This window comes from Macrosteles quadrilineatus, unplaced genomic scaffold (genome assembly GCF_028750875.1).
Source record: "Macrosteles quadrilineatus isolate MER2022 unplaced genomic scaffold, UCM_ALF_1.0 Scaffold_5__1_contigs__length_97177068, whole genome shotgun sequence".
Taxonomy (NCBI): Eukaryota; Metazoa; Arthropoda; class Insecta; order Hemiptera; family Cicadellidae; genus Macrosteles; species Macrosteles quadrilineatus.
In genome coordinates, this window is record NW_026542598.1 from 22,081,224 (window position 1) to 22,153,312 (window position 72,089).

At 34.7% G+C, this 72,089-nt stretch overlaps 2 protein-coding genes across 3 annotated transcripts in view; one reads left to right on the forward strand and one right to left on the reverse strand.

The window, feature by feature from the left end:
* The first annotated feature begins 4,631 nt into the window (after positions 1–4,631).
* On the forward strand, positions 4,632–58,206 carry LOC128994268 (uncharacterized). Of its 2 annotated transcripts, XM_054418682.1 has the most exons (4): positions 4,632–4,846; positions 7,249–7,391; positions 53,611–53,769; positions 54,380–58,206. In XM_054418682.1, exons 3-4 carry the CDS (start codon positions 53,627–53,629, stop codon positions 58,104–58,106), a joined length of 3,870 nt encoding a protein of 1,289 aa, XP_054274657.1. In that variant the 5' UTR covers positions 4,632–4,846; positions 7,249–7,391; positions 53,611–53,626; the 3' UTR covers positions 58,107–58,206. The 2 variants fall into 2 exon arrangements, with proteins under 2 accessions (XP_054274657.1, XP_054274658.1); XM_054418683.1 differs by lacking the exon at positions 7,249–7,391.
* Positions 58,207–61,627: 3,421 nt separating this feature from the next.
* Positions 61,628–72,089, reverse strand: part of LOC128996055 (uncharacterized) — a 15,107-nt gene continuing 4,645 nt past the window's right edge. The window contains exons 2-4 of the mRNA XM_054421192.1: positions 65,226–66,500; positions 63,734–64,753; positions 61,628–63,169 (exon numbers count right to left, since the gene is read on the reverse strand). Of these exons, the coding sequence (XP_054277167.1) occupies positions 63,065–63,169; positions 63,734–64,753; positions 65,226–66,500 (2,400 nt within the window). The 3' untranslated portion in view covers positions 61,628–63,064. The remainder of the gene's footprint in view (positions 63,170–63,733; positions 64,754–65,225; positions 66,501–72,089) is intronic.

Sequence of the window (72,089 nt, forward strand, 5' to 3'; positions counted from 1 at the left end):
TTAATTCGTATTTCAATTTAAATTGTACAGTATTTTACCATTTGTAATTATATAACCCTATATATTTTGGTCTAAGAACCTTCAGTGAAATACCGGCTTGCATTTAAGATATTAGTTATTCAAATCGGACGGTTTTCAAGCAAACGCAAGGTGAACATCCAACATAAAAAAAATTATAAGGTTTTTCTATGATTGAATATCAATAGCTCCAGTATTGTTTACGTTTTTTATAAGTTTTAGACTCAAAATAATCAGTCAATTATAGGCTTTAATTTGAGCTATTGATCGTTTGAATCAGTTAAGTTTAAGATACTGTATTACACAATCAAAAATAATCAATTTGATTATTTCTCAGATATGATATTTATTTTAACGCTGCAGCGCAGCATGGGTTCTTTAGTATAGATTTTTTAGTTTGATTTGATTTGATTAGTTGATTCCTGACGTAGGACGGGCCCACAGCTAGTTAGAATTTGAAAATGCAAGTATGGTGAAGTCATCAGATTGTTCTCACAGTGACATGCAAGCAAATAAAATGAATGAAGTGAGCAAAGTATTTTGCAAGTACTGTACTTGATGCTTTTGAACAATGCATTATTCTGCTTGAAGTTGAAAACCGTGATCAGAATTCCTAGATGGTCTGTTTATCAGCTGGAAGACCTGTACCCGAATCGGTGGAAGACAATTTACTCAATGTAGATAATCTAGGCAAAGCGGTAAACCTGATTGCAAACAGGTTAGTTGAGATATGAGCTAAAATAAATATTTTTCTGGAGTTTTACTGCTGTCCCAGGAATGTGATATTAACCTTGAGAAGCTGATGACGTACCCATTAGATCCAGGACCATGGGCATCAGCCAATACCGATGGATGCCCAACAAAAACAGAAAAGGCCAAACTGCTCCATGCTTTGGAGAACAAGGGTATATAGTAGACGAACCTTCCAAGATTGAAGAATGTATGTATGTAATTGACGGTATGGCTTACGGGATTGGAAAAAAATCCTAGCTAATGGTAAAAATAAGGAACAACGGGTTAACCTGCTAAATAATGAATGGTCTCAGCACAAATATGCATAAATTCAAACAAGCTTCAATACACGTTTCTAGGGTAATGTAAGGTTCTTTTTGGTGATATTTTGAAATTCACCCCCCACCTACAAACAGGGTTGCTAAGAGTAACTTAAAATGTTTGTAAAGGCAACCCATATCAATCAGCACATTATTTTAAATAAATTTAAAAAGAAAATTACTGTCGCAAATCCGATTTTGATACGAGGAAAACAAAGTTTTATACGTTAATTTTACTGGAACCTTACATTCCAGTAAAATTTACGTAAACAATTTCTCAATAAAATTTATTTAATTTAAATAGAATCTCTTAAAATCTCTTTCCTAGAGGTACTCGTTAAATCTAATGTTATTTAAATAGATTTAATTGAAAATCAATTCAGGCCAATTTGAAATCCGCATTGCCTGCAGGTTTGCTGCAGTGGGGGTATTTTATTAACTTTTTTTATTTTCATTTGAAGCCTTTGAATACATACTGAAGAAGTCAATAAAAAAATATTTCACCAGTAATTAACGCAGGCTACCCTTGTGTAATTTAAATAAAACAGTTTTTAAATTAAACAGTTTTTCTTTATTTTCCGGAATACGCTGTAATTTAAAAGAGGCAAACAACTGAATTCTTAATCTGGTAGGTAATACCTACAAAAAAAAGTATAAGTCATAAATTCCCATGGGGGGGGAGGGTTTCATATTGGTGGCTCATGGTCTATATATCTTCGATGAGAAATTAACATTATATATTTGTATTATTAACTACATAATTGTTACAAATACCACGACAAACATACAACAAACACAGATTGAATTTTAATATATAGATAAATTAAATAAACCATCTGTTTAACATTAAATGCAACCTCAAAGCAAAGTTAATATTTATCCACAAATCTAGGGAATTAAAACGCGTTGTTTTAAGATTGACTGGGGATAAAAAGTAAACATTACACAAACACATTATATATAAATAAATATATGTATATGTACGTGTATATAAATGCAAACATATCAATTATTTAGAAACGTGACACAAAACAACAAATAGGCCTCGGAAGGCAGGCGGTTGGGCTGACGACGTGACGGCGATTATTTGAACGCCTTCTATGTGAGGGACGCAATAGTTCATACTTTTGGACCAAACGAACTCGTATTAGAGTTTTGGATAAAACGACCCGATCGAATGGTCCACAGTGAAACGTACAGTCTATTTCATAAGTTTACTCCACAATGCACAATTGTAATTCTGGTTTTGCCTGTACTTTTGGACCAAACGATTTTGGACCAAACGAACTGTTTTACAACTTGTGGACCAAACGATTTTGGACCAAACGAACTGTTTTACAACTTGTGGACCAAACGAACTGTTTTACAACTTGTGGACCAAACGATTTTGGACCAAATGAAATACTCCACAACTGGATGATAAAACGATTTTGGACCAAACGAACTGTTTTACAAGTGTTGGACCAAACGATTTTGGACCAAACGAACTGTTTTACAACTTGTGGACCAAACGATTTTGGACCAAATGAAATACTCCCTTTTAGTCGACTCTTTTAAAATCATCGGAAATTATGACTGTTATTAGTTTTTAAACAAGTCATTTGTTTATAAATAACTCCTGTACTTCTTTGCAATTGCTCGATTTCGAGCAACATGTACACTAGTTAGTAAGTTAAAGTTCTAATCAAACTAGACACGTTCATACTTTCTTGGATAAATGAGGGTTAGCTATAAACAAAGTTTGTTTATGCTGCTAAGTAACAGACGACAGACCGCAGTCACTCATCAACAAGATGGTGCTTCTTCTTCATGGGCCAGTTTTTTCGTTTGCAATAAGTGATCAGTCAGGCTGTAGACGCTTGTTTATATTCACTGTGACACTATCTTCGTTTCGTCCCAATACGGGAAGAATGAGCGTACGCCTAGTAGTAGACAATAGTTATTTTCCTACAGTTACCTAACAATGTACATGTTCTCTCACTGATTTGAGAAAGCAAAGTGGCCAATTCGCTCATCATCTAATTACTTTGTCTCACTCCAGATTTGCAATGTGAAGGCACGAAATACTGAGCGCGTAACATGCAGGCAACGTCGTATGCGCGCGAAATACGTTGGCAGCACTGGCTGTAAATCAGCTGGTCAGCTGCTGTACTGTTGTATTTGTCTCTTCACGTTAAATGTTATATTAAAAGTTCACTTCTGTGTAAACATAGGTTATGTTTCTTCACCAATCTATTTGTTTTATGGTAACTGTAGGAAAAGTATAATGTGCAACTCGAGTTCAAAGTACAATTGCCTCACTCGAGAAACCATTCCTCACTCGCCTACGGCTCGTGAGTCAATTGCTCACTTTTCTCACTAGTTGCACAAATAACTATTGTGCAACTAGTGAGAAAAGTGAGCAATTGACTCACTCGAGAGAAATCCTTACTCACGAGCCGTAGGCGAGTGAGGAATGGTTTCTCGAGTGAGGCAATTGTACTTTGAACTCGAGTTGCACATTACTTTTCCTACAGTTACCATAAATAGTTATTTGTGCAACTAGTGAGAAAAGTGAGCAATTGACTCACTCGAGAGAAATCCTTACTCACGAGCCGTAGGCGAGTTAAAACAGCTGACCAGCTGATTTACAGTCAGTGCTGCCAACGTATTTCGCGCGCATACGACGTTGCCTGCATGTTACGCGCTCACTATTTCGTGCCTTCACGTTGCAAATCTGGAGTGAGACAAAGTAATTAGAGTGAGACAATGTTAACATTATCTCACTGATGAGTGCATTGGCCACTTTGCTTTCTCAAATCAGTGAGAGAACATGTACATTGTTAGGTGACTGCAGGAAAACAAATAAATTGGTGAAGAAACATAACCTATTTTTACACAGAATTGAACTTTTAATATAACATTTAACGTGAAGTGACAAATACAACAGTACAACAGCTGACCAGCTGATTTACAGCCAGTGCTGCCAACGTATTTCGCGCGCATACGACGTTGCCTGCATGTTACGCGCTAACTATTTCGTGCCTTCACGTTGCAAATCTAGAGTGAGACAAAGTAATTAGATGATGAGCGAATTGGCCACTTTGCTTTCTCAAATGAGTGAGAGAACATGTACATTGTTAGGTAACTGTAGGAAAAGTACTTTAAAAAGCAACACATGAGGTAGGAAAAAAATACTATCATATTTTAAGCTGAAGATAATACTGTAGGCTACTTTTGACCCAGTAACCCATTCAACCTTTGCATTGCCGTATAACCACGGCCGCCTTTAAAGGGTGCCGTGGTATATCACCTTGGTGGAAGGAAGCACCAATAAGCAAGTAACTTAAATTACATGAACAACTTTTTAAAAACTACCAAAAACAAAAAATAATTGTTATAGACAACTACCATGAGTATTTTTATAGTACAGTATGTATATTTTTTTATAGTATGAATTTTGAATTTGACTAGCAGCCGAGTTCCCGAGTTTGTTTCTGTGAACCCCGAATTTATGTTCACTTTTTTTCAACGTAACGTGAAGTGATGTCATCGTCATTTGTTCTTTCTTCTGGACGCCATTGTTTACAGAAGGAAGAATTCTTCGAAGTCTTCTTTGCGGTTTGTAGGGTTGATAAGTTATTGTTTTTGTTGAATCAAGTTTTGTTCATTTAATAGTAATTTTTCGTAGTTTAGGCCCTAATAAGTATTTAAGCTCTATTAAGTGTCAGTACACTTTCTAAGGCTGCCGAGACCGACGTTGGCAGCCAAGGACTCTCGAGAACTCGCGCCCTAAGGTATTATTCCTTTACCATTACCAGTTAAATTAAACGCCATCATTGTAATTTAATAATTATTATGTGGCAATAGATTTTTGGCAAATGTCTCATTAGGGGTTAGTCTATCAAAAGGTACCTATATAACAATTGGCAAAGGTTTTCTATCAAAGATCTTGATAGGGACTACCTACGCAGCAGACCATAGGCCTAGTATGCTGCGTAATCCTACATACCTTACACAGCATGATTGTCCAATATTTATTGTTTTATTCTGGGTAGGCCTAGATGAATTTTAAGCATCCTCAAGCAACAATAAATAGCTTGGCAAATAATTACTGTACTTACACTGGGATATGATGTAATTTTTATGTCTACTTATTATGTACAGTATTTTTAACACTGAATCCAAAAATGCAATCAGTTTTTGTCGGAGAGATTCCTAAGTGGCCGTAAAACGAAGATTAGGATAATTGAGCGGTAACTTACTGAAGGTAATGGTAACTTAATATGGCGTGGTCAGGACGGGTCCGTAGCCTACTGAGTGACTACTGAGGGAGAAGAGCAAACAACTATTTATACTTGATCTAATGCGGAATGAAATCAAATCAATTTGGTTATGAAACCAAATAGGCCTAATCAGTTTTTATTTAGGCATGTGAGGAAGGTAGGTCGGGTTTTAACCCTCCGAGTGTCACGCGTCATAAAAACGACGCACAACACACTTTGTGTAGGGTCACGCGTCGCTTTTAAGACGCACAAACATCGTTTACGGCGAAGGCTCTATGACTGACTGAATCGGATTGAACTGGATCGAGTTAGGTATCGTTCTTTCCGTAATATTCTAAGCTTTCTCCAGAGGTCTGTCTCTAAGCGCTATTCATTTTAGTTCCGAAAATATTGTAGCAGACAGCTGACGTGCGTGTATTTGTAAACAGCTAGGTTCCCCCGGACCGATGACTGATGTGTTTTATTACGTTTATCATTGTTTTAGTGTTAAAAATCAAAAGTAGTGATATACGTGGTGCATTATAAGAAGATTTAAGTGGTTTTGAAGTGCTGGTTGATGATCCTGAAGAAGTAGGTAGTGATATTGATGTAAATTATCAGCCAGATTCCTAGCTATGGTTAGGCTATGCATTCTTAGCTAAACGCTATGTACTGAAATCCGTTTTTCGCTCATAACTTATTTATTTGATAACTTACCTCGCTATATGATTATATATTTGTAATCCTCATTAAATTTAGAACAAAGTGGCTATTTTCAAATATTTATAGGCCTATAATTTATACAATTTCATTGAGCGCGAACTTATTTTTTTTTTGAAAATTTTCGAAATTATATTATTTTTTACCTAAAAATTTTTTTTTTGAAAAAATGTTCCTTATGTTTTATATATAATATTGAAGCCCATGATTTTCCAAACAAAATGGTATATAGAACATTAGAATTAACATTGTTTTAAGCTTCTCAGATCCGTTTTAATAAAACCTTGCAAAGGGGCCAAAAATAGGTGGACATTAAGGCCTAAACAATGGACACTCGGAGGGTTAATGCGGATTCGTGACTGTATTAAGTATTTTGAAGCGAAGTTAGATTAAGAAGGTAAAGGTTAGGTTAAGTTATAATGAACCGACTCATTAATTTATGCATTTTCCAGACTGTTTTTGCACAATTAAATAGCATTTTTGATATCGCTATTTCATTGTGTTTCACCCACTTAACTTATTTCAATTGTACAAAAGTACAAACAGTCTGGAAGTTGCATAAACTAGGAGTACGCTCCGAAGTCGCGTATGAGAATGAACGAAGACAATTCCATGTAGGCTACCGGTACCATATATAGGCCTAATCTGTCTTTAGTCTTAGGTGCCCCTTATACCCTGCCTCTGCGGCCCGCCGCAAGTTTGTGCGGCGGCAGTGGCAGTGATGACCAGCATTGCCAACACAACTTGCTCATTTTACCCGTAAAATCCGGTGGTGATCCCCGGAATTACCCGTAATCAAGTCTTTATTACCCGCAAAATCCCCTGAATTCGGTTTGTACTGGGCGTTGCCACAAGTGGCACACATTGACCAGTGATTACATCGAGACAATGACACGGTTTTATTAGTGTAGGGCCTAGGCCTAAATCATTTTGTTACTGAAACTATTCAATGAAGGATGGGTATGTCACAGTGTCCTGGAATGTGGTGTGTTATATGCACAGTAAAGTAAGTTGTGGTTATCTTATTACACTTATTTTTTTATTACCGAAACATGTAGAGACCTAAATAATGTAAGTTTTCTGCCGTGGAGACCGAACTAATCTGGCCCAAGAAAAGTGCTCCATGGCCCAAATAAATTGAAATGATTATTTGTTGTAGGGCCCAAATGGATTGTAAATTTCATTAAATTATAATGTATTCTCTCTTGTTTCAGGTTCGCGTATTTTTGCATGGTAGGGTTTTCACCAATTGTCATTAGGCCTGTACGTTTTCTCTACTTTGGAAATGTAGTTCAAGTATGAAACAAGCCTGAATAAGGAGAAGAAGGACAAAAGCAAATTTTGATTCTTAACTAAGGTAACAACCAAGCTTGATTGTCTCTTTTTACAAACCAAACCTAGGTCTTAAAGAATTCTTCATCTTACATGACATCGCCTAAAGGCATCAATCATCGAAAACAGAAAATAGGTTATTTTAGACAACTCCTCTTATGATAACATCAAGAATTATATTTTTGATGGAGTTCATTCTTACACTTAAAGGGGGGCTATGACAAAATGATAAAGTTAAATGTTAAAGTTAATGTTCCTGCATTTTACATTGTATTTTTTTCTCCTTTAAGGAACATTTCTGTTTAAATACACAGTTTTTTAAGTTCTGGCTCAGTAGTGTGAAGTGGCGAGTCGAGTATTTGGACGTAGTAGGTACCTACATGGAAATGGCCAGCACTGCTAACTTGTAGTTTAGCGAATCCAGTATTCCAGTAGGCCTACTACAAAACAAGTCTAAGGCCCTCGGCACCGTTGACTATTCCCTGTTTGACTCCCTACCTACTTAATTAGTAGTGCACTCGACTCGTCACATCACCAAGGCTACATAGGTCCCTATAACTGTTAGCCTACCATACATGTGTTTCGGACTGTTTATTTGCAAGGGACTGTTTCAAGCTTGATTCAGACACACTTGTTTGTTTAATGGAGAAGTTTAGCCTATATCAAGACATTGCACCAGCATCTTTCACTTATACCAACTAAACTGTAGACTCAACTACTGAAATAATGCTATTGTAATTCTTGTAGAGAAAGGTCTGTCCATTCTAGGTACTGTTGTTCTTGAATTGACTTTGCACCATGCTCCTAGGTTGGTATTGTGAATGTCACCATTCTAACCTTCCTTGTAAAGAATCGCCACAAGGCAATATCAACGTAAGCAATAGCCTATCACAGTTATGTTGTAAAACTGATTGTTTTATGTAATCATCATCTCAAGTTATTTATCAGTGAAAGTGCTGTAGCTCAACTATTAATGATTTGGTGAGATTTGAGTTCTAATAATAAGATTGGAAGGACAGACCCACATGAGAATTTTTAAGAGTATTGCCCTAAGTATCATAGGCGTAACAGTGCACAGTGCAACAAGTATGGTTATGATTTATTTAAAAGTTTGTAGAAATCACAGCAAGAGTTTTATGTTAACTTCTGTTCTCTTACATATGTGTTACACAAAGAAAGTTTATTCATTATTGCAAAAGAGTTTTGAAAAGCTTAAAATGATTAAAGGGATGCACTCTAACTGGACCTAGACATGCACTTAATTCTCCTTAACATGGTGGTATTCTTTACGTTGGTTTTTGCGCACATGTTTTTGTTTACATTTTTGTTCTCAGTTGGTGATAAATAATTTAAACTTATTTTGCCAATTTGAGGTTATTGATTTAATTCCAAGGTTTGTAGTAGTTGTTAGGTACTCGGGAACAGGTTCATAAATTCTTCTACTCTAAATCAAAAACGTTAGAACTTCTATTATCAAGGAGGGGTTTACCCTAGTAACCTAGAATAACTAAAAACTATGGAGACTCACAAAGTGGTTTTAATTTTTTTTTTTTTTTCAAAAGTTGTATAAAAAATATTTAGGCTAACAACATTGTTGTGCGTTAAAATTAAAAATGAACAGTCTTCTACACCAACGCAAAACCAAAAGTGGAGAAAAAGACTTCTGCAACCCATCAATCACAAATTTAAACTACTAGGCCTAATGGTTGTGTTTAATCAAGGGTTATTGAATAATATTTTCTTAAAGGCTTTTAATTGTAGCCTAGTACAAAAGATGACAAAATAGAAAGTTATTATTGTTCGCTCAATGTCGTTTTAATTGGAGACGTTGCAAAAAGATAACACCAAGAAATACTTTTTGTTAATGTGCATCCTAAATACGCCAGTTATCCTGACTCTTTTTTTATGCTCACCTAATTACCCTACTGGCTTCTCACTTGATGTGTTGTAATCAGATTCAGGACAAACAATCTGTTTTTGTGACTTGGTGAGCTAGCGTCACAGAAAACATACTACTATAACCCAGAATGCCAACCGCATGGTAAAAACCATTAAGTGTTTTGAGAGAGCTTTGCCTGTCAATCCGTAGGCAGCGCCACCAGTGTTGCTATGCTGAATGCATGGCAACGCTGGTGGCGCTGCCTACGGATAAATTTAAACTTAAAATTTAAAAAATGTTTTAAATTAGAGATCTGTAAAAATCTTAAATAGAGTAAAAAGCCTTGTCATTAAGTAAATTATATATTGTCTCTCTTTAAATTTTTGTTTTGTTTGATGACGTAGCTTGGCGGAAGCACATTGTACAATCTCGGCCCAGCATACAATGGAGATTTTTCATATAGGGTCATATGGTCTCTAAAAATATTCTCATTTCGGGTTCCATACCTGTGGTTAAAATGTATTTGTTCTGGTAGCTCATTTTTAACTGAATGTATGCTATGAAATTCCATAATTCTAGAATAACCTCGTTAATGTCTGAATTTTTAAATTTTGAAAATGTTTCTTACGAGAACTGTGTGGATGAGAATTGGTGATAATGTGAATAATGTTTTTGTAACCTGAATATAGCTTTTATACCAGTAGCTTGACCCCATAAAATTATGCCATGTCTTAATTCAGACTACATAAGCATGATAAACAACTTTAAGTGTCTCAATAGAAACACAGTCCATTAAATAAATGAATAAAGATGATATCGACCTAATTTTGTTATGTAAATAATTCAAATGTGAATCCCATTTAACTGTGTCACCTACATAAACCCCTAAGAATTTTGAGCTTCAACTAAATTAAAAGAACAGTTTTCCATATTAAAACGTTTTTATTAGCTCGCCTAATTGTCCGGTACAAATTTTACAATCGATTTTATACTAAGTTCCCGATGAGCCAGAGACTTGGAAACTTGAAACATAGCTCAACAAATGGATGACAATGCAATACTATATAATTTAATTTTCATATTTCCCTTGGGCTACGCCCCATGGGCTTGTTTTTATTAACTCGCTTTTTGCAAATTTGGATATTTCCCGATGAGCTTGAGACTTGAAACTTGAAACATAGCTCACAAATGGATGACAATGCAAAATTACATAATTTAATTTTCATATTTCCCTTGGGCTACGCCCCATGGGCTTGTTTTTATTAGCTCGCTAGTCGCTTTCCTACAAATTTTGATATCAATCTTAAACGAAGTTTTGGATGAGCTAGAGACTTTAATTTTGAAACATAGCTCACAAATGGATAACAATGCAATATTATTTCATTTAATTTTCATATTTCCCACGGGATACGCCCCATTGGCTTCCACATTTCCATGTTTACATTTTGAAAGAATGTAAACATATCAATTAATTTAAGTCAGCTGTAAATACTTAAATTTGACAGTTCGAAGAGCAGAGATTAAGAGGTACAGGTTCTGCTCCAAATACATTCTAAAAATATAAAACAAGCATTTTAAAGTAAAGATAAAACATATGATGAGAGATAATAAGGTTTTGGTTTGTTGTATTAATAGTCAAAGGTTATATATTAACAGGCCATATAAAATATATTTAACATATTTACACATTAAAGACTAAAAAGATGAAAATAATTTATAAATAAAAAACTTTTTTAAAACAAAACGTTTTTAAACACACTAAAAAGTAGAAAATAATTTATAAATATGTTGAGAGTATAAATACTTGTAAGATTTAAAACAAAAAACGTTGGGTGCATGCAATTAATTGATAATAATACATTAGTTCAATAGGTGAAGTTAATTGTAAATTATCTATAGCATGCACCCCACGTTTTTCGTTTTAAATCTTACAAATATTTATACTCTCAACATATTAATAAATTATTTTCTACTTTTTAGTGTGTTTAAAAACGTTTTGTTTTAAAAAAGTTTTTTATTTTAAAATTATTTTTGTATCAAGTAGAAAATTTTATAATTGTTTTTTCAACATTAGGGTTTAATCCATTTTCTAAAAACCATAGCTCCATATCCTTTACCACACCTTGCAGAGAAGAAAACATTTCAGTTGTATTATTATTTTTTATCAAAGCAGTACGGTTGTGTCATCGGCAAAAATAATAAGTTCTTATTAGAAGCTTTTCGAAGATCATTAGCGTACCGGTAAATAGGAAAAAAAGAAGCTAGCCAATAAATATTGACTTAATTCCCCCAAAGAAGAAGGTGTTTAAACTTTCTGCAATGGACTGGAAAAAAAAATTCTGTGGGCTTACGTGGTCAAAGTTGCATGTAATTGATAGTGATGTGATAGTTTTAATGAATATTTTTAATTAAGTTTTCAAAAGCTCATACCGTATCGGTTTCAAGAAGCCTACTGTTGAATTGAATCGCTTTGGTAATTCGGTCATTCTATGCGATCTTCCTCACGATCGATACACCGAATATTGACGTCACAGCATTTGTTTAAATAATGCATGACGTTTTGTAGCGTTGCTGTTGCAGAAAGGAGAATTTTGCCACAGAAAAAGTTGTCGACTTCAAAAGCCTATTTTATTAACCCTTTGCGGTCGAATGGAGAGTATAGGTCACCGCCCGCCATTTACCTGGCTGCTCAAAAAAAATTGCAACCTATACTCAGACAAAAAATACCCCCGCCGCAGCAAACCTGCAGACTAAGCGAATTTCAACTTGTCTGATTACATTTTTACTAAAATATTTCCATAAATAAGACATATTTATTCCCAATTTAAATAACATTAGATTTAACAAGTGCTTAGGTTTGCTGCTACGGGGAAGGTAAAAAGTGTTTTTTGTCCATATGTCAATAGTATAGGATGAAATAAATAAATTTGCCAAATTTTATCAATATTTATCCATAAACAAGTAAACTACAACAGTTTTCATTTTCTCCATAAGAACAACATGTGAATTTTAAATTAAACTTTTTTTTTATTTTCTCCGTGACCGTTAGGCATACAACAGCGCTTCAATATACTAAATTATTTATTTTTTTAAGCTCTACAAAATGGTTGAGAAAGAAATTGGAAAATATTTTGTTTTTAGGGTAAAAAATGGTAAAAACTCATTTTATCCCCATAAAACCCCTGTTCCCATGGTCCAATTATGCTGGTTTGCGAATTCGTTCAAATAAATGTAGGTTTACACGTTTGTACCAAATTTCATCAAAATCGGATCATTTTTGTTCGAGTTATCGCGCTAACAGACACATATATAAATATATATATACATATATGAATTTGAACGGATGGTGTTTTTGGTCTCTGGGGACCTCAAAACGAAAAAGTAAATCGGTCCCGGGTCTAGGTCTTACCATGAGACCTACGGTAATAGCTTATTCCCTATATGGGAAATTCGCTAAAAGTTTATCTTTGCGGTGGAATGGCGAGTATAGATCGCCGGGCGCCATTTTCCCGACTGCTAGAATAGCAAACTGAACTCGCCGGAAAATTAAGAGAAAAAGTTTGACCTCAAAGGGTTAACTTGTTATAGATCTATAGCATTTTCTGCAAAAATTTTAAATTTAGTTTTAAGTGTAAGAAAGGGCCATGTGGCCCTAACTTTGCCTGGATAAATATGTAATTTTTCATAAAAAAAAACAACCAGTTCTGCAGCTCTTGCTGTATTTCTGCGACAATGTCACACTGTCGCCCAGGGTTGCCACCTGTCCTGATTCTGCCGGCACAGTCCCGATTTCGGTTCCTTATGCCCGTCCATATAAGCCTAGATGTTAATTCGGGGGGAGGGGGGCAATGTCCCGATTTTTTCCTAACCTAAGGTGGCAACCCTGCTGTCGCCCATAGTTCTACTTTGAGAATTAATCCGCCTCCAAGGATGCAGTATTGTAACTATTTTTTTCAATCATAGTTTATTTAAAAATACCCCCGCCGCAGCAAACCTGCCGACTAAGCGAATTTCCATTTGTCTGAATTGATTTTCAGTTAAATATATTTTAATAACATTAGGTTTAACGAGTACCTAGGTTTGCTACTACAAGGAAACTAATGAAGTGTGTTTTTGAGTAAAACATTGATAGCTTAGTACAAAATAAATAAATTTGCCAAGTTTGATCAAAATATATCCATAAACAAGGAAACTACAACATTTGACAATATTCTCCGTAAGAATAACATGGGAATTTTAAATTTACAATTTCTTTAATTTTCTCCGTTATCAATAATTGAACAAAAATACTTTTATATACTAAATTATTTGTTTTTTTAAGCTCTTTAAAGAGGTCTAAAGAGAAATCGGGAAATTTTGTGTTTTGAGGGTCAAAAGTGAGAAAAACCAACTTTTACCCCATAAAACCCCCCTTTACATTACATTTTTACATTACATTACCGTAAAGCCCCGTTCCCATGGTCCGATCGTGCTGGTTCGCGAACTCATTCAAGTTTATCCCGCTTTACACCTTTAAACCAAATTTCATCAAAATCGGACAAAAATTACTCAAGTTATCGCGTTCACGGACGTATATATATATATATATATATATACATATATAAAAATTAGTCTATATATATATATATACATGTATAAAAATTTGAACGAATGGTGTTTTTGGCCTCTGGGGACATCAAAATGAAAAAGTAAATCGGTCCCGGGTCTAGGTGTTACCGTGCCACCTACGGTAATAGCTACTTTCCTATAGGGAAATTCGCTAATAAAAACTTAAGTGTCTAATTTAATTATTGGATAAAGTGAATGCAAAGCAGTTCACATTCATCTGGGTTTTTCCCCCTGCCTAATTAGTCATTCCACCTATTATAGCGGGAGCACATCCCTGTATATCCGGGTGTATTTTAACTTAAATTTAAGATAAACAGGAGTAAAAAAATTGGGTGAGATGGTACGTACATGTTGCTTTGTTGGTGTCTAAGACCAGCTGATGGAACCATCGTATTTATGGAAATCCCAATTAACTTATCAAGCATATCAGAAACCGTAATCAAATTCTGATTACTAAGCCTTGATATGTAACATATCAAGATACGTTACATATTTAACTCCTTTTGTGTTATTAATTGCTCCTCCAGTAAGACTGGGGGCGTATGTTAATTTCATTGAGAGTGTGGCCAGCCCAGAAAGTCTAGTTTACCTATGAGATTTGGCCCTACCAGATCAATTTATCTGAAAGTTTTGGTCAGGGAGAAAAAAAAATAAGTTTTGATCCACTTGAGAGAACAAAATCAACAGCAAATGCTTGGAAAAAGCTCTGAGCTCGACTCTTTCTGACTAAATCGCACAGTTTTTGCTCATAATTTTTTTATCCGACAAGCAATGGAACATAGAATATTTTCATCTTTACGGAAACAGCAGGTAAATGGTGATTACCCATATTAACGCTTGGACCTGAGTAACATTTGCACATCAAGATAGGAATTATCCATCAAGTCACAATAAAGAATCCTCGCCAAAATATAACTCACAAAGAAATTGACCTGTAATTTCCACTTAATCTGCACAGTGCACATAGCTAGGGTTCCCACTGACCCTGCATAAAAAAAGAGGACTTTTAAATGATTAGAACGACTTAACCATCCCTCAGGGGGTCTCCTGAGGAATATATTTTAAAATTTAGGAATACTTACATGCCTTTTAAGGGAGGTTTTTAGAATATCTTTAGATACTAGAACTTTCTACATTTTGAGAATGTTTTTAATCTAGTCTGTCAATTTAGGATTGTATCCAAACATATAAAATGTAAAGCCCTCATAGCCTAGCCTATATTTTATTTAAATTATAGAAATTTTAAACTAGAATTTTCAATTTGTTGCCCTATATTTTTAAATTATTCCTAATATATTTGCTTTTAATTTTAAGTTAGGTGTGCTTATGTTGACTATTATATTAAAAGAATCTGGTAGGCATTAACTCTGAAACTTTAATCTGGATTCTCCTTTAAAAAAAATCAAAATACTGGATTAGAAATTATGTTTTCCATGACTAGAGTTTGAACACACTTTGAAATTTAGTGGTAAAATCGATTAACTTTAAACTCTGGTGATGATTTAAAGTGTGAGCAAAATAATAAACTTTTAGAGTCATATTTCCCCTAAAAAAACCTGTCAATTTTGGAGGACGATGCAACTGTTTCATTGGAGTTGTGTTTTGATGATTTTTATCTTAGAACAAGTCATCTTTTCGGCATTAGTAGGGACTAGGAGTGTTCAAGACGGACAAAATAAGAAGTAAGAGAAGTATTTTAATAATGTAAGCGTAAAAGTAAGCAAAAAGCAGACGAGGAGCTATCTATTCTCTGGTCTGGGCAGTGAGCTGAGAGAGACAGTGACAGTGATGAGAGTCATGTTGTTGTCAACAGTCTCTTGTGTAAGGGTGCGTTCACAAAGAAAGCTGGTTACAAGTAACTTACTTTCAGCACTTGTTCCAAGCGCTTGAGAATGCTGTTGTGTGTTCACAACAAACGCTTGCATTTCAAGCTCAGTGTAGTCTCAGCTATGGTTGAGACAATATCTTCCTCAAGTGATGAAGAGTTTTTTTTTAATTAAAAATGTAGAATTAAAAGGATGTAGAATTAGGAAGGTGTTCATGCAATTAACCGCGGAAGTTAATCACGTTTTACATCCTCAAGAAAATTGAAAGTGTTTTAGTAAAGTTTTGGGGGGATTGGCAAAAGCAACCTATTATCCATGCATCAGAACGAATTTTGGACCAATAATAAAACCTAAAAAATACTTGAAGGGAGTTTTAAACACCCTATGTAGCTGATTAATTATGATGCAAATAATATTGTGGGATATATTCAAATGTTTTAATTTTCTAGGTAAAAAAAAGTAAAAGTGTACAAGTTTCATCTATAAAAAATCCAACACAACACTTAATTAATATTGAAGTAAATGTGTTTGTTTATCATGTTAATACATATATGTTATATTTGTCCTATTGGTTACGTTATTGAACATTCAACGGAAAAACCACAATATGTGGGTAATATATTTTTTAGCGAATTTCCCTATAGGGAAGTAGCTATTACCGTAGGTGGCACGGTAAGACCTAGACCCGGGACCGATTTACTTTTTCATTTTGATGTCCCCAGAGGCCAAAAACACCATTCGTTCAAATTTTTATATATATATATATATATATATATATATAGACTTATATATATATATATATACGTCCGTGAACGCGATAACTTGAGTAATTTTTGTCCGATTTTGATGAAATTTGGTTTAAAGGTGTAAAGCGGGATAAACTTGAATGAGTTCGCGAACCAGCACGATCGGACCATGGGAACGGGGCTTTACGGGGGGTTTTATGGGGTAAAAATTGGTTTTTCTCCCTTTTGACCCTCAAAACACAAAATTTCCCGATTTCTCTTTAGACCTTTTTAAAGAGCTTAAAAAAACAAATAATTTAGTATATAAAAGTAAAGTATTTTTGTTCGGTTATTAGTAACGGAGAAAATTTAAAAAATTGTAAATTTAAAATTCCCATGTTATTCTTATGGAGAATATTGTCAAATGTTGTAGTTTGCTTGTTTATGGATATATTTTGATCAAACTTGGCAAATTTATTTATTTTGTACTAAGCTATCAATATTTTACTCAAAAACACACTTTATTAGTTTCCTTGTAGCAGCAAACCTAGGTACTCTTTAACCTAATGTTATTAAAATATATTTAACTGAAAATCAATTCAGACAGATGGAAATTCGCTTAGTCGGCAGGTTTGCTGCGGCGGGGGTATTTTGGAAATTGGAAGCTCTAAACTTCTAAACTCTACTTGAGCTATCAACTCATCGACATCCAAACTGCACTGTTAGTAGTTTGTAACTGACTGGTTCGGTCAACAAGCACCGGAAAACAAGTACGAAACGTTCTTGCGTGCTTGTCAGAGCTTGTAACAAGCGCTTGCTAGCCGGCACAAGCTTTGTCTGTGAACACACACGCTTGATACTATGTTAACTTTTCTCACGCCGGTTCGAGCTTGTAAGCGCTTGCCAACAAGCGCTTGTAACCAGCTTTCTTTGTGAACGCACCCTAACATAGAATTTGATCCAAAGAGGAAACAAAACTTCTACATAAGATAAGATATCATGACACAATATTTAAACTAAGTCTCCAGTTTCATTCTCGACATTTGATGATTGGAGCCAAAATTAGGCCTACTAATATTACTACGCAAGAAGATTTTTTTTTTTTTTTGACATTTCAAGTCTTGTAAAAATCTCTTTGGACGTTTTTTATGTACCCAAAAGAGGACGTGTCCGGGAAAAAAGGACGGGATCTCTACACACACAGCGTATTGAAGGTAGCAGTTTCCTGCAACTTAAGTCCTCACTCAACAAGGTCACACGTTTAAAATACTATTAATTCAATATACAGTAACCAATGAAATAAATTACAGCTACACTGTAGGATAGTGTTAGTTGGGAAAAACAGGGAATGCCAACAATCTTTGGTAAGCTATACAACATAAAAGTTGCATAACAAAAATTTGTCTGCTGCGATCATAAGTGCTAATACATTACTACCCAGAGTGGTGTAAAAAAATACTTAAATCTAAATCACTATACATAATTGTATGCATGTAAGATGTAGGAAATCTTAAATGTTTCATGACAGCTTTAACCTAGACCCAAATGATTTTAATCTGTTGCCTCGGGTACGATACGAGCAGCGACATGTAAGGTCTGTGGTGGTTACGATACAAGTGGCACATTTATAATGCTCATTGAATTTCCCCCGCAATAGTATTGCAAATATTGTTGTTATCTGACAGATCTATTTTAAAGAAAAACTTAGCTCCCACTTTATCACATAGTCTTCTGGTGACTAGTGTTCTTAAAACCTTGGCAGATATCACACAACACAATTGAGAAAGTAAAAGCTTGCTAAGGATACATAGGCCTACTTGCGGTTTTCAAAATGTTGTCGAATACCCCAATCTGTAAGAAAAATTTAATAGGTAAATAATCCAACCAAATATAAGTTAGATAATAAAACTAAGATTATTTATTTGATATAGTTATCAAAGTAATTTAAACAAATAGGTAGCCTATGTAAAACTCACAAAGTAATTATTATCTACTCCAAACCAATATTATTTAGTATTCCACTACATAATTGGTGCATTTCTGTTTTTTCTACCTTTAAATAGCAAAACAGTCAAGTACTTTTCTTTTACTTGAAGCAAATTAATTAAAGATAATATGATTAGAACTTATTAAAAAACTTAAAAGTTATCTTTTAAATGTTCTTATACATTTTGTGCCAGTTTTGATTTTGAACACTCCTTGTAACCCAAGGTAAAAACATACTTAAATCTAAATCACTATACATAATTGTATGCATTATGTGCTAAGATATAGGAAGTGTTAAATGTTTCAAGACAGCTTTAACCTAGACCCAAATGATTTTAATCTGTTGCCTCGGGTACAATACGAGCAGCAACGTGAGCGACATGTAACGCTGTTGTGGTAGCTACGATACAAGCGGCACATTTATAACGCTCATCAAATTTACCTCGTTATGTAGTATTTAAGGACTAAGCGGTTCTTCTCCAAAGAATATCATAATTTTTACAGCACCACTACCGTCTTCAGAGATTTTAATCCGATGCTTTAAAAGACATCAGCCCTCGTCCTTATCTTTACACATGGTACTGATTAACAATATTAGAGGTCATCTGCTAGTTTATAGGCTATGATGGGGGGATTTTGAAACCTGGTAAATTACTCAAGTCTTCAATGCTATGCATTGGGCTCATTCTCTTCTTCCAACTGCAACGAAGAAGGAGGAAGTTGGTTCAGATTTCAGAAGTGAATTTATTGGACTGAAGAAAAGTCTAAATTACTTGATCGGACAATATAATGCTGTAGTATTTACCGAAGATATGAACGTTTGAATAGGCCTGTATTCTCAGAACACATAAATAACTTAATTAGTTAGGATACACAATAATTACTTGATTTTAATCCTCATATTTTATATTAATATATTATCAAGAAGCTTTACATTTATATGGTGTTAATGTGATGAACCAATAATCCAATTCAGGTGTATAATCTGTAAATATTACATTGAACATTAAATGCATTATTTAGTTGACGTTTCAAAATGTGTATGAAGAAATGTTTGCATCAAGTAATCTGTAGGATAGAAATTAAAGATGTTTTGTGTGTGCATTAAAAGGAATAGGCCCAGTAGACAATTTAAGTGTATGTTAGGTATGATATCTCAGGACACGTTTGTGCATTTGGAGTAGGCCATTTCTCTTAGTAACAAGACTAAAAATAAACCTTTAAGGAAAGTTACAAGTTTCTATGAGTGTTTTGAGCTATTAACCAAAAAGAGTGTAAATTCTTTTCTGTGTCTAATCCAAGAAGAAGAAGGGGTTTTTACCGAATAAAGAAAAATGTTCTCTCAGGTCAACATAATGGCTGTAAAAGCTATTGCATTGAAGAATTTCAGTTAAGCCACTATTATTTTAAGCCCTGATATGCTACTTAGCAAGGTATATCACGCTTTGAACTGCATTACTCTAAACAAAATGCCCCTGGACACAAATTATGAAAAACATTTTTGATGTCTCTAAGCCAAGAATTTGGTCTTCGCCTTATTGACTGCCTCGGTCCCTTTCAGCTCTGTTCTTGCCGATGGATGCTTCGTCAGTCATACCTTTGCAGTGAGTTGAAACGAGCTGCAGTAATCAGTGAAGTTCAAAAACAATATCTACATGTTTTATAGCAATTAAACAAGAATAACTCGGACATAATTTGGATTTTGATTACATAATGATTGCACTGCCAATGATTTTAATATATGATATAGCATGAACTTGTTAAGCTGTTGGTTACTCCCACCAACATTTATTTCTTTTGTTTTACAAAATTATGTAAAATAAAACAACACCAACTTAATGATTGTTATTGAGGACTTGCGTTCCGGATTACTTAACAATCATACTATACATGAGATAAAATACCTGGTTACCAAAGAAATCCTTGTCTTCTGAATGGTAACCGGGTTTTGACTGTTGAGAATCCAATGTCAAGCCCTTAATCCGCATGCCCTTGTCCCCTCTATGCCACTGGCGGCCGAATGACAAAGACAATTCAGCTTGGACACACGGCTTCCATTAATCTGTACCAAGTACCTGTCTGTTTGTAATTGGCAATGCCGATCTATGACGTTCGACATAGTGGGGATGCGGCTTTAGGGTCTGTTAGAATAACGAAAGCGGTCATAGAAACTACAGACATGAAGTTATTGCTCATAGGAGGTCTCAGAAAGTCTTTAAAAATTATAAATGAAACGTTTATACAACAAAATGTTATGTTAGGCTTGTCAGTATTCGTTATTTATTTTTAATGCGTTCTGACGACCTTCAAAGACCGACAACGTCACGTCTAAGGGCTTGACAAAGACACCGTAAGTGTGTCAAAACCGTTCTCCTAATAAATGATTTTTGGTCAACCAGGTATTCACCCTCTTGTTTACGGTAGCTCAATATTTGGTTTCAGACCTGATATAATTATTTTTAGATAGGCCTACTAAATATCAACTATCCTTGCGATTCACATGCAAACATGGACATCCGTTAAATTCTAAAACCGTCTCTATCTTGTTTTAACCTCATTAGTATTTCCCTACTTGTTAATATATTATTAAGATATTCTGGGGAGCGAGCTGGTGTAGTGGTTAGAGCGCGGGACTTCAGTCCCTGAGGTCCCGGGTTCAAACCCCGCCAAGACACCAATGGATTTTATCTAAGTGATAATTCCGCAACCCCTAGGTCTAGCCTGAAGTAATGTGAAAAACAATCCCGGGATTAAGCCTAGTGTCCTAGGACAAAAAAAATAAAGATATTCTAAATGATTTTAAAGTTATTAAAGTAAGAAAGAAAGAGTAATAACGACAAAATACACTTCCACAAGTACAAGATATGAACATAGCTTTACTTTAAAATTACTTTAAACTTATCCATTAGATGACGATTCTATCAGGGGTATGCTAAATCTATGGCAATACTTTTTTCTTAAAAGCTTTTTTAACTGGGTTGTTAGGTAGGATTCAAAAGTCAGAAATCAGAAATCCTTTATTGTCCTTAAGCAAAACAATCTTGCAATAGACATAGTCACATATTATGGTAAAATAGGGTTACACAGTAACCCAGTCTGACTAGATTAATAAGCTAATATCACAGACAATAACAGGTAAAAATTTAAAAGTTTAAAAGTAAAAAGAAGGCTGTAGGCTGGGTGGAGAATATACTAGATAAACTATTAAACATGACAACTTTTACATCAAAAAACTCTTTAATCACATAAAAAGGATGTTCAACAAGCCAGTTGTATAGCCTATCTTTAAAAACCAACTCAGGCAACGCTCTTGACTCAGAGTGCAATACATTGAATAACTTTAAGCTTATGATTGAATGGTTACTGGCACATTTACTTAGTCTATGTGACGGAATTTCAAGTAGAGAGTTAGATCTAGTGTAATGAGAATGGAAATTTTTTCTAACAGCCAAGTCTCCTAATTTTAATTTAACATCAAGTAAACACACATATATGTACAGGTTAATGACAGTCAATATCCTAGTTTTTATAAACAAAGGTCTACAATGGGCTTTGAGAGCTGATTTGGTTACTATTCTAAGTGCCTTTTTCTGAAGTAACAAAACATCACTTATATTACTACCGTTAACCCAGAGAATCAGACCATAGCTGAAAAAAAACACTGACACACACTGAGAAACACTGACTGAAAAAATGCAAAATAGGCTAATCGGATATATTTCTCAGAAACAACAGTTTTTAACCTATTCACTAAATAAATAACTCTTGACAGTTTTGAACATACTAAATCAATGTGAGCTGACCAAGAAAGACTGCTGTCAATCAACACACCCAGGACTTTTATGGGCCTAACCTCTTTACAAATTACACCTGAGCCCAAATCTTTGTTTTTAGTATGGCAAACTAGGTGTTGTGTCTTGTCTACATTAAGAAGGAGTTTATTGGCACTAAACCAATCCCCAGCTTGTTTCATTGTATGTTCTACAGATAACTTTAATCTATTGAGATCAGGGTGAACAGTTAGGAACGTTGTATCATCTGCAAACATTGTGGTTTGAGAACCCTCAATAATAAGTGGCAAATCATTGACAGAAATCAAAAAGAGTAGGGGACCAAGGACCGAGCCTTGGGGAACCCCAGTTTTAACTTCAATGCAACTTTTTTGCATCAACAAACTGTGAACGACCACTTAAATAAGACTTAAAAAATTGGAGAGGACAACCACGGATGCCATAGTGCTCCAATTTACACAGCAAGAGACCATGGTCGACACAATCAAAAGCCTTGCTCAAATCACACGCAATCACCTGAGCAAGACTCCTTCCCTCAAAAGCTTCCAAAATCCCAGAAACAAAGCAATCAATGGCATCCGTAGTTGACCTTCCACTCAGAAAACCAAACTGACATGCAGAAAAAAGCTTAAATCTATCAAAGTGTGTACATACCTGGTGCTTTACAATCCATTCAATTAATTTACCTAAAATAGGCACTAATGACACTGGTCGATAATTCTTGACATTACTTTTGCGACCCTTTTTGTGAATAGGAACCACTCGTGCTATTTTCAGCACTTCTGGGAAAACTCCCTCCCTAAAAATCGCATTGATACACAACACCAAAGGAAGCAATATTGCACTCAGAATATACCGGATTATATAACCCGATAGGCCGAACACATCTTTACTTTTTGAAGCTTTCATGGCCCGCACTTCACTTATAACCTCCTCACTGGACACATATTTCCATTCAAGGTGAGCTTCACAACGACCGGACCTACGAAGCAGTTCCTCTGAAGACACATCAGGCTGATCGATGGTACTTCTGGCTTCCTCTACTGAGCTGATGAAGAAGTTGTTAAACTCCTCAGGGGAAATTCCCACCTCGACATCCGGAACATTGTTGGTTGTGCTCTTCTTGATGATGTTCCAAGCTGTTCGGCTTTTGTTGGAAGCGGACTCGATGGATCTGTCGTTTGCATCTAGTTTTGCCTGGTTGACTGCCGATTTGTAGATCTTCCGACTGCAATTGTATGCCTTAAGTGCCACCTCGCTAGGAGAAGCTTGAAGTATTGTACGATAGGCCATAGTCCTTTCTTTCATTTTTTTCAAGTCCTGTGTGTACCAAGATTTTCCTGTACCACTCAAAGTTTTGTTTTTCTTTCTTACGAATTTCTCCGGGCAACTTATGTAAAAAACATCCAGAAGAGTGTAGAAAAAAACATTAAATAAGTCCTCAGCAGGTAAATTACCAAAGTTCAACAGAGGCAGCCAGTCAATTTGTAGTAAATTGGATTTAAATTCTTGTAAACGCTTCAAAGAGACGTCTCTATTGACAACTGTAGGTATTTCTGGTCGAGTAGAAGATTGGACCAACTCCACTGTAAGCTCCAGCCCATCATGGTCAGACATATCAGGGTAGACCACTTTAGAAGAATATAACTCTACCGAGATGTTGGTAAAGATGTTGTCGATACAGGCGTTGAACCTAGTTGGTGCTCTGTTAATGTAATGACAGTTTAATTGTTCAAGAGTGTAGACAAGCTGCTTCACGCTTTGTAGTTTATTATTTACATCAAATTTGGCATTGAAGTCACCATTAATTATTATATTACTCTTGAAACGTTCTAAGAATATTAATAACAGTTCCAAATTAGTGAGAAAGATGTTGCTGTCTCCAGATGGTGAATGGTACACCGATACTATAGCCAAATTAAAAGCCTTGATAAATACACCAGAACATTCAAAATTCTTTTCAACACAGAGCCAATCCAGTTTTAAATTCTCAAAACTTATCAGGCTGGATACAAAGATACCAGTACCACCCCTAATGAAATTCTTCCAACAAAAAAACGCTGCACTTCTGAAGCCGTCTAGGTTAAGGAATTCCACTTCTTCTTCAACGAGAACGAGCCAATGTTCATTTAAGCAGATAATACAGGGAGCGGCAAAATGATCTGACGGTTTTCTTTGCCGCCCTGTCGAGCGAATGAGTGGCGTAGGGTGGTGGGAATAGGGGCGTTACAAAGCCAACGTGTGGACATTTTTAGTAGCCATGGAGCCGTGGGATAGCTGAGAAATATGTATTTATAGTAGAAGTGTTTTTTAAAGTTGAAATTCCTGTGTAGCTGTTCAGTAAACGTTTCAATGTGGGTCCAAGGGGAAAAGTCCCAACTCAAAAAACCATTTTGATGTGAGTAGGTAACTTCAGAGCACAGAGCTACTAGTTCAGCATTGAAAAAAACCAACAGGCTGTCCAAGTCCAAGGTCAGACCGGACGCCAGAGAACGCTGAGAGAGTAAGAGAAGCTATGGAAGTTAGTCCTCAGTGGCCTAAACGTTAAGCTGCAGCTCTGTACTTGTCTGGCCGCTCGGTAGAAGAGTATTACAATACGACCTGCATTTCCATTCATATAAAATGGCAATTGTGCAATTGCAACAGTTGAAGCCCAGTGGTTATGCAAAGCTCATCTCTTTTTCAGAACAAGTAGTGATAGATTTTCTTACATGTAACAACATTTTCATTGTGAGCGACGAATCACACTTTCAACCACAACATACAGTCTTCCTCACTCTCTTTAGTTTCACCAGATTTTAGTTTCAATGCTGAACTAGTGGCTCTAAAGTTACCCACCCACAGCAAAATGGTGTTTCGAGTTGGGACTTTTCTTCTTTGACCCACATTGAAACGCGTACTGAACAGCTACACAGGAATTTCCACTTGTAAAACACTTCTACTACAATACATGTTGCTCAGCTATCCCACGGCTCCATGGCTACTAAAAATGTCCACATTTTGGCTTTGAAACGCCCCTATTCCCACCACCCTACGCCACTCATTCGCTCGACAGGGCGGCAAAGAAAACCGTCAGATGATTTTGCCGCTCCCTGTTTTCTGTACTCGTTTTCAGTACTTTCCATTTCTAACATATTTAGCTTGCCTTGTAATCATTGAACATTTAAGAATAAACATTTAAGTACATACATTACATCCGGTAACATACCAAAAGCACAGTATAGTAACCTTTCCATTCATATACAAAATTAGTTAAGTAGTGTAAGGTAAGCTTAGAGTAGTGAAGACTTAACACAAATTAATTTTGCCTACACAAACCACCTTTGTATGTAATGTCTTGTTAAGCAGGGGAAGGAAGTAAACTGCTCCCCCTTGGCTGGCACGCCAGTGAAGCCGTGGTGCGAAATGTTTGCATTGACTGTATTCTTCCTTACCTGATCTAATCCCGACATGCTCTGTAAAACCAAAGTACGAATCACTAGCGTAGCGTTTATGTGAATATGGGGTGCTAATAATGTTTTCTGAGGTCAACTACTAGGTCTGAGGGTTATGTTAGTTTAGGAATACCAATATTTGTAATAAATATTCAGCTTTAAACTAAAAAAAAAATTGGATAACATACTATATGTTATTTCCGTGGTGGTACGGTACAACTTTAAGCGGTGTTTCATTTGTAATGAAATTTACTTTCTAACGATAATTTGTAGCATAGTGTTTTGATAACTGACTGGGTTGCTGTAATTTATTTAAAATGTTACTTAAAATTATTATTTCATTGCAAAATTTAACTCTTAACTAGTATGAATTCCAATTGTTCAGTGAATATAAATCAAATGTATGCTGCTTGCAGCACAAAGGGGTTTTGGGGATTAGCTCAGGTAATAAAGAGTACAGTCAAGGCAAAAACTTTGCACCGCAGCCTCACTGGTGCACCAGCAAAGGGGGGAGCAGTTAACCTTCACCCTAAGCAGGCTGAATACTGGCTGAAATTTGGCAGATTGAATCTACCTACAGTAATCGACTACAGTATCTTGCAACTATAGTGATGGAAAAATAACTTGGATGTGGTAAAAGATGTTTGTGCACCAAAGCAAGGCAGCTTAGGCTCTGGTGTTGCAGAAATTGTGACGTAAGACTTGTGTTGTGTCTGATAAAATAGAAAGAGACAAGCATGTGTTTTGCATGTCTTGTGCATTTTACATGTTTGAGACATTTCTTCTACTATAGTGTAGCCAATCGAGTACAAAATGTCAATACAAACTCAGATGAGAGGTGAGTTGGTGGCTCAGTTGGTAGTGTTACGGACTTAGGGCTCAAGGCAGCGATGTCGTGGGTTCGGATCCTGGTCAATGCCATTAAAATTTATCAGTATAGTTCACCTTCAAACTGTACCGGCTCACCCCTTGCTTTGCTGGATACGTTCCACGCACAGATCTGTAGTCTATATGGACAGGCAAACGCAAGGTTAAAAGAGGTTGCCAACCTCTTAAAAAAAATTAATAAATAAAAAAGATCAAGCTAACAATCTGGCACAAACTAACAACACTGTTTCAAGAATATACTAGAAAAAAAATTCACCACTATGACAATTCATTTTGATAGCCCCGGGTTTGCGTTTAATGACAAATAATAGATAAACATACTTTGTCAGACAATCCTTATAATGTAGGCCTATAGTAGTGTTGTCAAAAACTTGCTACATATGTTTCGGCGGTTTTTTATAACTCCGCCATCATCAGGCTAACGAATGGATCCACTTCTTGAGGTGTAATAAGAATAAGTTAACACATTTGACACAGAAAACAAAAAAATCAAAGATATTCCTATAAATTACACATGTATACATTGCCGCGAGTAGGACTGGAAGCTGCCTCCAGGTTAAAAGATATTAACTCAAGTTAAAAGCTATGTCTATTTCTAATATTTGTAAATAAACATCTCTGGAGGAGGTGGGAGATAAAATAGGCTAAACACTGTTTTATATAGAAAAAAAATAGAGAAAAGATTAAAGCATAGTAATGTGACGTCCGCTGATCCTGTAGAGCATTAAGCTGCATAGCTCAAGTTGCAAGTTCTTGCCCTCACTTCTTCAATTTAGGATGGGTTTTAGAAGAGAATGAAAACTGATGTTTTCATTGCAGCTTATGCTACTGCCTGGAAAAAAGCCTTTAAGTAAAGTTTTACACACTTATTCCATGCTCTATCCTGTTGTGTAGCTACTAAAATATATGTGCAGATATATTTGTGTGGTCAATGCCCCTCCCCTGTGAGGCTTTTCATCAGATAGTAGCTATGAATAAGTATGTTTTAGTAATTTTTAAAGACAGTCTCAGTTTGATTTTAGCCAGCCACATTTGAAAGCATTTTATATTAACTTGTTGGGGGAGAAGGGTTTTTTTCTCCGGCCCTTAGAACAAGAGGCTCGTCCCTCCCCTGAAAATAGACTACAGCTGCCTTTGGGCGGCCAAGGATTAGAGTAATTGAAATATATATATGGCACATCAAAAATACTTGGAGTCAGTTCTGGTGGTAGGTATTATTTATGGATAAGTATATAACAGACATACTAACATTTACAATTTCTAGTAAATTGATATAGGTCGATGATATTACATTTCCATGCAGACATATGGAAGCTGAGGGGGGACTAACAAACTACCCTATAATTTGAAAATATTTTAGAGTCTGTGAGCTTAATTTTAAGCCTCCAAAACTAAGGTTTAGTCGTTTCCGTTTTAATACGAAGCAGCTTGCGAACGATTGCAGCCAAAGTTTATACCTTGGACTAATTACCTTGCTGAGTCACATGGAGAACAAGCACGCAAGTTATGTACACTACTGCTTTGTCCCGGGGCTGCGCATCCGAGTGGCTGAACAATGCTGATAGTATATAGTGGCTGTTCAAGTAGGATGATCAGAGCAACTAGTGGCACTCTAATGGCTACCCACTCTCGACTGTCTCCCAGTTTTTTGCAACATTACTCCACTCAAAATCAGACCCAAAGAGGCTCTACAAGTTGCAATTATTCAATTCTTCAAGACAACACTTTTTGGTGCTTATTCTAAACTGATATGAGTGAAGAGTGGGTGCAGAATAGATTGAGATGATCTGTAAAGCTGTCATACTGACTAAGACGGACCAGCTGGGTCAAGTTTCGAACCATCAAAAAGCTATTGACTTCTCAGGATTGATCCAGCAACATTTTGATCACAAGCAAGCACTAAAACATCTTATCCAAGCTATAGCACCATATCAACAACTGAGGGAGGTTAGTCAAAAAGTTAACTTCGCTCATAAATGAATTGGCAACCTTTTTGATTGTTAAGTGAGCACTATAACCACTCGGCTACATGAGGAAGCTGGGTAGCCACCCCAGACATATCTGGATTCCATCATTGGATCGTTTCAAAGGTCAAAAATAGCTTTTTTGATACCCAACCCAACCCCAAAGGTCATTTGGAGGAAAATATAAACCTTCCTCACAATGAACACTTGCTTTGAGACATGGGGTAGGTAGGAGGTTATTATTGGATGTCTAAATGGAGCAAACAGATGTGGTGTTCAATTAAGTTTGAATTCATTTATTAATTAAGTCGAATTGTGCTGCTGAAAATCCAAAATATTATGCAACACATGGATGAGACATAGATTCAATGGCTAATTTCCTTCGATTAATATGTATGTTGTTTATAAAAATAATTTTCTGTCACTTGACACCATGATAAGATAAATTATTTGATGTCTTGATGACTATAAATAGTTATTAGCAGTGCTCAATTAAAAAAAAAATTAGGTGCCGGAACTAAAACCTATTTAATGTGATTTGTACCTATTTATGCCAATAGTTTGATCTCTCCGAAAGAGAGGTACCAGAACCCCGTTCCGCCACGTTCCCCGAGCACTGGTTATTTGAGCGACTAGTGAGCAAAAATGTGACGACTAAAAAATTAATGTACTCAACCGGTGTTAAAACCAGGGGCGGATCCAGGAACCAAGTAAGGGGGGGCCCGACCCACCAGGGGGTGTGAGGGGCATGGAATACCCCCCAGTACAGGGGGGTCCGGTAGAGATAAATATATCTTTTATTTTAATTTACTAATCATACTATCCTAAAGGTAATCAAACAAAAAGAATGAATCCAAAATAAGAATTATTGCTAGACATAAAGCTTTTGTTATAGAGTTTAGGTTAGAATGACAGCGGACGCCTGACAGCCGAGCCAACAGGTGCCAGCTGACGACACTCAAGTCTCCTTTACAGCGTTGCCAACCCTTCGGTTCCCATTCCGCAAAGCATAGAAACCGCTCACTGTACTATGTGCAGTAGTCATAGCGAATTCGGATAACTTTTTGAGGTTGTGCAGTAGTATTTGACAAACACATATGCTTGTGTGTATTTAAAAACTATCAAAATGTTATTTATAAATTATAACTCAGGTTTTTTTTGCGAAAGGGGGGGGGGCAGGTGGGCCAACCCCTGAATCCGCGCCTGGAGCAGAATGAGGCATAAACAGTAAAATTGCTGACTTTAAAATTGCAAATAAAAAATACTCATTTATACTGTTAATCAACACAAATTTATGATTACCTCCTTTTTCAACTAAAATGATGTTTTTATGTTAATTTATTATATCTTAAATGTGATAAACAAATTTAACGTAAATACAGGTTATTGCCTGTTTATTAATCGTTTAAAATAAACTATATCTAGAGTAAAGTAAAAGTAGTGGGTAAAGTTAAGGTTCTACTATGCTCACTAATTTTAGTGAAAAAAGTCCACTTTTATGACAATTGTGGACAAAATTATTTATATACATTAAAGGTTCATTTAATTTGAGAAACTCCTTAAACCATAATATGTAATCCTTTAAAAACTAAAATTAATTTATATTTACTTGCAGCACGGGGTTGGCACGTATAAAATTCTTATTGCAGTTATGCTCGAGCTTTGCGTTTGCAATGGGGGAAGACACAGTTTGATCAAATTTTCTTCTTTAAATTTATGGTACACTAGTATAACACATCTACCATTGCCATAATTTTCTACCACTTAAACAATAGAGAAAAATAAACAATTATTCATGAAATTAAAAACATAAACATGGCTGTAAACAATCCTACTTTGTCAGTTCTCATTGCTTATCACAGTTTTTTCTTCTGCTTACAGTAGTTCAAATTAGATGTTTTCATTAATGCAAAATACCCCCGCCGCAGCAAACCTGCAGACTAAGCGAATTTCCATTAACCTGATTGGATTTACACTAAAATGCCTCCATAAAAATAGCACATTTATTTCCTATTTAAATAGAATTAGTTTAACGAGTACTTAGGTTTGCTGCAACAGGGAGGGTAAAAAAGATTTTTTTTATAAAATGATAATAGTTTAGTAAGAAATAAAAGTATTTTCCAAAATCGATCAAAATATGTTCATAAACAAGCAAACTACAACAGTTGACTTATTCTCCATAAGAATAACATGGGAATTTTAAAATTACAATTTTTTTAATTTTCTCCGTAACAATTAGGCGCATAGTAACGCTTCAATATACTAAATTATTTGTTTTTTTTAGCTCTACAAAATGGTTTAAAAAGAAATTGTGAAATTTTGTGTTTTTAGGGTCAAAAATGGGAAAACCCTATTTTTACCCCATAAAACCCCCCATAAACCCCCGTTCCCATAGTCCGATCATGCTGGTTCGCGAACTCATTCAAGTTTATCCCGCCTTACACCTTCAAACCAAATTTTATCAAAATCGGACAAAAATTACTCAAGTTATCGTGCGGATGGACACATATATATATATATATATATCTCTATATATAGATATATAAAAATTTGAACGAATGGTGTTTTTGGCCTCTGGGGACATCAAAATGTAAAAGTAAATCGGTCCCGGGCTTAGGTCTTACCATGAGACCTACGGTAATAGCTACTTCCCTATAGGGAAATTCGCTAAAAGATAATAGTGCTGCACCCTGTTGGTAAATCTGATAACTTTTTAATGCTTTTGCATATCATAGAACCAACTTTTTTAGTTGAAACAGGTGACTTTTTTAAAGTCTAATTGTCTTTCAATATGAATACTCATAAGGTAAACATGGGGAACTACAGAGCCACTGGGGCGGAGCCCGAAAGGATTTTTGAGATATTCATATTCATATTCAAACATCTTTATTCGTAAATCATGTACATTGGTGGTACAGTGAATAGTGTCAGAATACTTAAAATAAAAATACTATTTCTATTTATGGGAGGTGGAAAATTCATCAAAAGAATATAATGCTAGATTTATTAAATGCTCCTTTAGAATTTTCTTGAATTTAGATAGGTTGTTTCTTTTTTTATGAATTCAGGGACAAATTTTAGAAAATCATTACCAGCATATGAGGGTTTTTTTTCAAAAAATTTTAATTTGTGAGGCTGGACAAACTCCCTTCTCCTCCTAAAATTATAAGAATGCACTGAATTTATTACTTGCTCAGATTCATTTTTTTTTGCGATAAGAATTGTTTCATAAATATATTGCCCATAAACTGTAAAAATTTTTAATTTCTTAAAATGTTCTTTTGCCGAATCATCTCGTTTAAGCTTAAGCATAATTCTGATAGCTTCTTTTTGTCGCTTCAGAATATTATCCATATTTAATATTTTTGTTGACCCATATAATGCTAAACCGAATGAAATATGGGAGTGAATGTGTGCAAAATATATACTTTTTAGGGTTTTCAAATTACAATAAAAGGACATTTTTGATAATGCGAACATTCCAGAGTTAGTTTTGGTTAAAACTTTCTGTGTGTGCTTATCCCAATTCAAATTTTCATCTATTGTTAATCCCAGAAAATTGATTTGATGTTCCTTTTGAATATTATTTGAGTTGTAAGTTATTGTTGGATCTTTTGTAATTCTGTTCTGTGCTGTTCTGAAATTTATAAATTTAGTTTTTTGTGAATTTAATAATAAGTTATGATTGTAGAAAGAATAATGAGTTATGATAAGAATATGCCTATATGTTAATCGGGAATGAGAGCTATCATCAGACCAATTTTAAGCCCAATCCGTCCAGTGGTTTATGTGTGATTGAACTTCGAACAAACAAACACAAACTTTCACATACAGTATACTAGCAGAGTGTGTCCTTCGTACGGGGTTGGAATATAAGTATAAAATGCTTATTGCAGTTATACTCAAGCTCTGCGTTTGCAATAAGGGAGGACACAATTTGATAAAATTTGCTTTTTTAAATTTACAGTATTCTATAGTCACATCTACCATAGCCATAATGTTCTACCACTTCACCTAAACAATAGAGGAAAATAAATTATCAACAATTCGCAAAATATCACAAACTATTCATGAAATTAAAAACATAAACATAACTGTAAACAATCCTACTTTGACAGTTCTCATTGCGAATCACAGTTTTTTGTTGCTGCTTAGTTCAAATTAGCTGTTTTCATAAATGCAAAAAAAATGTGCTGCACCCTGTTGGTAAATCTTATAACTTTTTAATGCTTTTCCATATCATAGAACCAACTTTTTTAGTTAAAACAGCTGATTAAATTCTTTAATTCCCTTTAAATATGAACACTCATAAGGTTAACATGGGGAATTACAGAGCCACTGGGGCGGAGCCCGAAAGGATTTTTGAGATAAGAATATGCCTATATGTCAATCGGGAATGTAAGCTATCATCATGCCAAATTTCAGCCCAATCCGTCCAGTGGTTTATACGTGATTGAACTTCAAACACACAAACAAACAAACACACAAACTTTCACATTTATAATACTAGGGTGGTCTGCCGTTACACTTTAGACGCATAAATGAGCAAAGCATTATTTAAAGATCGTCAATGGCTAAAGCAGCTAACAACCTACAATATGTTCCCTTTCAACAGATCAACCGTTTGTTTGCCCAATATTATTTAAGTTCTAAAGAATGACAAATTTATCTGATAGTTCATTTATTTAGTTAAGAATAAGAATAAGAATTGATAAAAGCCTGACCATTTGCTTGTACTTTGTAAATGCGCATAGCGGGATGTACTCGTGCAATCAAAATTTTTTCTACAATCGTCAGGTCAGTTAATTCGTTAGGGACACTTGACACATCCATATTATTTAACGCCGTGAATTTAGTTGCATTTGAACGACAACGCGAACAAATCGGTGATTGGCTTGAAGCTGTTAGTTGTTGGCGATGACAGTTAGTGCAAGTGTAAAATTTTAGTGCATCTAATCTAATTCATGTTGGAATTGATTAGCTAACTGCCTATCATTATCAGCTTCTTGCTTCTTCCGCCACTGCTTCATCTGGTTCTTCTCGTTCACGACGCCACTCTCTTACAATATTTGCATTATTGGTGCGACGACCAATATTACGACGTGGTCTTTGAGGCATGCTCAAAACAAATATAGCAAAACAGTTACTTCCTAAACTGTTACATTCCAACATTAACCTAGGATGAAAGTAAACATTGAAATGTAAAAAAAAAACAGTTACAAACAATTAACATATGCTTATCTTATTTAAATGAAACGAGATAAACCCATATGTCATAAACCCAATATAATTTTTCTTTCAACTTACATTAAAATAACAAGCGAAATTGCGTGACCCGTAAAATAAAATCCAGAAGGAAATTTGCAAATATTTTTTACCTAAACATTTTGTAGTCCAGTAAATCTGTCAGAAAATATGGGGTTGCTGTGCAAAAGGTCAGGTAGTTCTGATTTTTGGATATGTTGTTAGTATTGGGCCCATGACATAAAATCCAAGTTATCCACCTCGAGATACTGCCGCTCGCCGCGGGGCGCGCCACTTGTTATCGAAATATAAAAAATATGGCAATTCCTATTGTTTTTCACTCAATCTCACGAACCGTTGATTTTACCGAAAATTTTATATTATTACATTAAAGAAGAATACATTTGTGACAGTTTAAGCCCAACAGCAAGTATGTAGCGTAAATAATGGTCAAAATACAGACCATCAAAATAAATAAATTTTCCAAAGGCCGATAAAAATTGTGGGTTTTTCAATATTTCCACAATATAGTTGTTTGAAGCAAACACCGTATTGATTTAGAGAGTATGCCAGTTTATTTGCTATTAATAGAAAATAAATGAAAGTATGAATAAAAATACCCCCACCTCAGCAAACCTGCTGACTAAATGAATTTCCATTTGCTTGATTTGATTTTCACAAACCTATTTAAATAACATTAGGTTTAACTGGTGCCTAGGTTTGCTGCTACAGGGAGGGTTATATAGTATATAAAATAATAATAGTATGATAAGAAACAAATACAAATAAATTTACCCAATTTTATAAAAATGTGTCTATAAATAAGGAAAAAAACAATAATTTAAAATCTTCGCTATTGGAATAACTTGAGGTTTTTTAATTTACATTTTTTAATTTTCTCCGTAACCAATAACTGTAAAAAACATTTTAATGTACTAAATTATTTGTTATTAAGCTCTTCAAAATTCTTTAATGATGCAATTGTAAAATTGTATGTTTTTAAGGTTAAAAATGAAAAAAATATTCTTACCGGCAAAATACCTATAAAGCAACCGTTCCTATGGCCTTATCATGCCGATCATGCTTTGCGAACTCGTTTTAATAAATAAATGTACGTGTAGATGATTCAATGATTTATATAGGCCATTAAGCAAAAGCAATAGGCTAAGTCACATACAAAGTAAATGATAAATAGCCCATCTCTTGATTCACAAATAAAAGTAATGTTTGTACCAAATTCCACTAAATCGGATGATTTTTGGGAATCATCGTGCTAACAGACGATAATAACTTTTTTGGATACAGTTTAGTAAAATCTTTAGTTTTTTTTTTTTTTTTTGGGATACAGGGTCTCAAAAAACTTACCTAGTTTGAAAATTTATTTATTTATTGTACTAGATACAAACTACTGTTCAACGACTGATACCATAGAGAAGGCTATGCTGATAGCCTACATTAAATGAAAGGTAATTAAATAAAAGTTATTTTAACACTATCACACCTCAATATGCGAACCATTTGTAGCCCTGCATACATGCAAAATATTTTTACTCATTTTTATCATTAATATTTTATTATTTGTATTATAATTTATTACCAAAACTATGTTCAAGGTCAAATAGGTGTACGCAACTCATTGCCAACGTACGAAACTAAAACTTTGAAGTATACTCTACACAGCACGAAATGATTATTACTCATCCATTTGAACAATATTATCGTGAGGTATGTTTAAAACTATGGAGTCTTTTTCAGACACCCGGTATATATATATTTATATATGTTATAACAATTTGAACCAACAGTATTTTTGGCCTCTTGGAATACCAAAATAAAAAAGTAAATCGGTCCCGGGTCTAGGTCTTACCATGAGACCTACTGTAATAGCGTATTCCCTATAAGGGAAATTTGCTAATAATCAGCATATAATTTATATTGAATGGTGTGTGTTGAGGAAAGCACTATTGAATCTTTTCATCAATTTCGTTGTCTCGAGCAATGCGAGAATGGCGCACGTCAACATGTTGCTCACTGTTAATGTTCAACTGACGTCTTTTTTTATAATATTTCTCAACTTCCTACAGATTTGATGAGGACGGATCATCCCAAGCGCCCATCAAGTTACAACATTTTGTCTGTTATCCCTCGTCCCCGAGTCAATCCACCAGAGCTTTTCATTGTCTTTAAGAGGGCCTGTTCGATGACCTAATCAGACCAAATTCCACACCAGAACTTGTCTGTACGTCTTGTAGTGAAATTTCCGATCTTTGTGATTTTTTTTTGTTCTTCAATATCAATCCTGTATTTCAATTCATATTCAGCATGTACTGTATTATACATGTGATCTATAATAGATGGGCGCACTTGGCGTGGAAAAATTACCCGCTACACTTATCAGTTCAGTATACAATACATAACAATAATAAATACACAAGTACACCAAACAATATTTAGCGTACATACATTAGTAACTGCAACTCCATTCACTCGACTACCTTTTACTTAGCATTAACTGTTCCTGTAGCTGTCTCATAGCTTAGTTGTAAATAGTATTTTGATTAATGTAGTTTTAATTTTTAAGAATATTTCTAATTTGATTTGTAATAGAGCTCGTCCTGCGCACAGGTATTTTACGGCCTATGCGGGAATATTGTTCGTATTTTGTATATGTATATATTGTAAAAAAATTTTGGAAATAAAACAGATTTTTATTTGATTTGATCAGGCCATGGGAACGGTTGCTTTATAGAGTTTTTTTGTTAAGAACGGGTTTTTCGTATTTTTGACCCTTAAAACATACAATTTTACAATGTATCTCTAGACCATTTTGTAGAGCTTAAAAACAAATAATTTAGTACATTAAAATGTTTTTTTACAGTTATTGGTTACGGAGAAAATTAAAAAATGTAAATTAAAAAACTTCAAGTTATTCCAATAGCGAAGATTTTTTAATTATTGTTTTTTCCCTTATTTATAGACACATTTTTATAAAATTGGGTAAATTTATTTGTTTCTTATCATACTATTATTATTTTATATACTATATAACCCTCTCTGTAGCAGCAAACCTAGGCACCAGTTAAACCTAACGTTATTTTAATAGGTTTGTGAAAATCAAATCAAGCAAATGGAAATTCGCTTAGTCTGCAGGTTTGCTGAGGTGGGGGTATTTTTATTCATACATTCATTTATTTTCTATTAATAGCAAATAAACTGGCATACTCTCTAAATCAATACGGTTTTTGCTTCAAACAACTATATTGAGGAAATATTGAAAAAACCAAAATTTTTATCGGTCTTTGGAAAATTTATTTATTTTGATGGTCTGTATTTTGACCATTATTTACGCTGTTATTTACGCTGTTGGGCTTAAACTGTCACAAATTTATCCTTCTTTAATGTAATAATATAAAATTTTTCGGTAAAATGAGCGGTTCGTGAGATTGAATGAAAAACAATAGGAATTGCCATATTTTTTATATTTCGATAACAAGTGGCGCGCCCCGCGGCGAGCGGCAGCATCTCGAGGTGGATAACTTGGATTTTATGTTATGGGCCCAATACTAACAACATATCCAAAAATCAGAACTACCCGACCTTTTGCATACCAAAATGTCTTATTTTACTGGACTATTGCTCACTATTCTTTAGCTGTTGGCCAAATTTCTTATCAATTGGTCAAGCCATTACATTCTGATGCTCTTACAAAGAAGTTACAAAGTGAGGGAAAGTGAGCTTCGCTCAATTAGTAAGATAAAACCATTGACTTTATGTGTAGAGATATAAAGTCAATGATAAAACTATCTTGATTATACCATTGTTGGTTACTGAAGATGTATTAATAGTAAAATATTATACTAGCAGGCTAATTGTGAACCAGTCTATGGTCTTGTGTTTAATTCGGTCATAAAAATTTATAGATAATTGATGTAAACTCATACATCTCCTTTTATGCTCACATTCTTAAATAATATTAATAGTTACAATCTTAATTTTCTTAACTCCCGAAGAAAAGTTAAACGCAGAATAAAACTTGCTATCTGAAATGTCTAATCAAATACTTAAAATTATTTTAATTTTTTGTACTGTAAAACTTTTTTAAAAATTTTTTTCAATTCTTTTGAATGTCTGTTTGCCCTGTAAAATATTCAATTAGCCAACTCGCCATGTTTGCATCAACCGCCAACGGACTGAAATGAAAAGGAGTATAGTAGATTTATCTTATTGACCAAAAATATCAAAATTATGGAGGAATTAGTTACATAACACAGAGATAACAACAAAATGTGTAATCGAGGATTACACAACTCAATTTCATGACCCTAAATTGGGCCCAATCGATGTCGGCCCTGAAATCTGATGGTGAAAACCTGTGCTGGTGGTCTTGTTTTGAGCAGGCGAGGTCGGAAGAGATTTCCAGCTGATTTAGGGATTGGGTGAGGATAGAAGACATTCACCACTTCCTCTGGGTAGTGGATAGATATTTTGTAATTATAAACCAGATGGATAATCTTTCTTTATCCATAAAGAAATCATGTCAATTATAAATACTGTTGGAGATGATTTGAATTATCCAAAAAGTGAACTTGTGGGAAGGTGTCCTTAAATTATAGGTGGTCTTTAAACTGTGTGCATCAACATGAGGTGAAAATTAAGCACCCAAGATTTTATTTACAGTTTAAATTACTGTTTTTATGCCCAGTTGTAAAATAGCAGCACAAGTTTCTGGTAACATCGATGATGGTAGAGCTATACTTTAAGTCTTTGTATGTCCTGTGAGTTGCCAAAAAAGAAGAGTGACAATCAACCATTCCTCTGCACTCACTGCTTTACGCATAACTGTATTGTTTTGTTTTTTTTTTTTATATGAGGCCTTGCCATATTTATTAAATCGGTGAAAGTCGCGATTCTCATACACAAGAATCCAGAGGTCCTCAGCATCCAATACATCCAAAGTGTTGTATGACTCAATACAGGTCTTCAGGAGGTATATCTTTCATCCATATCTACTTTTCCCACCTTTCTTTCTTGCACGCTGCCAATTCAGTTCACCAACAACCAGCTGCTTTGGTAAATATAGAGTCATTACATTTTAAAAACTTCATAAATACTTGTTATCTTAGTTATTAAAAAGATGTTCTTCAACGAAGGAAAGCAACGCACTGAGCACAGTTCAGGCTTAAAGAAAGATCGTGAAAATACAACGCTCAGTTGAGCAGGTGTGAGTGAAAGGGCAATTGAGACAAGGAAGGGGAATTGGCCGTTGGGAAAAGCTATGGTTCCACAGACTGCGGAATCTCCGCTGTGCGGTGCGATTTTTTCCGCTGCGGAATTACAACGACACTGGTTTAATGGAGTTCCCCTGTGTGCGGTTCCCTGACGTGAGTTTCCGCGTCCCGGGTTCCGCATGGCTGACAAATCATACTGGCCTGAGAGCAGTGGCAGTGGGGATTCCGCCAGCAGAGAAGAGACCCATCAAATATTGTGACCGTGCAGTTTCATTATGTCTTGTGCTGTAAAAAGAGGTATAGATGAATTATAAAGTAATACATATACTCGCTACACTATAACGATTTTCAACAAAATAACTGCTAAAATAAATTATTATAATATATTTAACATCAAATGTCGAAAATGGTAGTCCTGACGAACAATTATCCCGGGATGTTAGGGTATCAAGTGTTAAACGGGATCCCGTGATTGAAACCCCTAAGTTTGGTCCCAATTCTTAAATATATCACTCCGATCACTATGACTTGACACCAATAAAGATAAAAGATCGACAACATCATCATACGGCATAAAAGCCACGAGGGCTTTTCTCTTCCTATCCATACTCGTCGCTAGTTTGGACAGAACTGAATTTCCGCAACGTTATTTCCGCAGTCAGTGGAACCACCCCTCCAGATTTACGCTGCGGAAAATTACGCACCGCACAACGGAAGTTCCGCAGTCTGTGAAACCATAGCTTAAGCGTTGTCTAATTTTTTAGCCTTACAGTGTTACTGAGTATGATTTTACGATTTTTACTTTAAATCAATAAGTTCCCACTACAACTATTGCATTAGTTTCCAGAGACTTATCTTTCAAACATCTTCAAGATGCAATATCAAAAACCTTCTGTAACCATAACTTTTTCTTTGGTAAACACAATTGTATGATATAATTGCCTAAAATAATAAAATATATGAGACAAAAGTTTGGGGGACTGATTTTCGCTTTTACTACTCCTGGACTCTTTTTGGTTTACTCGCTGTTGTCACTTATATCCAACACATTCAAAAGCCCTTTATTGTTATCTGGATTTCCATTATCTTGAAATGACTGTAAGAGACATTGTACATAACTTAGTTAAAGTTTATTTACAAAACAAATTTGAAAACTACATCCATTTTTATCAATATTTATTTTAATATGAGTGATATAGAAGTTAAAAATAAAGTGAACAAATACTACAAAATTCAATATTTAGCGGCGAGCGGCAACCTGAGCGTGGTGGCTACGATACAAGCTCCACTTTTGTAATGCCCATCCAATTTCCCCCGTTATAGGTCAGTTTTGTAAAAGATGGCAAACTGTCCAGCCCTGCAAGACGTATTGCATGCAACTATTGTTATCTGAAAATTCTCTTTTAGATAAAATTTTAATTTTTAGAAGTCAAAGGCGTCGGAGAAGGGTTACATCCGATCAGCAAGAGAAGAGGAGTGTTTTGGAAATACCACCATCTAATTTGATAATCACTTAACTACACCTCTGTCCTCTTAAATTTGGCTGGAGGCTCACCCCACACGTTTGCTACTGTTCCTCTGACATTTTTGGCTGAACTGAAGCATGACTCATCTGCCTCAGATGTATCGTGGTCATCCTCAACAAATGAGACCTGATGTCAGAGCGGCGGCGCTCGCCGCTCGTATTGCACGCAGGGCTTTATATGAACTAACTGAAAATTTCTCAGTGCTATACATAAAAAAGTGTCGTCTGAGACAAAAGATTATCCACTTGGCGTGATAATACTCTGAAAAGTCAGTCAAGAATTAATACGAACGTTGTTTGAGCTTTAGTACTGACAGTTTTTCCTTGGTCTGGACTTCAACGATGCTAGTGTGGATCAACTGTCTCATTGGGTGGAATCAATACCATTTCTGCTTCAAACTTAAGTCTATGTATTTTGTCGCGAAAACTTCAGGGTGCGTAGTTTAAAAAGAAGAGAAGGGTGAGTTTAGGGTAAACAAGATGACAACTTTTGTTACTCTATAGCCAGTCCATCTGTTCTAAGAAGTTGAGAGATTAAAGCGTTGCAGCAACCAATATTGTAATTTGTTAGCTCTGTGCAAGAAAACTGTGTTCTCTGGATGAAAACGCAAAAATCTTATGTTAGCATACAAATAAATAAATAAGGTCTTAATTTGCAAGCGTTCATCAAAGTACAAACAATGTTTTTCATTACAACTTTTGCCAAATTAACTACATTAATCCAGTTATGGAATATACTAGTCTTGATGTCTCAGCATTCTATGGAAAAATTGTTTAACTGAAGCAGGACTTCAATGGCCCATTAGATTCAACTTTGTTAAAGAAGATACTTATCTGCATTGTCTTTCTTGCATGTTACTGTTTCAAAGTTCCATTATTACTTAACTAATGTGTGGTGGCTGGATGATAAAGCCACACATTATAATGTATGAGACAAATATTAAACTATAGACATAGATGAAGTAATATAATTATATTACTTCATCTATGCTATAGATCTGAGGTATATTTGCGCACTCGCACCCTCGACAAACCTAAAACAACCTGGGCTATTTACTCAATATTCCCTGTTAATTACCGATTCTTTAATGAGAACCATTTATAAAAAGGCCAATAATCAACCCATCAAAAAGCTTCTGAATTTCCAGGGTCAAACTAATAACCTTCTGATTACTAAGTAAACACTGTAATCTCTCATCTATCTTAACCTGTATCTACATGGATGGATTAGTATGGATAACAGCATCATCTCTTTACAATGATCATGCAAAAGAAATTAACTGAGCGAAGACCAGCACTTTTTACTTAAACATGCTCTGTAGTATGCTGAAATTGAGTTAATCAAAATCTAACTGATTGAGTAAAAGAAATGTTTCCAACTAGTGTAAAAACTGTGTCCAATCAATTAAGAAGTCATCGATGTACAAATTAATCAAAACCGCTGTAGAAGTTTCAAGTGTAAATGAAAACATGTTTATTGAATAAAGAATTATTTGATTTGAAACAGACAAAATTGATGGTGTTAAGCAGACATATGCTTATGGATATTTTAAGCACAACCTCTTTGTCTGACCTCAGATCCAATGCCACAAAGACAGAGAGGTCTTTTTTTACAAAATTGAAGATTGAAACTATCCTCGTTCATATGTGCCATTTTATTAATTTTTTTTTTTTTTAAGTTTGAAAAACGTATAGGTATTACAGAATACAGATGAGAACAAAGCTACAGTATTGTGTTTTTCATCAATTACGTTCCCATATACTTATGTTGAAATGTTAAAAAATTGAGATTTTATACAAGGGTGTTACAGGTATAAAGTCCCTTCCTCCCTATGTTTTTTCCACAATTTTTATTTTAATGGGTATCTTAGACCTCAGGTTGCCTCTCAAATCTTACAATAGTAGTAAACAATGAGTCTCATAATTGAAAAATCCCTTTAAATATTAAAATTTTAAAAAAAAACATAAATAACCACCCAATTTATTACATGTGTGGGCAAATATCACTGTAATTGTGAAATACTAACGGATATCAAGTCTTTCTCATGTTGAGTGACTTAAAAACCTGAAGTGATGAAGCAACGTGCGATGGTGAACACATGTGGTTAAAGACTGGCTGTTGACATTCAGTTAATTGATTTAGATTAGTTTTGTTCGTTCTAAAAATGGAGGACCCAAACTTCCTCCCCAACAAAGTAACTAACAACTGAACAGGAAATCTCTAAGCAAACTGTTTCTATATCAGTTTTTAAATTAGATTCATTAACTAATCGGTTTATTTTAGCACCGGTTGTAAACGCTACTCATTATTTTGGGAAAAATCTATGTAATTTTGCAATTGGTTAACTATCCAAAAATACTGAAGTATCAGTGAAATATGATTAGCTGGACTCTTAACATTGCTGTTTGGCTAACCAAGGAGAGTCAGATAGAAAAGTATCAGTAATGTGATTGTTGGAGACTAAAATGTATAGAGTACAGTATATACTCTGTATGGTGGAACCTGTCTCCTGATCCTCCATATATCTAGGGACTCAGGTGTATGGAGGGTCAGGCAGTTGACTAAGGAGGTAGGTTCCACCATAAGGACTATACAAGCAGAGCACTCCATATTGCTAAGGGTACCGGTATACAGTTATGTCAATACTCTCCATACATCTTGGTTGGAGGCAGCACGCTAAAGATGGGAATTACAAGTCTAAGATCTACAAGTTCAAAATATATTTATGCACAAGGTGTTTATAAATCCAATACTTGTATATAATACGTGAAGGCGATTTCTACGAAACACTACTCCTCCGTTAATAATCAACAGATTTTTACAAACGAGGTGTCAAAGTAAAGTATTTTTTGTGTAGATGCCCCCTTTCACCAATTCCTGTAATAAAAGTCCTCGGGCTTTGCCCCACAGGCCATCAAAATCCCAATGTATTCCTTATGAAGAAAAGATTTTGTTTACTTACAGACGAAAAATGGTTGGTTTATGTTAAGGACGGCCTTTTTTATAAATATGTATACTTTTTTAGTGCCATTTTAAGGTAGTAATGAAATGAACTAAGGCAGAAAACTGGAGGCCAATAATAATTACTGCTAGTTATAGTACTCAAAACTCCCTTCTATTTAACACATTTTTATGACTTGAAATAACAGAACATGTAAAGATTCATAACACTGTCTATTTGGTTGACACTATATTGACAACATAGCCATACAGTAATTTTAAAATGTATGACAAATAAATTGTCCACAAATAAATTATCACATTACATTTATTCTTTGTCCTCTAAACCTAAACTTGAATTAAATCTCTTCCTTCACAAAACTGACAGATAAACCATTTTTGCACCGATCTTCTTTAAGATTTTTGCAAGATAAGCAATTAGTACAAAGCCTAGTGGAAACCTTTTTTTTCATCAAGCTAATAATAAAAATATTCAATCTTCAAAAATTAATATTTATGAAATAACTACACACAGTATTTACATCAAAAGGCAAAACAAAACAAAAAATACTGTAGAAACATAAGTGTTATCAAATTCTATTCAAATTCAAAATCACAGACAATAGACCATGTACTATACAAACTAACTGTTATTTCGGGCTTCACTCCATTTGACTTCATTTTTTTATCACAATTTTATTTACAATCTGTTCATCTTTAGAACATTCAGCAAATACAATAACAACTATTAATAAAACGTTAGTTAATCTCTGTCCATTGACAGATCTAACTTAAAAATATTTCAATGAAAAAATAAATAAGTAAATAAACAAGGGAAAATTAAATTGTTCAAACAAAACGTGAGCTTAGGTCCAAAACATGAATCCTTTTCAGCCTGTATATACTGGTACTGTTGTCCAAAAGGTTTAGAGGCAGGTGATTAGGGTGATTTTCAAGCTTCTTTAGATATTTTGTACTAAATTTGGTTATTTCCTCTTCAACCGTCAGAATTCCACTGTCCTTGTGAAGGATATTGTTGTTAACATACCACGGGGCTTGCAGGATGAACCTTAAAACTTTTGACTGAAATCGTTGGATGATATTTATGTTCACCATACTGGATGTTCCCCACAGTTGATTTCCATAAGTCCAAATTGGCTTCAGGATTTAATAATTTATTTGCAATGGTCAATTTTGATTTGACTTCATGAGTACCTATTAAAACTATTGATTGAAATAAACAAAACAGAATACAGTAATACAAACAAATAATCACCTGATTTTAATAATGCAATAAATTGAAAGAATAACATACAAATAAATACAGTAGTGGTATTTTAAACATTAGATGGAAAGTTCCTTTTAAAAAGGAAAAGTAGCGTAAATGGTTTATGGGGGTGTGACTTGTAGTTTTCTCAAAAGTACATGGGTACTTTGGGATTTATATGGATAATTGATTATGACCATGTATTTTTGTGTGAATTACAATGCATAGCCTAACAGATTTTTTCTGACACGAATAAAAAAATTGGAAAATGTGAAACTCTTTTTACACGTGAAGAAAAGATAAATAAATAAACTGTATCAGTAATCTGACACATACTTTCTCCCATTAGATTGTCGACAACCCTTATTATGTGTACGCATTGGGAGTATCTATGATATTTTATTGGGATAATCTAATCACAAAAGCTGAAAAAACTTTTGAACCGTAATTTTTAGTCATGTGGGTACCATATTGCTTAAGAGTTGAATGGACTATAATATTTAAAATTTTAATTAATGGCTTGTTTGAGCCATTATTGTAAATGTTTAAAATACCATTAAAAATCAAAATTATGAACTTTAAAAAATACCCTGCTGCAGCACACCTGTTAAATAATCCAATTTCCATTTGCCTGAATTGATCTTTAAATATTAAATCTATTTAATTAACATTTGGTTTAATGAGTACCTAGGTTTGCTGATACTGGGAGGCTAATAAAATGTGTTTTTAGTACAATTTTAATGGCTTACAAAAGTTTTACCAAGTTTGATCGAAATATATCCATAGTTTTACAATATTCTCCCAATAACATAGGCATTAACATGGTATTCGTGGTACATGAATAACATGGCAATTCAAATTTACAATTTTGAATTTTCTCTGTAACTAATAATCATAAAAATACACTATGGTATACAAAATGATTTGTTTTGTTTAAGCTCTTTCAAATGGTTCTGATAGAAATTGGGAAGTTTTGTGTTGTAAGGGTCAAATATGAGAAAAATTAATTTTTACCCCATAAACCCCCCCCCCATCCGCAAACCCTGTTGCCATGGCTCGATCATACTGGTTCGCGAAGTCATTCAAGTGTATCCCGCCTTACACCTTCAAACCGAATTTCATTAAAATCTGTCAAAAATTACTCAAGTTATCACAGACACACATATATTTATAACATTTTGAATGGATGGTGTTTTAGGCCTCTATGGACATCAAAATGAATAAGTAAATTGGTCCCAGGCCTAGGTCTTACCGTGCCGTCTACTTTAATAGAATTTTCATATAAGAAATTCGCTAAAACTGGAGATACAATTGGTTACATTAGTATCTACATATCAAATTTCATCAAAATCGGAACACATAATGTGGTCTGTAGCTCTGTACACATCCCCACGACCCCACACACATAGGTATTACTTTAATAAACCACTTTTTGGGTTCAGGGGGACCCAAAACGGATATTTCCACCCGAAAATAAAACTCAAAATGTTATCGAAAACTACACTTTCTCCATATAATATGTATAGAGAAAGTTAAAAGTCCATATTACTCGTTGTTGCCCCGTATAGAACAATTCCATATGAAATGTATGTGAATGTATTAATGAGAAATAAACAACTCTTAGAGTGTCTAAACTGCATACTCTGAACATCTGTCGCAGAGCATGGATACCGGAAGATACCTTTTTAACCACATAATTCACATGGTGATGTGAATTATTATTACAGTTATTAATACAGAATATTATTACTTATTACAGTGATAGTTGTCAAGGTTGGAGTGGTATTGGGTTGGTCTCTGAAGGAACGTCGCAAAACGTAAACCAAGATCCTAAAGTAGACTTATTTTTTATAATTTTAATTGTATTTTTAATAATATTTGCAATATTTTACTTAATTACCTAGGCAAAGTTAGAGCCGCATTGCCTATGCAAAAAAATAAGCAAAACAATAAGATAGTTTGAAGTCGTGAATAAATTACAATATTCAATGGTCAACGATAGTAAAATCACCAAAATAATTTATAAAGTTGCGTTAAATTGTTAAAACACCTAACAATATAATAATTACCATCTTTATACGAAGAATCTGCCACGCTCACAACCTTGGCCTAGCCACAGCTGCAATGGGAATGTAAATATTTGTGTTTTCTAACAGATGCAGATCACTGCGTTTCTTTGTTCCTGGAATTCTATTTCTGTTTCGTTCACCAAGGGGATCTCTGGACTTGGAACGATGAACATGAAACACGTGGGTCGCCGCCACCACGGGAGATTTGTAGCATCAAAGTTTGAAACTTAATATACCGTGCTTCCGAGAAGACAGGTGTTTTTAGTTTTGAATTGAAACTAATTCGTTTGATGAAATAATAAGTCTGGGGCCTGTCTAGAGACGCTTAGGATGCGCCGCATTTAGTTTTTGACATTGAAACTTTTACTTTTAGAATATCCCTCAAAAGATGTTTCGTTAATTTAAAATACCAAAATAATGAGTGGCGTCCGGATTTTTATGTGTACTGGTGGGCTCTAATCCTGAAACAAACAGCCGATTCAGTTTCTACAGTACACACATGGCACAGTTTTCACATTTGGATTAATCCAAGAAGTCTTAAAATAGGTATCGACTTTATATCGGGATTTCGTCATAAAATTTAGTAATTTATTTTTACCAATTCGTTATGTTCCACAACTAATATCCATCTATGTATGAAGCTAATAAGGATCACGAACTTTGGAGAAAACCGTACCACACACCTATTAACAACATAATTGAATTGTCAGTCTTGATGTGAAACTCCCCCCCCCCTAAAAATATCACTTTTTTAATAAACTCTCCTAAAGGCACGAACCATAATTAATTAAAGAGTCGAATTAAATAACTTTTAAAATATTAAAGATCTAGATGTGACACTTGTTCAATTTTTTTGTTTACAATTGTTTGTACATGTTTTCCCGACCTTTTGATTCTTACCATGAACAATTGTCTGCACCTAGAAAAGTAACTGTACATAATTCTTATGATGTGGAATAGTATTTACTTTTAGTGTTAAAACCTTTTAATTGTCTACCATGAGTCTTCCAATTGATTACATATTAAGTTCAAGTTCAGCATTCTATATTTAAAATACACACAGTAATTAATTATTGTTGAAATTTTCAATTACGTGAAACAAGAACCGTATAGTTTGGAAGGACAGAAAACAGCTTTGTGTTTAGTTGGTTAAAAAAGGTTCATGTGTAGAGTATTTTTCCTTATGACATGGAGACTAGTGAAATTTATTTGTGTCAAGATTAGACGCATATTCATCCAGCAGTTTGGACAAGGCAGTGAAGAACAACAGTCTATCTTACAGTCCTATCTTATCTTCGTTCTCTACCCGCGGAGCACGTACAGTATAACTAGTTAAATTAATCGTATGGAAAATATCCAATGTCTTACGTTTTCAGCATTTAGAATGCATCTTTGTTTAGTACAGTCAACACAGCTAACCATTATGTGTTAACGCGGTTTGTAGTTTACTTGTAGACTCTGTGAAACGCGTTATCAGATTTAAGTTATCACTCGACGAGGTCAAGGTCGAAGTTCGGCGACCAGTTGTATATATTGACGATCTCTCTACAACTAACAAAACCAAGATGTTCCAAGAATAACGTGTCTCGCTCTTTTTTCCGTGGTTTTACGCATTATTCTTTCTACTTGGCGTTGACGGTTAAGTTTATATGCAGAAAATCGGATGGAAATTCGTTTATATAAAAAATGTTGAAACTAGACAGAAATAAATTTGGACGTTGTGCAACACTCCGGAATTAAATTAAGTAATTAAAACGTAAAAATTGACTTGAATGAATGATCAGTAACTCAACTTACAGTATGATGGAACATGTCTCCTGGGGGATTCCCCGTGTCAGTCCCAGAGACGGGGAGTAAAACCACAGATTACGGAAACCTTACAAATAAAATATCACAGTAATATATTGTCTGTGGTAAAACTTAGGAGACTGGTTCCGTCAAACAGACTATACAGGGTTAGTAATAAGTCTGGAGACCTCCTGTTAATTTTTTAACGGCCCATACTAGAAAAACTAAACTCGGCACACCTTTATGGCATGTTATGAAGCACTTTTTGGGCATAACCGACACTTGGTGTACATCCCCAAAATGGGGGATTTCGGAGGAAACTCAAAAATTACAAAAGATTAGACCCATTGAGTGACCCCTCATTTTGAAGATCCTGATAAAATAAAACTAACAACGCAAACTAGAGGTCTCTATCTCAATCCAGTAAAAAATGGCAGCTGATTGAAATATTTAGAAATCAGAATTACCTTGCAATTTTATATCCAATTTGCTGCTATATTTTACTGTGTTAAGATAGAGACCTCTAATTTCAGTTGTTAGTTTTCTTTTATCACGACCTTCAAAATGAGGAGTCACTCGATGGGTCTTAACATTAAAATATTTTGAGTTTCCTCCAAATTCCCCATTTTGGGGATGTACACCAAGTGGCGGTTATGCCCAAAAAGTACTTCATAACATGCCATAAAGGTGTTCCAAGTTTAGTTTTCTAGTATGGGCCGTTAAAAAATTAACGGCAACCAAACTTTTTAATAGCCCTGTATAGACACCTTCAAGGTCTGTATTTGCACGGGGACACATTTATCCCGTAGTATACGTAGGTTTAATGGAAAATTAACGTTTTTACTCAAAAGAATATATTGCACATGTGAATTACGATTGGCCGCTCATCTTCAGTACTCCTTTGTCATGTTGTTGGCGAGCAGATGAGACACAAGGTCACTCGTACTATTGTGCTTGCATCAGCTGACGAGATTTGCCATCTGATCCAAATGTTATTGATTAAAACAATACGAGAGGCGCCGATAAAGTTACGTCTTTCTAATACTGTTTCTGTTCTAATATTCATGGTATGCATATGTTATTATATGTAAAGATCAGATACAACCTCCCTGAAAAGATTTTGTAATTGTTTCATTAAGTTAAAACAATATAAAAAACTATAAGTCATATAAACATGGGTCTAAAATTACTGGTTTCCTGTATATCTGCAAGTTATTTTTACAAAAAAAAAAAACATAAACTATTAAATATCTTCAATAATAGTACATTTATGGTGAAACATAGAACCACACGATTTATCAAATTTACAATTTTGTTTATTCTTTGTCCAAACTAATAGGATATAATTAAAACCTCCACATAATTTACTAAATAATTTTATTTATCTTGAAATATTTTCGTATTTAGCCGTCATTTAAAAACTCTAAGTTTTTTTATTCACATTTTGTACAAAGATAACGGTCAATAAGCAGAACATGTTTGCAGTATCTCAACGCTCTAGTTCCAACAAGCAAGGAGTTATGAATGGTTTTGGAAAAACACGTACAGATAACAGACGTAGAATACCTTAATTAAATAATGATATAAGCGTACCAGGACGAGAAGTGGTTTTACATCATACTACACAGAAGCTTGCACTTTCCCATCCTTATTGATTGCCGTGCCAACACACGGAAAAGTAACCAATGTAATGTATTTTTACGCCACACTGCAATATTTTGACGAACTTTTCACGCAAGGTCTTAGTCCAGAAAACGGCTGTTTGCCGCCAGCTCAATCAAATTGGGTTTAATTACGTACTACACTGTACTGTAATGGGTTTTATCGGACACCAATCAGCTGATTATACTCTATTTATGTGGCAGTGAGTGGTTATAAACAAAAACATTACCTCTATAATCTCTCTTAGAGGTTATGACTAGTGATTTTTAGTCCTTTAGTTGGTGGAAATATATAAGGATTTGTACAGATTTAGTAGTATGGCGTAAACTATCGTACGTAACTCGTCCAAAATGTGTGTAACGGACTCTTATGGTATTCCCGTACTCGACTTCGTCTCGCACCACACTCGTCCGGTAGGCGGTAAACACTTATTTTCAGGACTAGTAACGTAATATTCTATTACCTTGCACTTAGTCAGCTGATGAAATAAACAGCTAATTGCAACGGTCTATTTTATTTTCTGAAATATTAAAATTTATGCTATATCCTAAATAAATTGTGTTATTAGTTTATGTAGGCTACTTATTTTTCTGTGTTCCATAATATTATGATGTAAAATTATCGTACGTTACACGCCCGGTAAGCTTTAACGTTACTATTACACTTTACCCCAACAATCTATGACTGGACTAGATAAGAAATTGACGGGATAAGAATAAGAATCCTTTTTGTCATTAGAACAGCTATAAGCTAGAAAAATAAACGTAGGCCTACAAGAGTAATGAACAATGAATGGATATGAAAGGTGGAATGTAGGCCATTTCCTTCAAGCTTGTAGGCCTACATGCAAATAGATATCGTCATAATATGAAATATACAAATTAAGTACACTTAAATAAAAAACACAAATCAATGGATTTATTTCTTTACCCCATTACTATATAGCTGGCAGAATAGATGAATATTGCAGGTGACATGCTAACTATCTGCATGGGTTAATTCAAAACTCACGTTCGACTCGACAACAGAGGCATTTAAGTTATCCTAACCTATTGCCGAACGGAGGTGCCTATTGATCGAACGGAATTTTGGTTTGGTTTAGAAGAGTTTGTTAGTTTTCAGTGTTTAATTTTGTTCTTGTCGAATGCACGATTTGATATTGCTTTGTCAGAAGAAATTTTATGCACACGCTTTGAATTGTTATTGTAAATACTGGGAGAGAGGTGTGAGCCAAGTACAGTATTCATCGTTCAGAAGAGATGAGAAGACAGCCAGTGACGAGAGATAAGCAGAAGACGGGAAGTCCTAGTCAAACAAAGTTTCAAGTTTGTTGTGTTTTGGACCCGCCGTAATGATAACATCGTACGATTGGGGTTATAACAGTTAAGATTATGAATGGCTAGCGATTTATTTCAATTTAAATTTGTTGTGGATTATAAAACCCCAAATTGTTGGCGCTGCCACTTATGCTTAGCATACGGCAATCCGTTATGCTAAATTCTTGACAAAATCGTGATGGAAAAATATTCCTCACGTAATCACCGATGATATTATAAACAAGACAGCACATACCATCCTTACACCATTAGGGCATTGTATACATAGCATCTTATTATTTTAGGGTTCCTCAAACGTTTTCAATGCGCCTTTTCAAAGGGTCTTATCGAGATTATTATTATAGCACTGTCTGCTCTTGAGATTAATCTTTATTGGTTTATAATTGTGTGTCTATGCCGTAGAGCATTGTATATCTTATCTTATCTGATAACTCGCATAAAAACAATACCTATACATGGAAACAGTGTAGAACACGTTATAATGCAGATATTGCAGATTGTGGAAAGTGCCGATTATTATTGGGTTTCCTTATCGCCATAGCTATGGTCGTGAACATGTAATGGGATGATTGTATAGACAATATTTTTCCTATAGTCCCATTGATCACGTTCCTACAGCGCAAACATTTACATTAATAATCCGGGTTGTCGGTAAATAATTATTTACTATCGTCAATAGTCGAAGTACGAAAAATTACGACTATGAGCCCAATTAGCAATTAATATTTATTGGCAAAAAATATAGTCAAATGCGTTTCATTATCTTGCAACTTGATTATTTTATTCTTACATCAAGAAGTTATATGTCGTAATATGGAGATCAACATTTTTATCGTTAGATAAAATAAATAATTTTGAATATTTAATTGGTTTAATCCATTTTAGTATCAAGTAACGAAGGTTGCTAGTAATGTTATGTCAAAATATTTTGCGCTTTGCTGTAAACCCTAGATTGTCCGGGGTAGAATGTTGTATTTTTATATCATTTTCAGTTCAATCATAAAGACATTTTTGCATTCAAACCGGCAGAGCTATCTTTACTGCTGCTTATCTCCCACGATGTTAGTGCAAACAGTGAGCGATTCCTTCGTTGTCCGCACACTGTTTTATAACCTAACCATGTCGTCTTTGACGTTCAAAATGGGTTTTGACTTTTCACTGCTTTATATTGGGCTGTTTCTGCAGTCTTATAAAGTTTTTTTAAATATATTAGGTTTCTTTCAATTATCGAAAAACTAATAGAATTTCGTACAAAAATATATGGGTACACTTAATGCTATGTACACATAAAATTAGTCATTGGTGTAGGCCTACATTTGTTTGAAAACTACTTTTTAATGAGTGTAAATGGATTTCAACTTGAAATGATAAATATTCAATTTGCTATTACTTAACTAGAGAAAGTAAGAATGTGAACTATCACTTTTGTAGTATTATTTGTGTTAGAAAAAGGTATCCAGTCAAGTTGATAAAAATATATAAATCTGTAAGAAAAAACTCAATAAGGAGAAAAACGTTACTAGTGTAGTGTAGAATAAAAGCGGAACACCTAAGTAGTTTAATTACTATGTGCTCCTCCTCGATATCTGTTTCTTTTACTGCACATTTTAAGAATAAAAACAAACTTAGTTAAACTTACTCATTGACAAAGATGTTCACAAAGTTGTGAATTCCGAACAGGGTCCTGGTTTGCATGATGCTCTATGGTCCTGAGAGATCTCCCAACAAACCGAAAACCTCTGTGCCCCTGGGCCCAGGAATTTAGAAACGCGGCCATGGGCGTGAATTACTTATTTGAAAATACTTATTTTAAGCTAAAGCATCTTTTTGTTACATAAACTATTGTGGTTAAACAAAATGTTAATAACAAGTAGAAAATTAAATTTGACTATGATACACTTATAACTCTGTGTGGTTGATTCAACTTTTTGAAATAAAACAATAGCTGCAGCTGGTGTATATACTGATGGTATGTCTTCTTCACTATCCAATAGTTCATAGCTTAACCCCATGTTCTCTGTAAGATCAATTTAAAATGTGAGATCCATTAGTAGGCCTACAACCCGGTGTCTTTCTTTGCAGACAGACCCCAGTCAACATGAGTGTTATCATCAGGCTGCAGAACCTGCCTTGGTCAGCCAATGCGCTAGACATCCGCCAATACTTCCAGGGCCTCTCCATCCCTGAAGGAGGTGTACACATTGTTGGCGGAGAGCTCGGCGATGCCTTCATTGCCTTTAGGTAAACAGTTTACATGCTTTCACATAAAAATGTAGACAGATAAACCGTAAATTACTGGGACTTATTTAATTCTCTTTTTAAAGAGATAATTGGTTATGTACAGAATTATGTGAACTTAGAAAGTAATGAAAGACTCAAAATACATATTATGTACAAAGTGGTTGGAAGGACACTTTCGGACCATAGTATCTGGCTGCTGCTGGTTCATGTCTTGTAAATGGAATGTCTGTTTCACTACTTAAATTCAGTATAGTCCTTACCTTTCCCATACTGTATTATATGTTACATACCAAGAGTTTTGAACAGTTGCATAGTTTCAGCACAGTGTGGCAAATTTTGTTAACCATTGCTCGTAATGGTTTTTTGGCTAACATTGAATTACTAGGGAATTTGGATTGGCCTTCATATTTTTGAGACACCCCATTTTGGAAAGACAGACAACTAAATTTGGTAGGCTACAGTGTAACTTAGTTAACAGTAAATGTCTTAATTTCCTGTCATTTCGGCAGGGGAATAAAAAAATCCCCAAGCGACTAATTTTGCCAATTATTTTGATATGTAATATTACCATTGAATTGCAAATCAACTAACTTAAAATATACTTTTTTAGCACTGATGAAGACGCCCGTCAAGCGATGCTTACTGATGGAGGAAAGATTAAGGAAGTGAAGATAAAATTATACCTCAGCTCACGTTCAGAGATGCAGAAGGTCATTGAAACCGCAAGGGCTCAAAGTATGAGTCTTCAGACATTCATGCAAATGCCCTCAACACAAATTCCAGTGATACCTGCTACACAGATTCCACCAACTCCCTCACAGACGACACCTGTAATACCACCAATGCCTCAAATCAATCAGATTGTGTCAAAACCAGCAACTCCGGAAATAAAACCTCCACCTGTTCCGGTGTCTTCGATTCCCACCCCAGAAGTGGCCAAGCCTGAACCTGAAACTGAAAAGAAAGATCAAGATACAGACAGCATCTCCGGAAAAGATGACAAACGAGGTCGCAAGGGTCGTTCAAGGTCTAAATCTAAAAATCGTTCTAAATCAAAAGATCGGTCAAGGTCCAGAGATAGATCAAAATCCCGTGATAGATCGAGGGACAGGTCAAGGTCTAGAGACAGAAATCATAGACGTAAAGATAATTATCGAGATAGAAGACGACGAAATAGAAGCAGAAGCAGAGATCGTAGGGATAGAAGAAGATACCGAGACAGAAGCAGATCCAGAGACAGATCCCGCAGGTCATCAAAGGACAAGAAACGAGACTATGATCGCAATGAACAAAACAATATAGAGAATAGCAACGATGCGCCAGCTAATGTAGCTGTAGAAAAGGATATTCCAATGCCAACTACTTTGGCTCAACCAGGGAAACCAGGATTCAGCAATTCAGGTTGGGTTGCAGCAGGGGCCTCTGATAAAGCAACTGGTCCACTTCTCTCCACTCCGATTGGGTTTAGTATTAGTAAAAATCCAACTGCTGCAGCATCACAACCTTCCAGATCTGGTACAAATCCTAATGCACAGCAAATTCAGATACCCAACCAAATTCCAGTTCCCCAACAAGCTATCCCTATGTCCCAACCTCTGAATATGCCACCTCAACCTCCTAATTTCCCCATGATGCCTATGGATGTTCCTAAAGATCAAGATGGAAGAAGGTTTGACCCTAACACATTTCCTCCAGGCGCTTCTCAGCTTCCTCACAGTCTCCCACCCTCACTACAAAATACCCCATTTGGAAGAAACCAACCTTTACTCCCTCCGAACGAATCAAATAGTATGATGCCTCTAAATGATCTTGGGAAATTTCCAAATATGGCTGGTTGGCCTCCTATGAGACCACCAATGGATCCCTCCATGATGATGCCCATGCCAGAAATTGGAAACCTGAACCCCCTAGATAAGCAACCATTACCTCAGCCGATGGGTAATATGGGAATGTTTATGAGACCCCCAATGATGGTTCCCAATGATAAATTTCAACCTCCGTATGTGAAGCATGATCCAAGGATGCAAAGTGATTTTACTCAATCCCAAATTAGAAATGATGGACCATACCCGCCTCAACAAAATTTTCCTGGAAGTGAGTTTGGCCCTTCCAATACAATGAATGTTTTCATTAATACCTGTGTAGAAATCAGAGATATGTCAATGAACACAACAAGCTTGGATATTAGGAGGTTTTTCCAAGGTTTACTAATTCCTGAAAATGGCATAAAAATCATTACTGATAAAAAGGGTAATAAAGTTGGGATAGCTTATGTCCGATTTGGAAAAGTCTACTTTAAGGATATGGCTCTCAAGAAAACAGGTCAACTCTTAAATGGTTCACCTGTTGAAGTGCTACACATTGATGACAACATATTTGATAAAGCTACAGATGTTTCTGAATTTTCAGAAAACTATTTAGAAGATGCTCCAGCTTATCCAAAGCATTATAATGACAGCTTTAGAAGACCACAAGAGCCAATGGAACATTTCACTGACTTAGTCATTCATGATGTACCTTCCTTCGCTAAAGACAGAGATATTTATAGTTTATTTAAGGGTTTAAAAGTAGCTGATGCTTTTGTTCTTTTAGGAACTGGAAGAAAGACAGCTACAGGATATGTTAGGTTTGAATCCCCAGCTGAAGCCAGGAAAGCCCTAACAAGTTCATCTAGACTGGCAATCGGTTATACTTCTGTGAAGGCAGCAGTATGTTATGAACATGAGTTTGATGAAGCCAGGGATCGAAAGAATATGGAAGAAAATGATGAAGAAATTATGGATCCCAAAGATACAGGATACATTCCTCAGGATGCAAGGGGTTCCAGGTTCTCTAAAAATTATCCTCCTCAAGGGTACGGCTCGGAAAGAACAGATCCTAGATTTAACCAGTCTGAGAAAAGAGTCTTATTGCCCACACCCGGTCTTAAACCATTTGATCCAAGATCTGGTCGCAGTAATAGCTCTAATCCACCACACTTTGATAAAAGGCAAAATGAGTTCCCATCCCGCTCTCCAAGGGAGGATTTTCACCAGAAACCATATGGTCCTGATGATATGCATCACCAGAAAACATATCCGAGGGATGGGGGAAGAGATGGCGGACGCTACCCTTCTAAATCCAATTATAGAGATGATCGTGGTAGAAGACACCAATTTCAAAGCAATCGAAGAAATCATCCTCAAGAGGATTTCCAACGTAGTTCATATGAGGAAGAGTTCGAACCACATCCACCCAACTCAAGGAACAAACCAACAAATGACCATCCAAATGATATGCACAAACCTCCAAATATTAAACCTGAAAGTATTTCTCAAGGCAGAGTGAAAGCCCCTAACAAGGATGATAAGACTAAAAATAGTAATGTATCAACTTCTAAAGAAGATCTTATCAAAAGTGATAACCATGTTGATCAAAAAGATGTTAAAAGTGATAAAAATGAAAGTCGTGTACAAAATGAAGTTGTAGATTCTCATACTGAAAATCAGCAAACTGTTAGTACACCAAATAAAAGAGATTTAAATCCCGAACAAGAAACTCAAAATAGGTCCAAGAGACCTGCCAACTTTATTCAGACTGACTGCCTTATTCTGCGAGGGCTGCCTTTCTCTGTTACAGATAGAGACATTTTGGACTTTTTCTCTGATGAAGGCCTTGCGCCTACTCAAATACACATCATGCTAGACAAACAGGGCCAACCTGCTGGTGATGCATTTTGTGAGTTCAATACAACTGAGGAAGTAGAGAGGGCATTGAGTAAAAATGGGACTCATATGGGTAGAAGTGTTGTGTCAGTTAACCCTGTATCCAGAGAAGAACTTATGGAAGCAATTGGTATCCCCCCTCCACCACATGACCATATGCAAGAGGACTACCCACCAAATTTTCCACAGCAAGAGTTTCGTCCTCATTTCCGTCATCCTCGAGGAATGCCTGGCTATCCTCCTCGTTTCCCTCGAGGTAGAGGGAGAGGCTTCCCACCTTCAAGAGGAAGAGGAAGAGGTCATTTCCCCTATCCTGAGGGGCCTGGTAGACATCATCCCCCACCGAATGAAATGGACGTAGATTCACAAAGTGTAAATGCCTTTGGCAAACCCGGATGTGTAGTTGCTATGGAGAACGTGCCATATCGTGCTGAAGTCCAGGATATCATAGATTTCTTTCATGGTTTCTTTGTTCCTAGGGACAATGTTATCAGGAGATTCAATGAAGATGGAAGGCCAACAGGAGATGCTAGGGTATGTTTCAGCAGTCCTAATGAAGCTCTCAAAGCAGTAAAAAATCTCAATTTTAATCAAATATTCAACAGGGAAATAACTTTAACATTGGTACAATGAACAAGTAATGTGTGTGAACCAATGGTTTCAGGTTTTTTTTATCTGGATTGTAAAAAGTAGTTTTAAAAATGATTACAAATAAATTTGTAACTATCAACCATTTAAAGTTTATCATTAATCCATCATTAAGAATAATTAATTGTCGAAATAAAGGTAGCCCTTGATTATTTTGCAAAATCACTACAATAGTTTGTTTCCAAGATGCTAAATGTCGCCATTATTTTGGTGTAAGTCTTAGTATTCTCAAATCTTTATTTTATATAAAAAAGGATCTCAAGCAACAGATTTTAACAAGTAGACTACTTTCAAATTGTAGTTATGACATATTTCATGCAATTTCACTACATAAAATTGTTTGAAACTTCTTTTATTTTACATATACACTTTCTCATTTTAAAACTTTAGCCTATAGTGTAAACAACAACCACATGGTGGTTACCTCATGCCCATAAGATGGAAAAAATAGATAAATGTGTTTTTTTTTCATTATTTGTGAGGTGTTTTAGTGGACTGAAGATCTCAGATTAGAATTAATTTTCTTGAATGTACATATATAAATATTAGGAGTTGATACTTGTATATATAGAGATAAAATTTGTATAAAAGTCATCAGTGTTGTTTTGCATTATTTTCATACACAAATTTCTTATTATGTAGTCTGATTGATTTTGAAAGGTCAATAGAGTATTTACACTTATGTATTACTAATTATCAAATTATACTTTTCAAAACAATTTTGTGGTATTTTTTACCCATATTCAATTAAATGAATGAATAGTTTATATCTAATATAGGCTAATCAATTACAGTAATTCCAAAACCACTTTAAAACTGACTGTGCTCTAAGATTCCGCCACAAATCAATCTTTGTTTCAATTGTTATTTAGCTTAAAGGGAAATGAAAAATGCAAAATATTATACAAAAAAATATGTCTTTATTTTTAGAAACTATTACATTGAGTATTCATGGCAGGACATTATGTTGTCATCTTACAAATTTAAACAAAAACGTTCAATTCAACCTTTGAGAACAATGGGGTACAAATTAAGATCCATGAGTCTAAAACGAAACAAGTTAACAAATATGGGTTGCTCCATGATGAAAAATATCCAGGATAGCCTAGGTTTAATGTTTGTCAAACTCTTCTTACACTACTTTTCACTCAATGGAATTTCTAGTTATTATTGATTTTATTATTAATAATTATTGTATCTAAAATTAACTTATTGTGCTAGGGTAATTTTTGGCACACATACATAGGTAACTCAACAAAAGCTATCCCAAAACTATTTACAATTAGTAGCCTACTGTCGTTCATGTGGACAACAAACTTAATATTCAATAAGTGTGGGTACTAATCAGTGCAGTGTTATATCAACTGTACATTTTATTAATGATGACATACAGACTAGAATGCCAATTTTTGGTATTGTTGAAAATAAGAAAATCAGTTAACTGAGCACAACATAAGATACATCACGAGAAGACGTTTCTACAGAAGAAAAATCAAGAATTCACAAAAGAGCTATATTGTACAATTAAAAGTTTAACTTGCAATATTATTTAAAACAAGACTGTTATCTTGTGCTGATGACATAGTTGCTGTTTCTACTTTGATTCAGTTATCAAACTATTTAAGTATAAGAATCTTAAGTGACACCACTTACCCTTTTAAAGGACTATATATATTTTAACTTTAAGAAAATTAAAGTACTACTAACACTAATTCAATGTAATCAGAAAACAGTCAATTAATTTAAGATCGTTTGAAAAAACCGACCATCAATAACTGTTTCTACTTTGATTCAGAGATAAAACTTTTCACATTCAATGTATCTCTACTCTAGTCTTGAAGACTATTTATGCCTTTTTAAATCAAGAAAATTATGTCAACACTAAATAAAAGCACATAATATCAACATCTCAATGTTATTTCTAAATATCAAATCAAGAGTGATTTACTTGATTAAAATCACATGTTTTTACCACGGACAAAATCTTATAGTTCAGATTTATCATTCTTATAGAATATCTAAATAATACCTTTATCATTAGTAATTTTCAGTCATGAATACATTGCAGCATGATTTTTTTATGATTGCCACTTACTTTTTACTGCATTTATTTTATTCACTCTAATATAGAAGATCATTTAGTCTAATCAGCAAGAGATACTTGTCATAACATATCATTTTTTTTATTTTACAGCAGGATGATCAACTTTGAGTATTTTAACTCTACGGTATCTACTCAGTTAACCGTGATGTGTTGTTGTGATACAATTAAGTTACTCATCCAATTATAGGTTAATCTCAAAGCTAAAAAATATATTCAAAATACACTCAGGGCTATATTTTGACTCTTATCTGGCCCATGGCAACTTAGCCATGTCCGCCCCCCTATCTCATTCTTTGGAGGCTGGAGCCTAGGGGATTTACAAATATGCGCGATACTGCTTCAACTTTATGACCTCGACCCTTTGTTTTTGACAATCTGATTGGTGAGACCTAGAGGCTAGTAAACTAGCTATAAATTAATTCCATACTTTGATGATAATTTTAGAGGTCTACGGGCCAGACTCTATTACTTACAAAAACATTGACCTTCAGGTCTCAGGCCGGAATCAAATCGGGGGAAATTGAGTTCCTTTGGAAAGTACTGATTTAAAAAATGTAAATTTTTTTATAGTACTATAATTGGCTTGAACGACTTCTGCAATTGCCTCAAAATTGAAACATGGAACAAAAATGAAAATGGGCCTAAAATAAATTTTCTTCGGTCACGGCATAATTTTGAATGCCCCCTGCGGTCACGGTAAAATTGTGGACATCTTCTGCAATCACTAAGGAATCGCACGGTAATGTTTAATTTTTACAGCAAAATAGTGAACATCTTTGTTTGCAAAAACATTCTAGGTCTCACGCAGTCGTGACAAGATCATGAACATCTTTGTAGAGGTATCATGGACAGCTCCAGGTTCACAGAGAAATATTGAACAACTTCTGCATTTGCAGAGACATCACCTTCGACTCCCTTGATTGCGTAATAATCATGAACATCTCTTGTGGTCACGGAGAAATTGTTTACATTTTTTTGCGGTATTGGAAAATTTATTTTCGTCCAGTGATCATGGCAAGATCGGGATTTGAGATTGTTCAATCTTCGAAGACGCTTGATTATCAATCAAATTAATTAAAAAGCCTCCCTCCCAGGTTGAGGCACTCCATAAACCACCGCTAGGGAAATACGCCCCTGACTACACTCCAACTAATACTTCAGACTAACTACTACATGATAAAGTTACTTTAGATTTTTCAGCAAATAAAAGTTGTTACTGTATTTTTATCCAAACCTTATAATTTAAGCTATTAAATACATAGCTATCACTCTTTATAGCCTAAATTTGTTAATTTAAAAATAAACCAAACAATTAATTGTTAATTTACAACTACAGTCATCTCTCATCTCTTGATTATTTTAGAAGTTTGTAAGATTAAAATGTTAACTTCCTTTTGCACATTTTTTTAAACTTTCATTTATTAACAGAAAATTGTACACATTTTCTTGGTAGCCTCAGCAATTCTAATAACAGATTGCATTAAGAATTTTGTTCTTCAACAAATTAAAATAGTTTACGTTTTATGAGTTAGTGCTTGAAATACTTTGAAAAGATGAATCTCCCTATTGATTCAAACTCAATTTTTGAATGATTAGATGATCTACTGAACTTATTACTGCTCTGTGGTACATTTGTTTCACTACATTACTTTTGTTTACATTTCTGGCATAAAACATGTAGAGGTAAGAAGACTAGTTAGTTGTATGTGCTTTTTCTCAGGCTCTAAATTGGAAACAGAATCTTTGATAAAATGTATAGTATCAAAAATGTATACGACCTTGTTGCAACTGTATAAACTACATTCCCACCAACTTACAGAAAAATTACCAGTACAAGAAAGTTACGTAACATTTGACAAAACTAAATTGACTTTAGTAGCGAGTCAAGATACACAGAAATAAAGATCATTTTACAAATAGACAGTTTTTTAACATTAACCAATTTTTTGTACTAATTCTCTAAGAATTATCATCCACCTTTTTACAAAACTGTTAGGTGGTTTTAGTTTTAACTTTTCAAATGGTAAAAATAACCCAACTAAGAATAAAACTCAAGGAATATTCGGCAAATAAAAACTAGACATATTTAGACTTAAAAAAGGAATATTTAAAATTAAATGCAACACCCGATTAATCAGGACACACCTGCAACTTTTTTTATTTTGTTTTGAGATAATAAAAAAAAAAGCATCTAAAACCCTAAAAAAGTTTTGACAATTTTTTCCTACTTAAACACTACCAGTACAAAACCTCACTTAAATCATGTCAAAAACTTATCATTGTGTTAGCAGTTAAAATTGTTTAACCATAGACAAACTACTAAAATATTATAATTGACAAGGAACTTTGAGGACTTGAAGCCATGTGGAAAACTGAACAACCTAACTTATTACAAGTCTTTGGTTTAAAAATTGACATATTTCTTACATCTTAAAATGTCCTACACAAAAATGTAAAATATCACATTCAGTAGATTCAATACGATGTATACATTTGTGTTAGTGTTATTAAGAAGAGTGACTAATTCAAATCCAAAAGACATATTCAACATAATCCTTCGTCTAATTATGATAAAATGTGTGCAAATTACAATAGACTAAAATGTAAAATACAAAACATGAGTTTACAAAACACATAACAAGTATGGTACTTAAATATAAAAAATAGCACAATATATAGCTTAAAATACAAAAAGAATATAACAAGAGAGCATAGTAAAATATTGTTACACAACAAACTACCACTAAATTTTTAAAACAAACATGAGAAACATTAAAAATATGGCACATTATTACAATAAAAAAAAGAAAGAAATATACAAAAACTTAAGAAATATATACTAACAAGTGACATTGTTACGATCTATGGCTGAACTTAAAACAAACGTACCTTTAGAGACCAACCCCTCCATGTCTCTTATACATTCCATCAGGGAAGTGCTTTTCTGAAACAAAAAAGTTAGACCTAATTAATATTAACGTTCAGCAAATCAATGTAGACTATTTAGCAATAAGGACCTGATCCTTACACAACTCAACATGGATGTATTTTATTTTGCCCACCTACAGGGAGAGAAACCATCCCTCAGAAAACCAGCTAGGAAATCACTTCCTAGAAGACTAGATGAAGACCATGACTGAAAGCAAACTACATTTAGAACTGAATAGATGAATGACCCAAAGGACCTAGACATTCTAAAATTAGATCTAGATTTTTATTTTATTTTATCAAAGACGACTGTTTATAGACTACTGTAACACCGTGCATGATATTACTGTCAAGTAAGGAATTGAAAAAGTTGTGAATCATATCAATAGAATCTTTACAGCTTGGTTGAGGTTGAACTCCTCCTCCTTAGTCAAACGTTTTGCTTTTCTAAATTACCATCCAGCAATATTCTGTTGATACTTAAATAGGAGACGATTTTTAAACAGATTAATAATTTCACTCTTATATTGTCAGTATATCCTACAGGACCTAGAAATATTAGGAAAAAAATTATACTTACTGAAAATGAGAAATCCTTGCAGACATAAAAGTTTGCATCATTTCTTGCATTCCACGCTTTTCTTTGACTAGATTCAGTCTTCGTAATCCCGTTTGTTGGATGTTCAGGATTCTTATGCTTGAAAGAAGACTCATTATTTGTCCTTTTTGTCACTGAGATCTGATTATTTATTTGAGATCCATTGTTTCCAAAATGTGAGGTAAAGTTTAACTTTGGTTCCCTCATGATAAAAATTGTTTGTGATGACTTAGATTTGGTGGTTTTAGGAACTTTACTTGAAACTTTCACCTCACTACAATCCAATCTTCTTTTTGTTCTCTTGTGAGATTTTTGGGAAGCTGCTGAGTCCGACCCAAGGACTGATGAGGAAATACTTGAACTGTCGTCACTGTAATCATCATCCAGTTTGTTCACCCTACATTGAGACATTGAAGATGACTTGGGTAGATGAGTGGAATCCCCGTCTGAAACTGATGATTCTTCATAACACAATAAATCTGTATTTATAAGCTTGGCTTGAGGTTTGGTCAGAAACAAATCTTTGGCAGATTTTTTTCTTGTAATCGAATTTTGCTTTGTATTGTTTGTATCTGTTTGCTGATTGTTCTTTCTATTAAAAATACCCTCACAACCATTTGTGGGAACTAACTTCACTTTACGGTCGTGTACCAACTTTTTTTCCTTAACTTTTTTGGTTGGCTTCACAGAGGCGTTAAAATTCTTTTCTTTTTTGTTAGTTCCTTTAGAATTTTGGATGTTTGTCGATTGAGTTCCTTGTCGCTCAATATCTACTTCCATTTCTGTAATAATGCACTTGTTTTGGAGCTCCTGAGACAGTACATTACAGACTTCATTTTCGTCCCTTTTTGTGTTTGTAAAACACTTAGATTTGCAACAACCTTCATTTTTCTTAAAATTCCTTTGTGCCGGAGAGTGGGAATGGCTTGGATCCTCGCAGTCTGATGAACTGTGGCTTCCCAACAGATTGATACTGGGAAGTGATGCTTGCCATTTCTTTACCTGAAAAAACAAAAACTCCTAATTTTAGCAATTTACAAAAACATTCAATTTTGTATCTTCAAAATGTAACAAAAATGTGTTATAGTTACAGTTAGGCTCAACATTTCTTTATTAAGGCTATTACAAAAATACTGAATCAATGCAGGGAAAATTAACCCGATTATGTGAAGGAGCTTGGCTAAGTTTAACTAGCACTTTACATTGAATAGTATTGTGCACCTATTCTCAAAACCCCTAGCAAAAGATTTGTTCTATGAATGACTGCACTGCTTTACAAATAAATGTAAGAATTTTATTTTAATTCTTATTTATTTGTACATATACACATCCTCAAAAAATAAAACTTTTGAAAAATATTAAACTATAATACCACTTTAATTTTATTTTCCGGCAACTTTTTTTGTATTTTTTCAAACCTTTTTATGTTAGTCATAATTATTTCCCCTAAATTTTTACTTTGGTATTATCTTACCTTGTCAAAAGGATCATCATTGGGGAGATCAATGTTTATGGACTGTCGCTGTGGTAAGTTTGAGTGGTTATTCAGAAGTGGATTGCCATTTCTATTCAAACCATCATAGCTTTTTGACAACGCTCCTTGGTGCTTGGTTCGAGCTTGAGAATCAAATCTAGGAACGCACGGTTTTAAATTTCCTAGTGGTTGGTAATTCTTTCCCAGATGACAAGAACTTGAAAAAAGTTGTCTTACTGGGCTTAAGCTCTTTTCATAAGGTGAAGAATGAAGAGTTGGTTTGAAATTGTCTTTAGCGTCGTTTGTGGATTTTGACACGTCTTCTTCAGGTATGCAAGAAGCAAGCTGATCAACATTTGTGTCAATTTTGTAATCAAACGAGTCCAAGGTTAAGTTACTAACTGACATAATTTGATTTCTTGATCTATTTCCATCACTGTAACTTAAACTTATTGATTGCACTCTTAAGTTATCAATTATGTTTCTAGCCTCTGCAAACTTCAACAAAAGTTTGTTGTAGTTTCTGTGCTGGGCGTCAATATACAGGGATTTCTCATGCAATTCATGTTTCAATTCCTGAATTTCCCTCAATAAATCGTCTTTCTCAATTGGATGCACAGTTTCTGTCTCTTTTGGTAATACAACCGGCTCGTTTTGCTGTTCAAGCTTTTTCAAAAGTTTATTTCTTTTATTTAAAGCTTCCGATTCTTTTATGTTTCTTATATACGCTTTAACTTTACTTTGTACATGGTCATAGCTTCTTCTCCCGCTGGTAAGACTAAGACAGCTAAGAGATCTTTGAAATCCTGAATCTTTGGATTTAGTGGTGGATGATAAGGATTGGCTATTGATTGTTTCACAAGACACATTATTGGATTTAGCGCTATGAGTTAATGATGTAAGGTTAGAAACATCATGTAAAGACACAGATTTACTAAATGTCAGATGTGGTTGTTTAACAGGCTTAATAGATGGTTCTACCATCTCCATTTCACTGGTCTTTGTATGAACAGATTGTTCAGTCAGATCATCGTTTATAAAATTATTCTGGAGTGGTTTTGTTTCATTTACTTTAATTCCCAATTCATCCGAATTTGGGATGGTGGGCGTATGGTCTATTTCATCTAAATCAATTGTAGAATCGCTACAGATTGAGTTGGTGTAACTGCTAAAACTACATAGTGAAGGTTTCTTTTCTTCACTTATGAGCTCTAGCTTTTGAGGCAGCTCAAACACTTCCCTTATTTCATAATCAGTCATATTCAAACTGCAGACCTAGAACAAAAGAGCTTAGTGAAAATTACAAAAAGAAGGTTTTATCAACACGCTGCTGATGACTCCGACCGGAGTCATGCCGTACTGGCACAGCGTGAGTACAACTCCGGTCGGAGTCACGGTGCAGTGTTGTACAAGTTTGTCTACTGTGACCTCTGCATTTATCGGGGATCAACTAAACTATGTCAGAATTTTGTGCTGGTCCTATACTTTAATTTAGGCCTAGTGTAGGTTGGGTTTAGGTTGGTACAGACCGTTTCACCGTGCTTGGCGTGTAGGGGAGGCAGTGCGAGAGAGACAGAAAATCTCCCCTATCACACTTCCCCTCCAGCCATCAAGTACAGTCGCCTGCTCGCCTCCACTCCAATACGAATACAAAGACTGCTGTAGCGGTTATTCACATACTCATCCAAAAAACACATGTGTAAAAATTTCTAAAGTTCATATTTTTATAGCAGCTGGAAAAAGACAAAACAAAATATAAACCGTAGATTATTTAAATTAAATGTTTGAACACTACATCTAATACTCTCCCACCTTTTGACTTGCAAAGTCAAAATATTAATTATTGATTCACGTATCTTCCTGGTGGTCTATTTTTCCCCCTCTTTGTGTGTAAAAAGGTTGATCATGTTCACTTTCTACTCCTTCAACCACTTGTTCTGTATTAAACCATGATGCCATGTTTTGGGTTTCTCGTCATAAATATTTATTTTATTCATATTACCTGTTACTAATATGTATTTTCTTGTTCCTTATTAAATGCTTAATAAATTGTATGTCTTATTTTTTTATTATTAGTGCATAAATATACTTAATGGCCCGTTAAGTTAACAACAGGTCTCGTAACCTTGAAAATAAGTTTTATTTGATATTGTTTGTACTTGAACACATAGCCGATACCTATTGAATCTCACGGAAAGGTAGCGATTTCTATTTTTTTAAGATAGCCTTTTTTATCTACCTTCATTGAATATATAGTTTTATAAGGCTTAGGTAAATTTATAAATTTCCATTTATAAAAGCCACGTTTACGCTTAAGTTGACAACCAAAAGTTTACAACTAAAAGCTTACAACTAAACGGACGAAGAAGATTCAATCCATGCCGCGGCTGCTTGTGTAATTATAGCCAGCCACTATGGAGATGACGTCGATCCATTGAGTGTGAGCATAAAAAACTTCATGAGAATGACAACTATTGATTTCGAATAAAAATTTTGTTTATGATCGGACAAAGTCAAGGAAAGTGACACTAACTTCAGGAAAGCCATAACTGTCCAAGAAAAGCTAGCCGTGACCTACGTTTTTTTGGCTACTGGTGATTTCTACACTAGTCTTGGTTATTTGTGTAAAATTTCAAAATCAACCATTTCCCTGTGATTGAAGTTTGTGAGGCTTTGATAGAATAGTTCTCCACTAGTTTTTCCACAAGTTGTTTGCTGTTCCCCACCAGCGTGTAAAAAGATTAGTCTTTCACCTTTGGATATGTGCGCTGACACGCTGTGTCGTCGCTCCATCCCTTTCCTGACACATGTGCTGAATCGATGTAAGACTTGTCTGTAAACACAATCGGACGGTTTTCTGCTCGAAACTCTCAAATCTTTTTTAGGTAAACAAATCGTTTATAGGCCACATCTTGCGATTCCATAAGAATATGTTTGTTGGTTTTAGTTTTCTTCCATCTGTATCCAATATTTTTCAATATTCTCCTTACACTGGATGTAGACCCTACAAATCCTGGATCATTTTCTAATTTTATTTTTATTCTCTTTAGAGTTGGAAGGCATTTTTCAGTCAAATAAAATGTGTTTACAATTCTACGTACAACACCAACATCAGAATCGTCAAGACCAGTAATTTTTCTTCTTAATTTTCTCTTTTTATTAGGGGTTTCATAACTGGAGTTTGTTTCTTCCAATTTTCTTTTCTCCGTACATAGCCGTGTTAAAGTCCGTTTTAAAACTCCACAAGCAGCCGACACCCTATCTCTAACCTTTTTGGGATCAATCGTAAACCTTGATTCCCTAGCCTCCAATTCCATAAAACTCATAACACTCGTAATTACTTCACGCGTCTGACTTCTTAGCACTTTCCCTTTCAATTTAGACTTGAACTCAACCGGCACATACATCTTCACAATCAATCACAAACTTACAGGAACACTAACAAAAATACACTAGAGCTGGAGAACTATATTTGAACCACACTTGTGGGAAAATAAATGGGTAAACGAATAATAAATAAATTGTAATAATAAATAATAATATAAATTGGAAATACAACTCTTCAAAGCTTTCTATGACTTACTTATCGAAAATCTCAACAACAAAAACGAACCTTCTTTCTCCATTTAAAACATTAATCCAACTCTACCAAAACTTTGTCTCCATGACAACCCGAAAAAATACAAAAACGTAAACATAAAGCAAACTAATTTGACAGCTGATACTAGTTCACAACTTCAGTATTTGAACGTGACTGTACATCGAGGCGTAGTGGGGGAATGCTCTCAGTGCGCATGCTCTAGCGAGGCGCCACGCACCGTGACGCTATCTGTAGTAAAAATTCCCGTAAAATCCTGTCTGGCGACACTTTTTGTCCCGTTTTCAGGGATTTTCTCTCTTAGAGCCACATTACAAAGACACTGGCTACGGATCCAGGCAGTGCTGCTATCTGTGAGTTTTTCAGTGAATTACGTCCACTCTCGGGGTAACACAGCTCCCGCTGTTTTGCCACTGTCAAGATTGATATTTTAATGCTATTGCGTTTGCTGATTCAATGGCATGCCGAGGTTGCGTTGCATTTCCGACCATGTACTGCCAAAGGGATTCTCGCAGCGAACGAGTTAAATATCTCAATCGGCCTATCATCCAGTAACAAAAAGAAATTTTATTTTTTTACTGACAAATCAATCTTGAAGAAGCAACAAACGTGACTCATAGTTTTGATCAATCCACAAGAGTTGATTCCTGGTGAAGGTTGCTTGACCGATTTACATATTTTAGATTTTCAACAAATTTCCTAAATAGCTAATTTAGTGAACTTCCTATGTAGGCCTAGGGAATTTAGCAAATATCCCATATAGGGAATGAGGAATTAATAGCATTCTAGTGTGGATTAACGTCCGCACGAGTGAGTACTACGTCTATCCGCAGTACTATCCTGATAATTAGACCAATTCGTATATAGCAAGGAAAATTTGGTTCGGATTCCACTATAAACTGTAGGTCCCTTAGTTGCCATTAGCTGTATGGGCTATTAATTAACAGCTGTGTCTAAGGAATGTCGGCCTTAGTCACTAACAAGACTACAAGATCGCGCCACTCATCCTACACTCATCTCTATTCATACTTGGCTTAAAATACCTACTATGTATGGTCGCAATTTTATTGAACAGTACAGACACAGGACGTTTTACTTTTTTGTTTTGTGGTCCCTAAAGGGCAAACACACCGGTGTATCCCATTTAGCACGGTAACTCGAGTAAAAATTATGCAATATTCATGAAATTCCGTACAAAAGAGTTTGCTGACTAGCATAATTGGATTATGGGGTAAAAATAAGTAAAGGCTAAGTTGTAAATTGTAAATTCTCATGTTATTCTTATGGATAATAAGTCAACTCTTGTAGTTTTCTTGTTTATAGATAGTTTAAGTTTTGATCAAACTTGGCAAATTTATTTAGGCCTACTAGTAATATTTTACTAAAAAAAAACACAAACTTTAATACACTCCTCCCTGTAGCAGTAACCCTCGGTACTTGATAAACCTTATGTTATTTAAATTGATTTAATTGAAAATCCAATCCAATGGAAATTTGCTTAGTCTCCAGGTTTGGCGAGGAGTCTCTCTACAAGACATGGAATAACAATATCATCGTGTTTCACCCACTATTTAACCCTTTGAGTGCCAACGTCCGGGGAACCGGACGTTTTTAAAACGAGCCAAAAGTGCCGACGTCCGGCCGACCGGACGTTTTTAGAACGAGCCAAAAGTGCCAACGTCCGGCTGACCGGACGTTTCGTAATCAAATCAAATCAAATCAAATCAAAATATCCTTTATTCATGTAAGTACAATTGTACAGGAATAGAGTCAGATCTTACAAAATAAAATGTTTTACATTTAAGAACTAAAAATAAGACAGAATATTTATTTTATTTGTTCTCCCAAAACTCTTCAAGAGAATAAGGGGAAATTTTAATCAAATACTGTTTCAGACAATTTTTAAACTTTTTTGTATCATTTTCATTTAGAAGTATTTTTGGAAGATGGGACATAAATTTATTTCCTGCGAATTTTGTTTTCTTTTTATAAAATTCTAGATTGTGTCTATCAATTTGAGATTGAGAACGAGTGTTATAATTATGACTAATTTTGTTTGATACCTGAGTTTTTGTAATATTTTTTTGCATAAATAATAGTTTCCAAGATATATAGTCCATGAACAGTTAGTATTCCAAGATCGGTAAAAATATGTTTTACCGAATCTTTCCTTTTCAAATTAAACATTGCCCTAATTGCCCTTTTCTGGTACGATAAAATCCGTTTTAAGTTTTTTGATGTAGTTGCTCCATATATACTGATTCCATAAGCTAAATTAGAATGAACTAAGGCATAAAATATTGATATTAATGTTTTTAAGCTGCAAACTTTATACATTTGTCTTAAAGCAGATACTCCTGAAGACATTTTTTTGATAACATGATCAACATGTTTGTCCCAGGCTAGATTTTTATCAATTATTAAACCAAGAAATTTTGTATGTTCTACCTGTTGTAATTTATAATCTTCTAAGATTATGTCTGGATTTAATTTGTTTTTGTTTTGTTTTGTAGAAAATGATACAAAATTAGATTTTTCAGGGTTTAAAAGAAGGTTTTTGCTATCTAAGAATTTTTTTAAATTCTAATGATCGAACAGTTGTCATAACAACCGAATGGATACTCGGATTCTTTTAACCCATATATTAACATTGAGTCGAAAGTTACTAGATGCGACACATCAATTTTCGTTGGTCGAAATATCGAAAATTCAATTTTTACGAAATTTTAACCTAAAAATCGCCAGATTGCGCTCGGCATTTTTAGCGCGACCTTCGGGAAAAATCATCGGCATTTGTTGAGCGTTACTTTTATTTCTCGCCTGGCACTCTAAGGGTTAATTGTGCAAAACCAGTCTGGAAGTAGCATAAATTAAATGAGTCGGTTCATTATAACCTAACCTTTACCTTCCTAATTTAACCTCACTTCAAAACACTTAATACAGTCACGAATCCGCATAAAACCCGACCTACCTTCTCACATGCCTAAATAAGAACTGATTATTTGGTTTCAAAACGAATTGATTTAATACCGCATTAAGTCTAGCATAAACAGATGTTTGCTCTCCTACTCAATCAGTCCACAGTCCACATACCGACCCATCCAGACCACATCATATTACCATCAGTATAGCTAAATGAACCATAGATTCGTAATTTTAACCTTCGTTTTACGGCCACTTATGAATCTCTCCGACAAAAACTGATTGCATTTTTGGATTCAGCGTGAAAAATACTGTAAGTAGACATCTAAAAATTACACGATATC

Bases quoted from the DNA above. Each gene is read 5' to 3' on its own strand.
- LOC128994268 (XM_054418682.1), top strand. From the start codon at position 53,627: ATGAGTGTTATCATCAGGCTGCAGAACCTGCCTTGGTCAGCCAATGCG. The intron at 53,770-54,379 runs GTAAACAGTTTA...ATACTTTTTTAG, and splicing joins GATGCCTTCATTGCCTTTAG to CACTGATGAAGACGCCCGTC.